The sequence below is a fragment of the Hyperolius riggenbachi genome, chromosome 10 (genome assembly GCF_040937935.1).
Source record: "Hyperolius riggenbachi isolate aHypRig1 chromosome 10, aHypRig1.pri, whole genome shotgun sequence".
Lineage (NCBI taxonomy): Eukaryota > Metazoa > Chordata > Amphibia > Anura > Hyperoliidae > Hyperolius > Hyperolius riggenbachi.
In genome coordinates, this window is record NC_090655.1 from 272,159,881 (window position 1) to 272,231,969 (window position 72,089).

The window sequence follows — 72,089 nt, forward strand, 5'->3', positions numbered from 1 at the left end:
TCCTTCCATTGGAGGTACAGTACAAGCACTTGTCCTAGAAATGGCCCGGCATGCCCTGGTACATTCTCTGCTGCACAGGAGCAGCTCTGTCCTCCCATTGGAGGTACAGTACAAGCACTTGTCCTAGAAATGGCCCAGCATGCCCTGGTACATTCTCTGCTGCACAGGACCAGTTCTGTCCTCCCATTGGAGGTACAGTACAAGCACTCGTCCTAGAAATGGCCCAGCATGCCCTGGTACATTCTCTGCTGCACAGGAGCAGCTCTGTCCTCCATTGGAGATACAGTACAAGCACTTGTCCTAGAAATGGCCCGGCATGCCCTGGCACATTCTCTGCTGCACAGGAGCAGCTCTGTCCTCCATTGGAGATACAGTACAAGCACTCGTCCTAGAAATGCCCCAGCATGCCCTGGTACAATCTCTGCTGCACAGGAGCAGCTCTGTCCTCCCATTGGATGTACAGTACAAGCACTTGTCCTAGAAATGGCCCGGCATGCCCTGGCACATTCTCTGCTGCACAGGAGCAGCTCTGTCCTCCCATTGGAGGTACAGTACAAGCACTCGTCCTAGAAATGGCCCAGCATGCCCTGGTACATTCTCTACTGCACAGGAGTAGCTCTTTCCTCCCATTGGAGGTACAGTACAAGCACTTGTCCTAGAAATGGCCCAGCATGCCCTGGTACATTCTCTGCTGCACAGGAGCAACTCTGTCCTCCCATTGGGGATACAGTACAAACACTTGTCCTAGAAATATCCCAGCATGCCCCGGTACATTCTCTGCTGCACAGGAGCAGCTCTGTCCTCCCATTGGAGGTACAGTACAAGCACTCGTCCTAGAAATGGCCCAGCATGTCCTGGTACATTCTCTGCTGCACAGGAGTAGCTCTGTCCTCCCATTGGAGGTACAGTACAAGCACTTGTCCTAGAAATGGCCCAGCATGCCCTGGTACATTCTCTGTTGCACATGAGCAGCTCTGTCCTCCCATTGGATGTACAGTACAAGCACTTGTCCTAGAAATATCCCAGCATGCCCTGGTACATTCTCTGCTGCACAGGAGCAGCTCTGTCCTCCCATTGGAGGTACAGTGCAAGCACTTGTCCTAGAAATGGCTCAGCATGCCCTGGTACATTCCCTGCTGCACAGGACCAGAGGTACAGTACAAGCACTTGTCCTAGAAATGGCCCAGCATGCCCTGGTACATTCTCTGTTGCACAGGAGCAGCTCTGTCCTCCCATTGGATGTACAGTACAAGCACTTGTCCTAGAAATATCCCCGCATGCCCTGGTACATTCTCTGCTGCACAGGAGTAGCTCTGCCCTCCCATTGGAGGTACAGTACAAGCACTCGTCCTAGAAATGGCCCAGCATGCCCTGGTAGATTCTCTGTTGCACAGGAGCAGCTCTGTCCTCCCATTGGAGGTACAGGAGAAGCACTTTTCCTAGAAATGGCCCAGCATGCCCTGGTACATTCTCTGCTGCACAGGAGTAACTCTGCCCTCCCATTGGAGGTACAGTACAAGCACTCGTCCTAGAAATGGCCCAGCATGCCCTGGTAAATTCTCTGCTGCACAGGAGCAGCTCTGTCCTCCCATTGGAGATACAGTACAAGCACTTGTCCTAGAAATGGCCCAGCATGCCCTGGTACATTCTCTGCTGCACAGGAGCAGCTCTTTCCTCCCACTGGAGGTGCAGTACAAGTATTTGTCCTAGAAATGGCCCAGCATGCCCTGGTACATTCTCTGCTGCACAGGAGCAGCTCTGTCCTCCCATTGGAGGTACAGTACAAGCACTTGTCCTAGAAATATCCCAGCATGCCCTGGTGCATTCTCTGCTGCACAGGACCAGCTCTGCCCTCCCATTGGAGGTACAGTACAAGCACTTGTCCTAAAAATAGCCCAGCATGCCGTGGTACACTCTCTGCTGCACAGGAGCAGCTCTGTCCTCCCATTGGAGGTACAGTACAAGCACTTGTCCTAGAAATATCCCAGCATGCCCTGGTACATTCTCTGCTGCACGGGAGTAGCTCTTTCCTCCCATTGGAGGTACAGAAGCACTTGTCCTAGAAATAGCCCAGCATGCCCTGCTGCATTCTCTGCTGCACATGAGCAGCTCTGTCCTTCCATTGCAGGTACAGCACAAGCACTTGTCCTAGAAATATCCCAGCATGCCCTGGTACATTCTCTGCTGCACAGGAGTAACTCTGCCCTCCCATTGGAGGTACAGGAGAAACACTTGCACATTTGGTGGTCTACAACAAGGTTAAGTATACCTTGGGGCTGCATAGCCAGGTTGGCAAATTGCTGGTACAGTATCCAAGGCTCCTTATAAATTGAAGCCGTTACTGATTAGAGGCAGCCACTTTCTTCCTGTGAGTGGCTCCGATACCTCCGTGGGTGGGATCTGCAGCACATGTCCCAAACTTTCTGCTCACATTTGAGCCAATCATGAAGCCTCTCTTCAAAATGCAGCCAATCTTGATAAGCCACTTGCATCTTTAATGCGAGTGGCTATGATACTTTCGGGGAGCAAGACTCATCACTCTTAGTTTTGCAGTGAGCAGGCCAGCTCAACTGCACTACAAGGGAAAGTAGCATGTATTATTATAATTATCATTTTATTTAGTTAAGTATTTATATAGCGCCGACATATTACACAGCGCTGTACAAAGTATATTGTCTTGTCACTAACTTTCCCTCAGAGGGGCTCACAATCTAATCCCTACCATATTCATATGTCCATGTATGTATCATGTAAAGTATGTATCTAGTGCAATTTGTATGTAATCTAGGTGCAATTTAGGGGGAAGCCAATTAACTTATCAGTATGTTTTTGGGATGTGGGAGGAAATCGGAGTGCCCGGAGAAAACCCACGCAAACACGGGGAGAACATACAAACTCCTTGCAGATGCTGACCTGACTGGGATTCGAACTGGGGATTCAGCGTTGCAAGGCGAGAGCGCTAACCACTACACCACCATGCTGCTCAGCTTTATCTATACAAATGATCTTCTGCAGTTGCATGCAGCCAAAGCAGTTCTAACCGTAATTAAGTAAAAAGTTTTCAAAACACATTTATCTGGCTGAACAAACACTCCTGATAACAAGAGAGAGCTGTTAAAGAGACTCTGAAGTCTCATAAAAATCATGTTGTATTAAAAAATCTGTTTAACATGATTGCCCTACCTAAAACGCCGCATTCCCACAGCTGAACTCTAACTAAATCCCCCCAAACTCCCTGGGGCACACTGCAGGGACCGCTTCCATGAGAGGCAGAGCTTTTGACTGTAGCTCTGCCTCTACATGCGTCTATCAGCGCGGATCGCCACCTCTGCCCGACCCTCTCAGTCTTCTTTCACTGAGAGGGGCGGGGAGAGGCGGAGATACGTGCGGATTAACGCGCATGGAGGCAGAGCTGCAGCTTAAATCTCTGCCTCCCGGGGCAGCAAAATCCATGACCAAGAAAGTCGTGGATTTTGCGGGGGAGAGTTAGGGGGGATTTAGTTAGAGTTCAGCCACGGGGGTGTGGCGTTTTAGTTAGGGCAATCAGGTTAAACAGATTTTTTATATAAAAACATGATTTTAATGAGACTTCAGAGTCTCTTTAAAATAATAATAAGTTATTTTAAAAAAGAAGTTGAAAAATTATCTCCTAGGAGAAAACTCAGGAGAAAAATTAATTACATATGCGTCTGTATCTGAAACAGAAGGAATAAAGGTTAATGCCACGGTTCTATGTATAGATCCACAATGTGTGGCTAGCACCAATAGGAGAGATGTTTGCAGACGTGCTTTGACTCCACAGATCTGTGCACACCAGATCCCTTCATAGATAAACGTCCAAACTGAGTCAGCACCGTCTTCTGTATAATTAGGCTCTTTTATTAGATTAAAAGCATAATGGCAGGCATATCCAGCGAAGCCCTTTGTCAAGCCAGGCAGCATAGTCATCATGTAATCACAACTTCACAGTTTAAATAGTCAGAGCGACCAATCAGCTTACCCCCAAAGCAGCCAATCAGAACAGAATGGAGACCGGCGGACCTGATGGAAAACTAGTTCCTTAATATGTAAAACAAGGAGCAACAACCCCTCCCCCAGAGTCAAAACCAACCCACCTAATCAGATGGAGCCAAACACCGCTGTGTGGGTACGCAACGTGACCCTCCGGATCCACACTCCCCCCCTCCGCGTCATGCCCCACGTCATCAATCACGTGGGACGCATCACATGGACCAACAGGCCAATAGCTTTAAGCGCCGCAGCGCAGAGCGGCATCCATAGCAACCGAGCGCGTCACCCAGCCACTCAGGGCATACAGCCCTTGCTGTCACGTGACTCTTCGGTGTAAACAAAGTAACCAGGCAACCGCCATGCGCCAGTGTGCTCTATGGACACAAAGGGAGGAGACTATGTAACCAAAAGGACGCAAAGGACAGTCCTATGTATAGTACATACAGTATAGAGTAGAAACCTCCTCTGCTAGTTAAAGTATTTTGTATGAAGCAGATGGTAAGATGTCAATATGACTAAATTTGTGGAAAAAAAAACCAGAATAAATAAGAATATAAAAACAGTAACCCTGAAAAAAGCGACAAAAAATATAGGATGAAAAAATGTATTGTTCACCGACAGTGATGTCGGTTTCTTCTTGGCCTCTTGTCCAGTTGGGTTTCCTGTCCTCTGCTGATCTCTGCAGGTTTACCTTCCTACTCTTGCTATGCTGAGGCAGCAGAGGTCTTGAAACAGCAAAATTGAGTATTCATTAACCTCCTTAGCGGTAACCCCGTGCTGGACACGGGGTAAGCCGCCGCAGAGGATTCCTCAGGCCCTGCTGGGCCGATTTGCATAATTGTTTTTTTCAAACACGCAGCTAGCACTTTGCTAGCTGCGTGTTTGTTGCGATCGCCGCCGATGCGCCGCTACCCGCCGCCATACAGGCCCCCCCCCCCCCCCCCGCATACCCCTTGTGCAGCCTGGCCAATCGCCGCCAGGCTGCGCTATGGGGTGGATCGGGATTCCCTGTGACATCACGACATCGATGGCGTTACTCTGTTCGTCGCCATGGCGACGAGGGAAGCCCTCAAGGAAATCCCGTTCAGAACGGGATTTCCTTATGGGCAAGCGGCGCCGGCGGCAATCGGTGAATACGGGGGGACGCCGTAGGGAGGGGGGAAGCATGTAGCTAGCGCTAAACTAGCTACATGCTCAAAGAAAAAAAAAGTGAAAAAAACCCTCCCACGGCCGCGCAGCTGCACTTATCACACCGCCAGGGAGGTTAAAGGGAATCTAAAGTGAAAATAAACTTATGATATAATGATTTATATGTGTAGTACAGCTAAGAAATAAAACATTATTAGCACAGATAGGAGTCTCATATTGTTTCCAGTACAGGAAGAGTTAAGAAACTTCAGTTGTTATCTATGCAAAAGAGCTTCTCTGAGCTCTGCCACTTTATAAAGTTGTGGACAGCACTGTCTTTTGAAGCTCTTATCTCAACTGTCTCTCATTGTTTCTTCGTTGTATATGGTTTTTCTGCAGAAAAAAAGATCAATAGCCTGCTCTGTGAAAGCCTTTAAAATGCTGAGTGTATTGTGGAAACTGCAATTATTAGAGAATGATGCAATGTTATAAAAAAAAGCTATATGCCTGAAAATAAAAACTATTTTCTTTGCTACTAAAGTTCTATTAATAATCTGTATTTCATAACTAATTTATTATATCATGAGGATTTTTTTTGCTTCAGTCACTTTCAAAATGACCTCTGCCTGCTCCCTCACCACCCTCATTATCTTCGCCTCCAGCTGAAATGAAGCTAAGCAGCACACCAGGGCCCATGCAGGGACTCTCTCCCTTCCTCTTGGTTGTAAAGTCAATGGCCTGGTCTTTCAGGCAGCTCAGGAGATCACTACATATAGCTGAGTGAACCTGGTCAGGGGATACAGATTCGGGAACAGCATTACTTCTTACATTGCACCTCCTACCCCTGCTGTCCAGGTCTTCTAGGTGTCCGTTGGTGTAAACTAGAGATGGGCCGAACCTCCGTTTTTTTGGTTTCGCGAACTTTCGCGAACCGCAATAGACTTCAATAGGGAGGCGAACTTAAGAATTTAGAAACATTTCTACCGGCTGGAAAAATGATAAAAAACATGTTTCAAGGGATCGAATACCTGGAGGCAGACATGATTGAGTGAAATACACACCAAAAGTCCCAGGCAAAAATCTAGATTTCACATAAACCCATATTTTAAGGTCACAAATCTCATTCAATGTTCAATTACAGGCCTACACTGCTTTACAACATCAGGCAGTGTATCCCTCTCTCTCTTCTCCCTCCTCCCTCTCCCTCCTAAAGATTTATAGGCTTTCAAAAGCCAGCTTACATACCTTGGCCGGGGATTGAACCCAGGTCTGAGTGTGTGGTAGTTAGCTCTCTTAACCGCTATACCACCACCAACACTACATTCTGAAACCAGCCTAGCATGTGCCATTATAATATATCCTAGAGAAAAATGAGCTTGCTTAAAGATTTGTAGGCTTTCAAAAGCCAGCTTACATACCTTGGCTGGGAATTGAACCCAGGTCTGAGTGCGTGGTAGATAGCTCTCTTAACCGCTATACCACCACCAACACTACATTCTGAAACCAGCCTAGCATGTACCATTATGATATATCCTAGAGAAAAATGAGCTTGCTTAAAGATTTGTAGGCTTTCAAAAGCCAGCTTACACATACCTTGGCCAGGAATTTAACCCAGGTCTGAGTGCAGGGTAGATAGCTCTCTTAACCGCTATACCACCACCAACACTACATGCTGAAGCCAGCCTAGCATGTACCATTGTGATATACCGAAGAGAAAAATGAGCCAACCCTGGACTGACTATATGAAGCATAACAAGTCCCAGAGCAATGACATCCTGACTTCTGCTGCACACGTCGATCCCATTCCCAACCCTGGACTGACTATATGAAGCATAACAAGTCCCAGAGCAATGACATCCTGACATCTGCTGCACTCGTCAATCCCATTCCCAGCCCTGGACTGGCTGTATGAAGCATAACAAGTCCCAGAGCAATGACATCCTGACTTCTGCTGCACACGTCAATCCCATTCCCAGCCCTGGACTGGCTTTATTATGCATAGCATCCTGACTTCTGCTGCAGTGGCAAAGTCTAACTGACAAAATAGTGTGCAAGTGATTAGGGAGGCTGGCTGGTATCTTACTATTTTGGCAGTTAAACTGCTGTTCAGGAAATGCTGTTGAAACCCTTAGAATCCCCTATGAGGAGATTGACTGGCCCAAAACCTGTCGGTTCTGTCAGATTTTAACTGCCTACATTTTTCACGATAGTGGTCTTTTAACTAACTCGTTGAGATCTCTTTTAAAAACATTAAAAAAGCATTTGAGTGCAATACATATTTTTTGGCATTTATTTCACCATTGATCCTCCTCTGCCCGCCATGCTACTGTCCGGGTTTTTTTCTAAAAAGAGACAAGACAATTAACATTCATATGTTAGCATTTAGTTAACCTCCCCGGCTTTCTATTGAGATCGCCAGGGCGGCTGCGGGAGGGTTTTTTTTTATTAAAAAAAATCTATTTCATGCAGCCAACTGAAAGTTGGCTGCATGAAAGCCCACTAGAGGGCGCTCCTGTTGCATATTTCTGATCGCCCCCGGCGATCAGAAATAACAAGAAGGGCTGTGATGAGTGGCCCTCCTTGTTTTGCTTTTCTCGTCGCCATGGCGACGAGCGGAGTGACGTCATGGACGTCATCCGCCTCCGATCCAGCCCTTAGCGCTGGCCGGAACTGATTGGTCCGGCTGCGCAGGGCTCGGGCGGCTGGGGGGACCCTCTTTCGCCGCTGCTCGTGGCGGATCGCCGCAGAGCGGCGGCGATCAGGCAGCACACGCGGCTGGCAAAGTGCCGGCTGCGTGTGCTGCTTTTTATTTGATAAAAATCGGCCCGGCAGGGCCTGAGCGGCACCCTCCGGCGGTAATGGACGAGCTGAGCTGTCCATACCGCTCAGGAGGTTAATAATGCATTCCCTGCTATATACCATTATTAACTTTAACTAATGATGCATGAGATGCTATATATACACCATTGTGCAAAAATGTTTTTACTTAACATACATGTAAACTGATTGATCAGCATATGCAAGTCCACTTCTACACCTACAGATTATCCAGTATATTTACTGCTCAAGTTGAAATCGCATTAACTGTATAAATCTGCAATAAATACATCAATATGCATACATTTGCAATAAATGCACAAACTTGCATGCATTTGCAATCAATGCATAATCTACCATGAATGCAGTATTGCCTATAGTAATGATATCCCTTACCACCTTTACATGTAATAAATACATAATCTTGCATAAATCTGGAATAAGTGCATACATTTGCAATAAATGCACATTCTGCCATAAATGCAGCAATGCTGATATTCATCATACATTTTACCACCTTTAGGTTAGATTTCATTAATAATGCATTATATTAGCAGTGTGTTACATGCTATAAGTGCATACATACTTGCAGAAGGACACGCCCACAAACATGGCCAGGTTATTATCCCATGTGAAGCGCCTCTAAAACCAGAGCTAACACGCCAAAGGGATGAAGGTTAAAGGACACCCAAGGTGAAAAAAAAACGTATGAAATAAACAATCGTATCTATCCTCCTCCTAAAAATGACTTTGAGGTCGCATTCACAGTGGGGCGTTATGGTCGCGCGTTATAAAGTCTTATAACGCAGCTTACCGCACTGCAATGCTAATTCTATGGGCCATTCACAGTGCGACGTTAAAGTCCTGGGAGGATCAGCGTGATGACGTAGGAACACGTAATGCGTTTCACCAATGGGCTTCTTCAGAAAGTCTATTACACAGTCCCCCCCCCCCCTCTCCCTTTTATATCTCCGAGAGGTTAGTGTGTATGTAATGGAGTGGCAATGTCTCCAAATGGTCCATAATGCTGTAAGCCGATCGCCCACCTAGATTTAGGATGCGGCTGAAACGGTTAATAGTAGCAGGCGGCGCTGTGAAGCCGCGTTGGGGAGGCGGTTTTGCAGCGTTGCTATGGGTAATAGGGGCGGTACAATGGAGGGTAAGGGGGGAGGCGGACAAGGTACAAGATTTCGCTAACTGGACTGCGCTATGACTCTAGTGGTCATGTGATTAGTGGCAGACCAGTGACGATAGGGTAAGGGCGGAAGTGGAGGCGGGCTGACGTCCGAGGATGCACTTCCGCCCTCAAGAAGGGTACAGTACATATTGGTCCCCCTCACGCATGCTCAATCAGCCCCTGATGAGTCACACTAGTGACGAAACCGGTAGGGCGTGGCTTGGAGCAGCGAGGAGGATTACGAACGCGAGAGACGCCGGACACGCTGGGAAATAGAGACGAGCTGAGCCGTGGCCCTGGAGTGGGAGATCGGTATTATGCTTGTGACATGCCCGTTTTTAGTTGATATGATGTACGCGCATTACTTTTATATGAGTTATTAAATGTTATGGTTTTACACATTGGCATTGTTTGTGCTTTTACCTGAGAATATACAAGGGTTGTGGATATTGAATGGGCTTGTCGCTTGAGAGTAAGGAGGCTGAACAGGAGGCAACGTTCTGATAACCCCGCTTGAGTTTTGACGGTGAGCAGGGAGGATATTGGAACAGAGGGGAGAGCCTGAGTTTAGCTGGTGGTGGTGTCCCCTACCCCCATACCTTCACAATATAGCGAGCCTGTGTTATGTCCACACCAGAAGGGTGTTATACCTTATAATACAGTCTGCACTATCATCTCTGCCTTGTGTTTGTTTACTTTGAGGTGTTCCGTGCCCAGGAGAGATACTTTGGGAGCAAAGTGGCCCTTGGATGTATGGACTGAGCGCAAGCTACTTTGAATTTTTCTCTTAACAGGACTGGTAACTGTATATAGCGCGCTCCACCCATTTCTACTGACTTTCTTTAGCGCTGTAATACTGTGTGTAGAATTTATATCTCCGCGTGGCCAATCTGCATATTCATAAAGCGTTTGCAAACCAATAGGTGTGAACTTCCGATGAGCACCAACTAGTGGCCTTTTCCGAGAATGCAGACTTTGCTTTTGCTTATAGGAAAACCTTTAGATTCATATCGCTATTTAAGCCAAACGGTTGCATTATATTACATCTATAAATCCAGAGCGATTCTCCAAAAGCAAAGTCTGCATTCTTAGAAAAGGCCACTAGTTGGAGCTCATCGGAAGTTCACACCTATTGGTTTGCAAACACTTTATGAATATGCAGATTGGCCACGCGGAGATATGAAAGAGAGAGAGGGGGGGGGGGGGGCGAATCTGCGTAATACACATCTGAAGAAGCCTATTGGCAAAACGCGTCACGTGTTCCTACGTCATCACGCTGATCCTCCCGGGCCTCCACTCTCTTCCCTCAAAGCCGTGCACCCAGATGCCGCCATCGCGCAAGGTTTAAATGATAGCCGCTGCCAAGCAGATCTGCGTGGAAGGGATTTGCAGCGGACTTTCAAATACACATACATAGTTACATAGTTATTTTGGTTGAAAAAAGACATATGTCCATCCAGTTCAACCAGTATAAAGTACAACACCAGCCTGCTCCCTCACATATCCCTGTTGATCCAGAGGAAGGCGAAAAAACCCTTACAAGGCATGGTCCAATTAGCCCCAAAAGGGAAAAATTCCTTCCCGACTCCAGATGGCAATCAGATAAAATCCCTGGATCAACATCATTAGGCATTACCTAGTAATTGTAGCCATGGATGTCTTTCAACTCAAGGAAAGCATCTAAGCCCCCTTTAAATGCAGGTATAGAGTTTGCCATAACGACTTCCTGTGGCAATGCATTCCACATCTTAATCACTCTTACTGTAAAGAACCCTTTCCTAAATAAATGGCTAAAACGTTTTTCCTCCATGCGCAGATCATGTCCTCTAGTCCTTTGAGAAGGCCTAGGGACAAAAAGCTCATCCGCCAAGGTATTATATTGCCCTCTGATGTATTTATACATGTTAATTAGATCCCCTCTAAGGCGTCTTTTCTCTAGACTAAATAAACCCAGTTTATCTAACCTTTCTCGATAAGTGAGACCTTCCATCCCACGCATCAATTTTGTTGCTCGTCTCTGCACCTGCTCTAAAACTGCAATATCTTTTTTGTAATGAGGTGCCCAGAACTGAATTCCATATTCCAGATGTGGCCTTACTAGAGAGTTAAACAGGGGCAATATTATGCTAGCATCTCGAGTTTTTATTTCCCTTTTAATGCATCCCAAAATTTTGTTAGCTTTAGCTGCAGCTGCTTGGCATTGAGTACGATTATTTAACTTGTTGTCAATGAGTACTCCTAAGTCCTTCTCCAAGTTTGATGTCCCCAACTGTATCCCATTTATTTTGTATGGTGCTAGACCATTAGTACGTCCAAAATGCATGACCTTACATTTGTCAACATTGAATTTCATCTGCCATGTATGTGCCCATATAGCCATCCTATCCAGATCCTGTTGCAATATGACACTATCTTCCTGAGAGTTAATGATTCTGCACAATTTTGTATCATCTGCAAAAATAGCAACATTGCTCACTACTGCATCTACTAGGTCATTAATAAATAAATTGAAGAGCACTGGACCCAGAACAGACCCCTGTGGGACCCCACTGCTAACAGTCTCCCATTTTGAGTATGATCCATTGACCACAACTCTTTGCTTTCTGTCCATTAGCCAGTTCCCTATCCATGAACACAGACTCTTCCCCAGTCCTTGCATCCTCAACTTTTGCACCAGACTTTTGTGGGGAACAGTGTCGAAGGCCTTTGCAAAGTCCAAGTATATCACATCTACAGCATTCCTAATATCTATATTAGCATTCACTACCTCATAAAAGCTGAGCATGTTAGTCAAACAGGACCTGTCTTTAGTAAACCCATGTTGATGCTGAGAAATAAGATTATTTTCTACTATGAAGTCATGTATAGTATCTCTTTTTTTTTTTTTTTTTTTTTTTTTTTTGTGTTTCAATAATGTTTATTGAAAAAAGGGTAAGTTTACAGTAACATTCACATAGATATGATAAACATTGTACATAGTGTTCATTCAGTAAATTATACAGCAGGTATTAACCTCCTCGGCGTTCTATTGAGATCGCCAGGGAGGCTGCGGGAGGTTTTTTTTTTAATTAAAAAAAAACTATTTCATGCAGCCAACTGAAAGTTGGCTGCATGAAAGCCCACTAGAGGGCGCTCCGGAGGCGTTCTTCCGATCGCCTCCGGCGCCCATAATAAACAAGGAAGGCCGCAATGAGCGGCCTTCCTTGTTTTGCTTAGATCGTCGCCATGGCGACGAGCGGAGTGACGTCATGGACGTCAGCCGACGTCCTGACGTCAGCCGCCTCCGATCCAGCCCTTAGCGCTGGCCGGAACTTTTTGTTCCGGCTGCGCAGGGCTCAGGCGGCTAGGGGGGCCCTCTTTCGCCGCTGCTCGCGGCGAATCGCCGCAGAGCGGCGGCGATCAGGCAGCACACGCGGCTGGCAAAGTGCCGGCTGCGTGTGCTGCACTTTATTTGATAAAAATCGGCCCAGCAGGGCCTGAGCGGCAGCCTCCGGCGGTGATGGACGAGCTGAGCTCGTCCATACCGCTCAGGAGGTTAATGGGTACAGTAAAATCCAAACTTTTAGCTGCTTCCTATTTTAACATACTGTAGATCCCTACTATTAGTGATCTTGAGTTTCTGTCTTATATGTTTTTATTATTCAGACTTAGAATTTCTAGGTATTGAGCTGTAGGGTAGTATGGTCTTATTGTTACCAAGGAGGTCTGAGTTGTATTGGCCCTTGCTTAGGGGTTATAGTACTAGTCTTGAAGGTTCTAGTTTATTTTTCAAGATCTTAGGAAGGAGTGTAGTGGTCTAGTCAAGGCCTATGATTTTCCTAAGCCTAGAGGTTTTATCTCATGATGTTTAAATATTCTTCTGAGGATTGGTATTCATACCAGCTGGCCCAGATCGTAGAGATTTTATGTGCTTTTTCATGAGCAATAAGTACTATTTCCTCTAGCTCTCTGACTCTATTGATTCTTTGAAACCATTGTTTGATTGTGGGGACTATAGTGGATTTCCATAGTACTGGGATTAGATTTCTGGCCGCCGAAACCATATGAGGGAGTACTGATTTCTTGTAGGTAGTGGGGGAGAGAGTGGAGTTATGTAATAGGAAAGTGTCTGGGGAGAAATTAAGAGGCAACCCAGATACCGAGCAGGTAATTCTATGTACTTCTTTCCAGAAATTGAGTAGTAGGGGGCATTCCCATGCAATGTGGAGGAGCGTACCTGTGTCTCCATGGCATCTCCAACAGTCACTTGAGATAGCAGGATAAAATTTGTGTAAACGCTCTGGTGTTTTATACCAAAGCGTTTGGAACTTATAATTTTGTTCTTTGGCCTTAGAATCCCGGGATGATTTGTGTGTATTTACAAAGATCGTATCCCATTGGGTTTGTGGTAAGGGTGATGGTAATAGATTGTTCCATTGTTGTTGGAACTTGAGATCTGTAGGGGGGTTGGTCGTGATGAGGAGAGAATAGGCCCATGAGAGCATGTGTGTTTTGGGAGTTTTTTCTAAACATTTTTGGTCAAAAACTGTGGAAGATGCCAAGGCTTTCTCTTTTAGTTGTGTGCTATTGATGTAGTGTCTAATTTGGAAGTAGAGCCATCTTGGAAGTTCAGCATTTTCATCGGGATGTTTTACATCCGTCCAGTCTCTGATGTGGGTTCCTGAGATAAAATGTAGGATTCTGGGGCTTTCTACCTTAGCCCATGAGTTTAAAAATTGGGAAGAATCTCCTGGTGTAAAATCGGGGTTTCCTTTTAACGGAGTCATAGGGCCTGGGTTGCTCGAGATTTTGAAGGTGGAGCAGCATTGTTGAAAGGCTTTGTATGTGGCTTGAATTGGGATGTGATTAATTTTTAAGTTTTTGAATGAATTGGTACTTAGCCAAGCTAGGCCTTGTCTAGGAGTCCTGCATAAAGATTGCTCTATATGCGTCCAGTCTTTGTTGGTTGGTTCTGTAGTCCAGTCTACTACTCTTAACAGGTGGGCCGCCAAGTAATAGGTTTTTAGGTTGGGCAGTCCTGCTCCTCCTAAATCGCATGGTAGTGATAGAGTCTTGATGGCCAAGACCTGGGTTTTGAAATTTTACAATTCCCTGGAAGATGAGACACTCCTCCCTCCGGGAGGAGGAGGGAGGAAGAGAGTAATATAAGGAACAAGCCTATAAGAGCCTAACTAAACTCTCCCTAGCAGAGTCTGTCAGCAGCTGTCCCTTAACTAATTAGTGTAGGCAGACTAGTGAGTAAAACGGCACAAGGACCTTGCCTTTTATAAGGGGGGTTGGGGCTCCAGGAGTGAGTGCAGTCTGATTGGCAAAAATGTGCCTGCTGACTGTGATGTAGAGGGTCAAAGTTCTGCTCAATAAAGCATTATGGGGCAAATCGAACTTCTGGGAAAGTTCGCCTTCGCAGGCGAACGCGAACCACCCGAAGTTCGCCTGGAACCGTTTGGCCCATCTCTAGTGTAAACTAACCTGGTATTGTGGATTATGGAGGATTTAGTGAGTGGAGGTGGTAGTCACGACTTGCATCTGTCACCTCCTCTGGAATGCCCTTCCACAGCACACCCGTTGCTCTCCAACCTTTGAAATCTTTAAACGCTCTCTCAAAGCTCAGTTTTTCCAATAAGCATATGCCCTAACTCAGGCCATTCCCCTTCAGCCTCTCAAATGTTACTCCTTACTAGATAACCTAAACACACACTGTGCCTGCATGTATACCGCATACCTCCCCGCCGCTTGTTTCCCCCATTCCTCACAAGGGCACGGCTTTCTCACCTTTTTGTGTCTTGGATTTTGTTGTTCATTTCATAGCTCACACTCTGTTATACATTTTATTCATCATGCTACATCTGCCATTGTAACCTCCCATTCTGTATTTTGCACCAGTGTCCATATTTGATGTATATCATTGTCGGTATCATTATGTACCCCTTGTTTGTTTTCTTACATTGTACAGCGCCACAGAATATATTGGTGCTTTATAAATCAATGGTAAGCTCTCTGTCAGCCTTCTTTATAGCCACCATGTCTTCTCTGAGATGGAGCTTTCAATATCTTCAGCTAGGACTCTCATGTCCCCCATTGTAGGAGTGTCTTCTCCTGGGACCAGGGCTTTGCCTGTCATGTGATCAGAGTTGCTCAACTCCGAATTCGGGTCAAACCCGGATAGTTGCTATCTGCGCCTCCCACGATGCGGTCACGTGATTACAAACACTTCCTCCTTCCGGGTTGAAGGAGGAAGTGTTTGTAGTCACGTGATGCGCGTGGACCGCATCGTGGGAGGGACGGACCTAAGAAGACGTCAGAGAGGTAAGCTTGACCCCCCCACCCCCCGCCCAGCCTGCACAGGTAACTGGGTGAAATCTGGATAGCAACTATCCGGGTTTCACCCGAATTCGGAGTTGAGCAACTCTGCCTGTGATGACTGTGCAGAGGAATCAGAGGAGCCTGAACATTGCACTGCAGCACCATTTTAGGCAATCGGTATATCTCTGGTATGTTTTTTTTTTTGTTGGGGTTTGGCAGCTCCTCCAGCAGTCTGCTTTTTGCTTTCCTGTCCCATGGTCTGAACAGTGAGTATTTAGGGAGATAAACCTGATGAATGTAAGCTAATGGCAAGGAGCTCTGAGCGCAAGTGTCCATTCTGTCCCGGCGCTATGCCATGCACTTTTCTGCTCACACATTTTCATAAAAAAATATTAACAAAGGCCGGTGCTTCAACGAAATAGCCTACATCATCGAACTAACCTACATCCCATTGAATTTACTATTTCCTCCCACTCCCTAACCAGGGGCGTAACAATAGACCCTGCAAGTGTTGTAGCTGCAGGGGACCCCGTGGGGTGAGAAGTTTATTTTACCTGTCTTGAGAGACTGACAACTAAGAGCAGAGAGGAGAGGGAGCAGTGTTGGGGAGACTTGCCCAAGGTCTCCTACTGAATACCTATTAGTGCTGGCTTACTGAACAGGCAGAGCCGAGGTTCGAACCCTGGTTTCCTGTGTCAGAGGCAGAGTCCTTAACCAATAGGTGCTAGAGAGAAGAGATGCTGCAGAGAAACATGTCCGCACTGGAGGGGAAAAAGAGCAAATCAGACTGTAATGACCTGTCTGGATAAGCCAGTGGATGCCAGATAGTCACCCTGCACTCAATAAGCCAAACTAGTTTCACTAGACACTTTTTCATACCTCCTAAGATAATAAAGAGGGAGAGTGTACCTGGGATGAAGCTGCTTCAGCTCCCTCTGGCCTGATCGCTCCCTCATCGTCCTCAGTCGCCTTCTCCTTCACCCGCAACTGTCCCCCAAAAAAGCCTCCAGTTGGGGCCAGTCAGCGCATGCACAGTCCGGCCAGGAGCATTCCCCGACGCATTCACTTTGCCTGGAGTGTATTGCACAGGTGCAGAATGCTCCCAACGATGGCAGTAAAACAGGGGGGCGCGCCTGGCCAGACTGTGCATGCGCGGACTGGCTCCAACTGGAGGATTTTTCGAGGGCCAGTTTACATTGCCTGGAGCGTTCTGCGCCTGCACTCCTGGCGACACGCAGCCAGGCAGCACATGCGCAGTTATATCCACTAATTAGGAGCTCTCATGACTAATGATTATAATAATTTATTCATGGATTTATTTTCCGTTTTGAAGCAGATTTGTATTACCTGGACAGTTCTATTGGATCCTGATAGATTCCAATCAATAGTCATGAGAGTTCCTACCTTTTTTTTTTTTTCACCATTAATTTTTATTGTCAAACGTTTTCACAGTAGTACATCTGGGCCAGAACAGAATTGGAATATAAAAACACAAATAACGCTGCTTACAGTTGGCAAATTATTATTTATTTTGTCACTGTATATAAACAGAAGTGCTCAGCATAAAACCACAACATTAAGGAGATCAACAGGTTAGAGGTTGAACATCTTATACAAGGAGGCTGGTTAGTAGAGGAATAAGTGGGTGGGTTTGAGTGGGTACACTCACGGGAGTTTGAGAATGGGGGATAGAGTTCCCCATGTCTATTATTGTTGAAGCGTGATGATGGGAGATACGACTATGCGTAGAGAGGTAGCATATGCTCATATCACTAGCATGAGATTAATAAAGTAGTGTACGTATGGTCTTTTCCATACTGATATTAGCTGTTGCTAGAGCAAGAGTCTGTTCCAAGGAGGGGGAGGTAGGAGTCCCCCAATTGATTACAATCAGATGACGTGTAGCACATAAAATTTGGGAGATTTCTAGACGGTACAGAGTTGGTATTGTGTCTAATCCTATATGTAGTATGGCTAGTTGTGGGGTTAGGGTAAATGAGGACCAGATGTGAGAGGTAATATATAGATTTCTCTCCAAAGGTTTCTTATATGTTTGCAATACCAGAATATATGGGGGAGTGATCCTAAGGATCCACATGTTCTCCAACAGTCTGGCGATTGATTCTCTTTATGTTTTGCTAGGTGTAGAGGAGTGACATACCAATGAAATAGAAGTTTTTGAAATGTTTCCCTGTGAGTGGTACATCTGGAATATCTAGATATGCGGGAAGAGGCACCTTGTAGTTGTTCAAGAGATATATTAATTGATAATTCATGAGACCAGAAGCGTATATATTACTTAAGTTGGTAATTTGAAGACCTAAGGATATCCAGGTAGCATAAGGAGATACCTTTTTTAGGAAGAGTAGATGCTCTGACAAATTGAAATACAGTTTTAGGGATGTTAGGGAGAGAATGGTGTATGGAAGCCCATAAATGTTTCAATTGGTTGTATGTTAAAAATTCAGAGACTGGAATATGGAATTCTGGAGTTGAGTAAAGGATTTGAGAGTTCCTAATTTAATGGACATGAGATTAATCTATATATTCTTATGTATGCACTTTGCAAGAATTCAGAGACACATTGTAATAGAACACTTATGGCCAAGATATTTCCCACACTCAGTGCAGTAACAGAGCTTCTCACCAGTGATGAGATGGCCAAGACATTTCCCACACTCGGTGCAGTAACAGAGCTTCTCACCAGTGATGAGATGGCCAAGACATTTCCCACTCTCAGTGCAGTAACAGAAATCCTCACTAGTGATGAGAGAGGGATAAGCGGAGCTGAACAAGCCTGTTATTGGCTGCTGCACTCCACTCTCCTTCCTCCCTACTTCCGGCTATGCTGGGGAGATGGAGAGCAGTGTGCTGTGGCCAATTCAGCTGAATCAGAAGCTATGTTTCCCTGACACCACCAGTGTGAGCGAGATCTCTCATGTCTCACAAGGTTTATTTTATCACTAAAATATTACCCACACTCAGCACATGAGTATCACTTCTCAGCAGTGTCAGAACTCTCAAATCTGATAAGATGTAATTTATGCCCAAATTATTTCTCACACTCAGCACATCAATATGGTTTTTCAACAATGTGAGATCTCTCATGTCTGACAAGCCTTCCTTTAAATCCAAATCATTTCCCACACTCAGCACATGAATACGGCTTCTCACCAGTGTGAGATCTCGCATGATAAGTGTGAGTTCTCTCGTGCGTGACAAGATGTGATTTACTCCGAAAATATGTCCCACACTCAGCACATGAATAGGGTTTCTCACCAGTGTGAGTTCTCTCATGAATGACAAGATTTGATTTGCATACAAAAAATTTCCCACACTCAGCACATGAATAGGGCTTCTCACCAGTGTGAGATCTCTCATGATAAACAAGGAGTGATTTATGTACAAAACATTACATGAATAGGGCTTTTCGCCAGTGTGAGTTTTCCCATGCGTGACAAGATGTGATTTATGAGCAAAACATTTCCCACACTCAGCACATGAATAGGGCTTCTCACCAGTGTGAGATCTCTCATGTGTGGCAAGGTCTGATTTACGCGCAAAGCATTTCTCACACTCAGCACATGAATAGGGCTTCTCACCAGTATGGCATCTCTCATGTGTAACAAGATTTGATTTCCGCACAAAAGATTTTCCACACGTGCAACAGGAATGAGACCCTCCAGCAGGGGGAGAGGTGTGCTGGGTATGAGGCCCCTCAGGGTTAGACAGGTGAGGGGAGTCAGGGTGAATATTTGGAGTAATAAATCTCTGTCTCTGCAGGAGACTCTTGTCCAGTGACATCATCATCCGTTCTACAGTCTGTGGATACAGAGAGATGAGTCCCTGAGAGGTTCCTGATGCCGGGACTCCGTGCTGCAAATGAATAGGGCTTCTTACTAGTGTGAGATCTCTCATGATAAACAAGGTGTGATTTCTGTACAAAACATTTCCCACACTCTGCACATGAATAGGGCTTCTCACCAGTGTGAGATTTCTCATGTCTGACAAGATGTGATTTGCTCCCAAAACTTTTCCCACACTCCGCACATGAGTAGGGTTTCTCACCAGTGTGAGTTCTCTCATGAGTGACAAGATTTGATTTGTGTGCAAAACATTTCCCACACTCAGAACATAAATACGGCGTCTCACCAGTGTGAGATCTCTTATGACTAAGAAGATGTGATTTACACCCAAAACAATTCCCACACTCAGCACATACATAGGGCTTCTCACCAGTATGGGATCTCTCATGTGTGACAAGATGTGATTTATGAGCAAAACATTTCTCACACTCAGCACATGAATAGGGCCTTTCACCAGTGTGAGATATCTGATGTCTGACAAGTTTTGATTTTCGCACAAAACATTTCCCACACTCAGAACACGAATAGGGCTTCTCACAAGTGTGAGATCTTTCATGTGCAACAAGGTTTGATTTACAACCAAAACATTTCCCACACTCAGCACACGAATAGGGCTTCTCACCAGTGTGAGATCTTTCATGTGCAACAAGGTTTGATTTACAACCAAAACATTTCCCACACTCAGTACACGAATAGGGCTTCTCACCAGTATGGGATCTCTCATGTGTGACAAGATGTGATTTATGAGCAAAACATTTCTCACACTCAGCACATGAATAGGGCCTTTCACCAATGTGAGATATCTGATGTCTGACAAGTTTTGATTTCCGCACAAAACATTTCCCACACTCAGAACACGAATAGGGCTTCTCACCAGTGTGAGATCTTTCATGTGCAACAAGGTTTGATTTACAACCAAAACATTTCCCACACTCAGCACACGAATAGGGCTTCTCACCAGTGTGAGATCTTTCATGTGCAACAAGGTTTGATTTACAACCAAAACATTTCCCACACTCAGTACACGAATAGGGCTTCTCACCAGTGTGAGATCTCTCATGTATGACAAGAAGTGATTTAGAAACAAAACATTTCCCACATGTGGAACAGGAATAAGACCCTCCAGCAGAGGGAGTGCTGCGCTGGGTGTGTAGCCCCTCAGGGTTAGACAGGTGAGGGGAGTCTGGGGGAATATTTGGGGTCACCAGGATATCTGCAGGAGACTCTTGTCCAGTGACATCACCATCCGTTGTACAGTCTGTGGATACAGAGAGACGAGTCTCTGAGAGGTTTCTGATGCCGGGACTCCGCCCTGCAAATAGAGAAACATCATCACTTCCTGTTAGAGAATTCTGAAGGGAGGAGCAATTATCATTAGGGAGGGTCACTGAGCTGCTGAGAATTCCAAGTTGATGCAAAGTTTACACAGATTAGAAATGAAACAGATGCAGCAGCTGCATAACTTTGCATACAATTAGCATACAATTTGCATCAGTCAGATTTGTCACCAGCCTGACACAGAACTGCAGAAGGTTGTGCTCATTACAGGCAGCCAATCACATGACTATAACTTTGGCTTGCCAGAACATTTTATTTAGCTTGGAATTCAATTAAATGTATTTCCTTACAAATGTGTTTATCTGCATACAATTTGCATTACATTTGCATACAAGATAAAGTTATTTCCATCTCGCTGACCCTCCCTACAGCTGAAGGCCCCTACACACGCTAGATAAAATGGGGCCAAGGTGGGCAAAAATGACCGCCTATGTGTACAGCGCCAACCCAACTCCGTCTGCCAGCCTGGGGATCCGCCCTTCTTCCCACTCACCCCATCATGTCTGTCCCTCTGCCTCCCCTCCCCCTCCGTACTGCAACAGAACACATCACTACATTCAGTGTTGCATTTGGCTAAACTAATTTTATAACAAATACAATTTACCAGGTGTCACAACATAATACAGGTGCTCCACCTTTCAACTACATAGACAATGTTCAAATCAATATAAGCAACATATGGCGCAACTAGTCCATGCTTTCTGCCCTCAGACAGGTCCTGCATACACTTGTCTGCTTGCTGGATGTAGTTGTCTGCAGGTCACACAGGTGACAGCCCCCCACCACAACCAACAGTGGGGACTCCTCAGACTGAAGGACCCTAGTGACCGGGACTAGCTGCACAGATTGGAAGTTTAGGGTCTCTCTCACCACAAACCACCACTCTGTTTCTAAGCTCCGGCCTCCAGCATAATCACCTGAGACAAATAGAAACCTCCGCAGTGTAACAATCTCACCACTTTTTATTATCATAAAAACATAGGCAGCTTTTGTGGAAGTTGTCCATGTCTTCTATCTATTACACTCATATATTCCTGGTTAGCCATGTCACCTCCTTTACTGTATATATATAATATATGCTTTAGGCCTGGAACCCACTAGCAGCACTTTTCTAAGCCTTTTGTAAGCGCTTTGTGATTTGAAAAGCTCTTGCTAATATAATGCTATGGGTGTGATCCCACTTGAGGGATGTGATATTTAATCCCCCATATCATTACATCAGCAAGAGTTTTTCTCAAATCACAAGCGCTCAGAAAATCGCTGCTAGTGGGTCCCAGGCCTTACTCATTCTCATTATTGGCTTTACTTCTTATTCTGTGTTCATCGTTTAGGGAAGTGTCTGGACCAGTTCCTTAATCTGCTGGTATGTTTGTCCTTAACCTCTTGAGGACTGCAGGGCTAAACCCCCCTAGTGACCAGGCCATTTTGAGTAAAATTGGCCACTGCAGCTTTAAGGCCAAGCTGCAGGGCCGCACAACTCTGTTGGTGGGGTCTGATCGCTCCCCCCATGTTTTTTTTTTTTCATCAATATTTTCGTTTGTGTTTTTTTTTTTTAAAAAAGGCTGTTTCTTTAAACCCCATCCCTCCCTCCCCACAGCCAGCCAATTACAGCGATCGGCTGTCATAGGCTTCTGCCTATGAGAGCTGAACGCTCTCTTGTCCCCCAGGGGGACAGCCGTGTCACACGGCTGTCCCCAGTGCAGCGCTGCTGCTTATCGCAGCTCTGCACAGGCTAAATAGACGGCGATCACGCCGTCTAACAGTCTCCCGAGCGGCGATAGCCGAAGGCGGGGCAAGCAGGAGATGCGCGCGCAGCCTGCGCTCGATCTCCTGCAAAACAGAGCCCCAGGACTTTATGCCAATCGGCGTTAGGCGGTCCTGGGGCTGCCGCCGCGGCCACGCCCATTGGCGTGACGCGGGCGGCAAGAGGTTAAAGAGTAACTGTCGGGCATAACATCAAAAATCAATTCTTCATTTTTATCTGGTAAACAAGTAATAAGGATGCTAATCAGGCAATTCAAAAGTTCAAAATCACTCTTCTCTTCTCCATGAAACATCATTCCCCCGTTTCCCTGCCTCTTATTTGGTACATCTGCCGCACAATTAGCCAATAACTCTCATGCTGAGAAGCTGATAAAATCACTCACCCCAGCAGCTGCTGAAATCTGTCCATACAAATAAGCCAGCTCTGCAAAGTCACACAATGATGATTTATGACAATGCACTTTCTACTGCAGAGCTGGGTGGGAGTGTCTGAAGACTGGGAGGAGGGCGGGCAATGCATATACAATCAGGCAGAGGAGAGTAAGGGAGGAAATGATGTCAGGATTGGTTTAAAAAAAGACACAGTCAAGATGGAAAATGCTAAGAAGGATTTTCAATTTTTTTACTATAGAAAAATCACTAAAATCAAAATGTGATTGTGCAATACATCTGTTATGTAAGTAGAGCAAGTATTTATCTACTTTCATACGTGGTTTTTTATGCGATAGTATGGCTGACAGCTCCTCTTTAAAGATACAAGGCATTTATTGCAGTAGGTAGAAAGAGCATGCATGTAATTAAGGCATCTAGAAATTTGGGTGCAGGGCAAAGCCATTAAAAGGCTCACCCTGTTCCTGCAAAAGTCCCGGCGGTGTTAATTGCTATTCCCCCTCCAAGTCGCTGTGGACTTTGGGGTAAGAAGTAATTCAGCTGCCAGCTATTTCCTGGGGCCAAATTATGCTGTTATAACGTAACTTATCAAAAGTCGGTGCCCAAATGACTGAGAGCCACTAAAGCCGTAATTCACATAACATCCTATTGGTGGCGCATGGTGCTCTCACATTTCCTGTGACGTTTTAGCTTGTCTCAGGTAGAAAGAATTGGGATATTGGATGCTACACCAATGGGTGTGACCAATGCCTTGTGCCTGTACACCAATATAACCCATGACAAAGTCACTGGGCAGCTCAGCTCAATATTATATGAGGAAGAGGGGAGAACTGCAAAATACTCATTTTTTCAGGGCTGTGGAGTCGGAAATGAAGAGTCGGAGCAGTTGTGGGTCCCTGGAGTTGGAGGTTTCATAAACGGAAGTGTTGAAGTCGGATGATTTTTGTACCAACTCCACAGACCTGCATTTTGTTCACTTAAAATACTTTTAGTACGGGGACTTTTTTTTCTTCAACAACAAACAAATTATGCAGGATATCAACCTATCTATATTTGTACCGTTTCACCTATATTGACATCACAATTATTTATAAAGCATAGGGAGCCTAGGAAATCAACAAGTATAAACCTTTTATTTAAAGGGATACTGTAGGGGATCAGGGGAAAATGAGTTGAAGTTACCCGGGGCTTCTAATGGTCCCCCGCAGACATCCTGTGCCCACGCAGCCACTCCTCAATGCTCTGGCCCCGCCTCCGGTTCACTTCTGGAATTTCAGACTTTAAAGTCTGAAAGCCACTGCGCCTGTGTTGCCATGTCCTCGCTTCCCATGATGTCACCAGGAGCGCGCGGTGCAGGCACAGATCATACTGGGCCTGTGCAGTACGCTCCTGGTGCCATCAGCGGGAGTGAGGACACGGCAATGCAGGCGCAGTGGTTTTCAGACTTTAAAGTCTGAAATTCCAGAAGTGAACCAGAGGCGGGGCCTGAGCATTGGGGAGTGGCTGCGTGGGCACAGGATGTCTGCGGGGGACCATTAGAAGCCCCGGGTAACTTCAACTCATTTTCCCCTGACCCCCCTACAGTGTCCCTTTAAATATAACCTAATGCCAGCTAAATCTCACAAACGTCTAAAACCATGTAAAACTCTCTTGAATATAGTGATGCAATGATAGGGGTAACCCAGAAGCTTTCCATATAGGTGCACCTATTGATAACAGTTTACCGGTATTCATTTCTCTTCAGGCCCCTTTAGGCTGGGCTCACATATGACATAGTGTGAAAAAGGTGCGTTTTATAGGGGTGCGTTTTCGTTTTTGAATTGCGTTTTTCATTTCGCATTTGAGAATCACAGGTGCGATTTTACTGGGTTTGTTTGCATTTTTGTTGCGTTTCGGTGCATTTGCGGTCTGCTAATTGAAAGCGCATTTGCGTTTTGCATGCGTTTTGACTGCAATTTTTTTTTACCTGCCCTTTATCCGAAATAACCAGGAAGTAAAGAGGAAGCAGAAATACACCATCAACATTTAATAATTAAAAAACGCACGTAAAACGCATTAAAACGCTATGCATATACATCACCATAGACTTTCATTATGTGCGTTTTGGCAGCCAGCCTGCATAATATGCAACAAAACCAGCGTTTGCAAAACGCATACCGTAAATCGCAGGTCTCTGCATCTTTTTCTGTGTCCCATTGACTAACATTGCTGCATGAAACGCAGCGTTTTACGCAACGCTAGCGTTTCTGCTATGTGTGCACCCAGCCTTAAGGATATCTTGTAGCATCAGTTATATTTGTCACCAGTTCATGCTATTTTCCAATCCAACCCATGTGCTCATTAGCACGCCTCTTTCCATATGAAGTACGCTCTCATCACGTGCACAACCCCTCAGCCATGCAAGCAACCAGAATATAGGTGCAGGCAAGTTTTCCACAAGGCTAGCGGTAAAGCGCTTCTCCCCCTCGGGGACTGCCAGCAAAGTCCAGCTCAAGCTAAATGCCCCTATATACCTTTTAACCAGCAGATCCGGTAGTCACGTGCCATGTATGTGTATTTGAAAGTCCGCTGCAAATCCCTTCCACGCAGATCTGCTTGGCAGCGGCTATCATTTAAACCTTGCGCGATGGCGGCATCTGGGTGCACGGCTTTGAGGGAAGAGAGTGGAGGCCCGGGAGGATCAGCGTGATGACGTAGGAACACGTGACGCGTTTTGCCAATAGGCTTCTTCAGATGTGTATTACGCAGATTCGCCCCCCTCTCTCTCTTTCATATCTCCGCGTGGCCAATCTGCATATTCATAAACTGTTTGCAAACCAATAGGTGTGAACTTCCGATGAGCTCCAACTAGTGGCCTTTTCTAAGAATGCAGACTTTGCTTTTGGAGAATCGCTCTGGATTTATAGATGTAACATAATGCAACCGTTTGGCTTAAATAGCGATATGAATCTAAAGGTTTTCCTATAAGCAAAAGCAAAGTCTGCATTCTCGGAAAAGGCCACTAGTTGGTGCTCATCGGAAGTTCACACCTATTGGTTTGCAAACACTTTATGAATATGCAGATTGGCCACGCGGAGATATAAAAGGGAGAGGGGGGGGGGGGGGAAACTGTGTAATAGACTTTCTGAAGAAGCCCATTGGTGAAACGCATTACGTGTTCCTACGTCATCACGCTGATCCTCCCAGGACTTTAACGTCACACTGTGAATGGCCCATAGAATTAGCATTGCAGAGCGGTAAGCTGCGTTATAAGACTTTATAACGCGCGACCATAACGCCCCGCTGTGAATGCGACCTCAAAGTCATTTTTAGGAGAAGGAGGATAGATACGATTGTTTATTTCATACTTTTTTTTCACCTTGGGTGTCCTTTAACCTTCATCCCTTTGGCATCTTAGCTCTGGTTTTAGAGGTGCTTCACATGGGATAATAACCAGGCCATGTTTGTGGGCGTGTCCTTCTGCAAGTATGTATGCACTTATAGCATGTAACACACTGCTAATATAATGCATTATTAATGAAATCTAACCTAAAGGTGGTAAAATGTATGATGAATATCAGCATTGCTGCATTTATGGCAGAATGTGCATTTATTGCAAATGTATGCACTTATTCCAGATTTATGCAAGATTATGTATTTATTACATGTAAAGGTGGTAAGGGATATCATTATTATAGGCAATACTGCATTCATGGTAGATTATGCATTGATTGCAAATGCATGCAAGTTTGTGCATTTATTGCAAATGTATGCATATTGATGTATTTATTGCAGATTTATACAGTTAATGCGATTTCAACTTGAGCAGTAAATATACTGGATAATCTGGAGGTGTAGAAGTGGACTTGCATGTGCCGATCAATCAGTTTACATGTATGTTAAAGTGAACCTTAAGTCCCCCCCAAAAAATGAGATGAACTCACCTGGGGCTTCCCTCAGCCCCCTGCAGCCGATTGGTGCCCTCGCAGCTACGCTCCGATGCCTCTGGACCCGCCGGCGACGACTTCCGGTTTCGCCGTCACCGGCCGACAGGCATGGGAACGCGAGTGATTGTTCGCGTTCCCAGCCTGTATATCGCCCCCTATGCTGCTATTGCGACCTCCGAACAATCACTCGCGTTCCCATGCCTGTCGGCCGGTGACGGCGAAACCGGAAGTCGTCGCCGGCGGGTCCAGAGGCATCGGAGCGGAGCTGCGAGGGCACCGATCGGCTGCAGGGGGCTGAGGGAAGCCCCAGGTGAGTTCATCTCATTTTTTTTTTGGACTTAAGGTTATCTTTAAGCAAAAACATTTTTGCACAATGGTGTATATATAGCATCTAATGCATCATTAGTTAAAGTTAATAATGGTATATAGCTGGGAATGCATTATTAACTAAATGCTAACATATGAATGTTAATTGTCTTGTCTCTTATAAAAAAAACCCGGACAGTGGCATGGCGGGCAGAGGAGGATTAATGGTGAAAAAAATGCCAAAAAATATGTATTGCACTCAAATGCTATTTTAATGTTTTTAAAAGAGATCTCAATGACCGCCGACGTTAGCAGTTAATAGCAAAGCCCTGTACATGCTAGAATTACCAAATTTGCAGAGTTAGTTAAAAGACCACTATCGTGAAAAATGTAGGCAGTTAAAATCTGACAGAACCGACAGGTTTTGGGCCAGTCAATCTCCTCATAGGGGATTCTCAGGGTTTTCTTTGTTTTCAACAGCATTTCCTGAACAGCAGTTTTACTGCCAAAATAGTAAGATAGCAGCCGGCCTCCCTAATCACTTGCACACTATTTTGTCAGTTAGACTTTGCCACTGCAGCAGAAGTCAGGATGTCATTGCTTTGGGACTTGTTATGCTTCATATAGTTAGTCCAGGGTTGGGAATGGGATCGACGTGTGCAGCACAAGTCAGGATGTCATTGTTCTGGGACTTGTTATGCTTCATATAGTCAGTCCAGGGCTGCGAATGGGATCGACGTGTGCAGCAGAAGTCAGGATCTCTTTGCTCTGGGACTTGTTATGCTTCATATAGTCAGTCCAGGGCTGGGAATGGGATCGACGTGTGCAGCAGAAGTCAGGATGTCTTTGCTCTGGGACTTGTTATGCTTCATATAGTCAGTCCAGGGCTGGGAATGGGATCGATGTGTGCAGCAGAAGTCAGGATGTCATTGCTCTGGGACTTGTTATGCTTCATATAGTCAGTCCAGGGTTGGGAATGGGATCGACGTGTGCAGCAGAAGTCAGGATGTCATTGTTCTGGGACTTGTTATGCTTCATATAGTCAGTCCAGGGTTGGGAATGGGATCGACGTGTGCAGCAGAAGTCAGGATGTCATTACTCTGGGACTTGTTATGCTTCATATAGTCAGTCCAGGGTTGGGAATGGGATTGAGGTGTGCAGCAGAAGTCAGGATGTCATTGCTCTGGGACTTGTTATGCTTCATATAGTCAGTCCAGGGTTGGGAATGGGATTGAGGTGTGCAGCAGAAGTCAGGATGTCATTGCTGTGGGACTTGTTATGCTTCATGTAGTCAGTCCAGGGTTGGGAATGGGATCGACGTGTGCAGCAGAAGTCAGGATGTCATTGTTCTGGGACTTGTTATGCTTCATATAGTCAGTCCAGGGTTGGGAATGGGATCGACGTGTGCAGCAGAAGTCAGGATGTCATTACTCTGGGACTTGTTATGCTTCATATAGTCAGTCCAGGGTTGGGAATGGGATTGAGGTGTGCAGCAGAAGTCAGGATGTCATTGCTCTGGGACTTGTTATGCTTCATATAGTCAGTCCAGGGTTGGGAATGGGATTGAGGTGTGCAGCAGAAGTCAGGATGTCATTGCTGTGGGACTTGTTATGCTTCATGTAGTCAGTCCAGGGTTGGGAATGGGATCGACGTGTGCAGCAGAAGTCAGGATGTTATTGCTCTGGGACTTGTTATGCTTCATACAGCCAGTCCAGGGTTGGGAATCGGAGTAGGCAGTTAAAATCTGACAGAACCGACAGGTTTTGGGCCATTCAATCTCCTCATAGGGGATTCTCAGGGTTTTCTTTGTTTTCAACAGCATTTCCTGAACAGCAGTTTTACTGCCAAAATAGTAAGATACCAGCCAGCCTCCCTACTCACTTGCACACTATTTTGTCAGTTAGACTTTGCCACTGCAGCAGAAGTCAGGATGCTATGCATAATAAAGTCAGTCCAGGGCTGGGAATGGGATCGATGTGTGCAGCAGAAGTCAGGACGTCATTGCTCTGGGACTTGTTATGCTTCATATAGTCAGTCCAGGGTTGGGAATGGGATCGATGTGTGCAGCAGATGTCAGGATGTCATTGCTCTGGGACTTGTTATGCTTCATATAGTCAGTCCAGGGTTGGGAATGGGGTCGACGTGTGCAGCAGAAGTCAGGATGTCATTGCTCTGGGACTTGTTATGCTTCATATAGTCAGTCCAGGGCTAGAAATGGGATTGACATGTGCAGCAGAAGTCAGGATGTCATTGCTCTGGGACTTGGTATGCTTCATATAGTCAGTCCAGGGCTGGGAATGGGATCGACATGTGCAGCAGAAGTCAGGATGTCATTGCTCTGGGACTTGGTATGCTTCATATAGTCAGTCCAGGGCTGGGAATGGGATCGACATGTGCAGCAGAAGTCAGGATGTCATTGCTCTGGGACTTGTTATGCTTCATATAGTCAGTCCAGGGTTGGGAATGGGATTGACGTGTGCAGCAGAAGTCAGGATGTCATTGCTCTGGGACTTGTTATGCTTTATATAATTAGTCCAGGGCTGGGAATTGGATTGACGTGTGCAGCAGATGTCAGGATGTCATTGCTCTGGGACTTGTTATGCTTCATATAGTCAGTCCAGGGCTGGGAATTGGATCGACGTGTGCAGCAGATGTCAGGATGTCATTGCTCTGGGACTTGTTATGCTTCATATAGTCAGTCCAGGGTTGGGAATGGGATCTACGTGTGCAGCAGAAGTCAGGATGTCAGTGTTCTGGGACTTGTTATGCTTCATATAGTCAGTCCAGGTTTGGGAATGGGATCGATATGTGCAGCAGATGTCAGGATGTCATTGCTCTGGGACTTGTTATGCTTCATATAGTCAGTCCAGGGCTGGGAATGGGATCGACGTGTGCAGCAGTATTCAGGATGTCATTGCTCTGGGACTTGTTATGCTTCATATAGTCAGTCCAGGGCTAGGAATGGGATCAACGTGTGCAGCAGAAGTCAGGATGTCAGTGTTCTGGGACTTATTATGCTTCATATAGTCAGTCCAGGTTTGGGAATGGGATCGATATGTGCAGCAGAAGTCAGGATGTCATTGCTCTGGGACTTGTTATGCTGCATATAGTCAGTCCAGGGTTGGGAATGGGATTGACGTGTGCAGCAGAAGTCAGGATGTCATTGCTTTGGGACTTGTTATGCTTCATATAGTCAGTCCAGGGTTGGGAATGGGATTGACGAGTGCAGCAGAAGTAAGGATGTCATTGCTCTGGGACTTGTTATGCTTCATATAGTCAGTCCAGGGCTGGGAATGGGATCGACGTGTGCAGCAGAAGTCAGGATGTCATTGCTCTGGGACTTGTTATGCTTCATATAGTCAGTCCAGGGCTGGGAATGGGATTGACATGTGCAGCAGAAGTCAGGATATCATTGCTCTGGGACTTGTTATGCTGCATATAGTCAGTCCAGGTTTGGGAATGGGATCGATATGTGCAGCAGAAGTCAGGATGTCATTGCTCTGGGACTTGTTATGCTTCATATAGTCAGTCCAGGGTTGGGAATGGGATCGATGTGTGCAGCAGAAGTCAGGATGTCAGTGTTCTGGGACTTGTTATGCTTCATATAGTCAGTCCAGGGCTAGAAATGGGATTGACATGTGCAGCAGAAGTCAGGATGTCATTGCTCTGGGACTTGGTATGCTTCATATAGTCAGTCCAGGGCTGGGAATGGGATCGACATGTGCAGCAGAAGTCAGGATGTCATTGCTCTGGGACTTGTTATGCTTCATATAGTCAGTCCAGGGCTGGGAATGGGATTGATGTGTGCAGCAGAAGTCAGGATGTCATTGCTCTGGGACTTGTTATGCTTTATATAATTAGTCCAGGGCTGGGAATTGGATCGACGTGTGCAGCAGATGTCAGGATGTCATTGCTCTGGGACTTGTTATGCTTCATATAGTCAGTCCAGGGCTGGGAATTGGATCGACGTGTGCAGCAGATATCAGGATGTCATTGCTCTGGGACTTGTTATGCTTCATATAGTCAGTCCAGGGCTGGGAATGGGATCAACGTGTGCAGAATAAGTCAGGATGTCATTGTTCTGGGACTTGTTATGCTTCATATAGTCAGTCCAGGGCTGGGAATGGGATCGACGTGTGCAGCAGTATTCAGGATGTCATTGCTCTGGGACTTGTTATGCTTCATATAGTCAGTCCAGGGCTAGGAATGGGATCAACGTGTGCAGCAGAAGTCAGGATGTCAGTGTTCTGGGACTTGTTATGCTTCATATAGTCAGTCCAGGTTTGGGAATGGGATCGATATGTGCAGCAGATGTCAGGATATCTTTGCTCTGGGACTTGTTATGCTTCATATAGTCAGTCCAGGGTTGGGAATGGGATTGACGAGTGCAGCAGAAGTAAGGATGTCATTGCTCTGGGACTTGTTATGCTTCATATAGTCAGTCCAGGGCTGGGAATGGGATCGACGTGTGCAGCAGAAGTCAGGATGTCATTGCTCTGGGACTTGTTATGCTTCATATAGTCAGTCCAGGGCTGGGAATGGGATTGACATGTGCAGCAGAAGTCAGGATATCATTGCTCTGGGACTTGTTATGCTGCATATAGTCAGTCCAGGTTTGGGAATGGGATCGATATGTGCAGCAGAAGTCAGGATGTCATTGCTCTGGGACTTGTTATGCTTCATATAGTCAGTCCAGGGCTGGGAATGGGATCGACGTGTGCAGCAGAAGTCAGGATGTCATTGCTCTGGGACTTGTTATGCTTCATATAGTCAGTCCAGGGCTGGGAATGGGATCGATGTGTGCAGCAGTATTCAGGATGTCATTGCTCTGGGACTTGTTATGCTTCATATAGTCAGTCCAGGGCTGGGAATGGGATCGGCGTGTGCAGCAGAAGTCAGGATGTCATTGCTCTGGGACTTGTTATGCTTCATATAGTCAGTCCAGGGCTGGGAATGGGATCTACGTGTGCAGCAGAAGTCAGGATATTATTGCTCTGGGACTTGTTATGCTTCATATAGTCAGTCCAGGGCTGGGAATGGGATCGATGTGTGCAGCAGTATTCAGGATGTCATTGCTCTGGGACTTGTTATGCTTCATATAGTCAGTCCAGGGCTGGGAATGGGATCTACGTGTGCAGCAGAAGTCAGGATGTCATTGCTCTGGGACTTGTTATGCTTCATATAGTCAGTCCAGGGTTGGGAATGGGATCGACGTGTGCAGCAGAAGTCAGGATGTCATTGCTCTGGGACTTGTTATGCTTCATACAGTCAGTCCAGGGCTGGGAATGGGATCGACGCGTGCAGCATAAGTCAGGATGTCATTGTTCTGGGACTTGTTATGCTTCATATAGTCAGTCCAGGGTTGGGAATGGGATCGACGTGTGCAGCAGAAGTCAGGATGTCATTGCTCTGGGACTTGTTATGCTTCATACAGTCAGTCCAGGGCTGGGAATGGGATCGACGCGTGCAGCATAAGTCAGGATGTCATTGTTCTGGGACTTGTTATGCTTCATATAGTCAGTCCAGGGTTGGGAATGGGATTGATGTGTGCAGCAGAAGTCAGGATGTCAGTGTTCTGGGACATGTTATGCTGCATATAGTCAGTCCAGGGTTGGGAATGGGATTGACGTGTGCAGCAGAAGTCAGGATGTCATTGCTTTGGGACTTGTTATGCTTCATATAGTCAGTCCAGGGTTGGGAATGGGATTGACGAGTGCAGCAGAAGTAAGGATGTCATTGCTCTGGGACTTGTTATGCTTCATATAGTCAGTCCAGGGCTGGGAATGGGATCGACGTGTGCAGCAGAAGTCAGGATGTCATTGCTCTGGGACTTGTTATGCTTCATATAGTCAGTCCAGGGCTGGGAATGGGATTGACATGTGCAGCAGAAGTCAGGATATCATTGCTCTGGGACTTGTTATGCTGCATATAGTCAGTCCAGGTTTGGGAATGGGATCGATATGTGCAGCAGAAGTCAGGATGTCATTGCTCTGGGACTTGTTATGCTTCATATAGTCAGTCCAGGGCTGGGAATGGGATCTACGTGTGCAGCAGAAGTCAGGATGTCATTGCTCTGGGACTTGTTATGCTTCATATAGTCAGTCCAGGGTTGGGAATGGGATCGACGTGTGCAGCAGAAGTCAGGATGTCATTGCTCTGGGACTTGTTATGCTTCATACAGTCAGTCCAGGGCTGGGAATGGGATCGACGCGTGCAGCATAAGTCAGGATGTCATTGTTCTGGGACTTGTTATGCTTCATATAGTCAGTCCAGGGTTGGGAATGGGATCGACGTGTGCAGCAGAAGTCAGGATGTCATTGCTCTGGGACTTGTTATGCTTCATATAGTCAGTCCAGGGTTGGGAATGGGATCGACGTGTGCAGCAGAAGTCAGGATGTCATTGCTCTGGGACTTGTTATGCTTCATACAGTCAGTCCAGGGCTGGGAATGGGATCGACGCGTGCAGCATAAGTCAGGATGTCATTGTTCTGGGACTTGTTATGCTTCATATAGTCAGTCCAGGGTTGGGAATGGGATTGATGTGTGCAGCAGAAGTCAGGATGTCAGTGTTCTGGGACTTGTTATGCTGCATATAGTCAGTCCAGGGTTGGGAATGGGATTGACGTGTGCAGCAGAAGTCAGGATGTCATTGCTTTGGGACTTGTTATGCTTCATATAGTCAGTCCAGGGTTGGGAATGGGATTGACGAGTGCAGCAGAAGTAAGGATGTTAATGCTCTGGGACTTGTTATGCTTCATATAGTCAGTCCAGGGCTGGGAATGGGATCGACGTGTGCAGCAGAAGTCAGGATGTCATTGCTCTGGGACTTGTTATGCTTCATATAGTCAGTCCAGGGCTGGGAATGGGATTGACATGTGCAGCAGAAGTCAGGATATCATTGCTCTGGGACTTGTTATGCTGCATATAGTCAGTCCAGGTTTGGGAATGGGATCGATATGTGCAGCAGAAGTCAGGATGTCATTGCTCTGGGACTTGTTATGCTTCATATAGTCAGTCCAGGGTTGGGAATGGGATCGATGTGTGCAGCAGAAGTCAGGATGTCAGTGTTCTGGGACTTGTTATGCTTCATATAGTCAGTCCAGGGCTAGAAATGGGATTGACATGTGCAGCAGAAGTCAGGATGTCATTGCTCTGGGACTTGGTATGCTTCATATAGTCAGTCCAGGGCTGGGAATGGGATCGACATGTGCAGCAGAAGTCAGGATGTCATTGCTCTGGGACTTGGTATGCTTCATATAGTCAGTCCAGGGCTGGGAATGGGATCGACATGTGCAGCAGAAGTCAGGATGTCATTGCTCTGGGACTTGTTATGCTTCATATAGTCAGTCCAGGGCTGGGAATGGGATTGATGTGTGCAGCAGAAGTCAGGATGTCATTGCTCTGGGACTTGTTATGCTTTATATAATTAGTCCAGGGCTGGGAATTGGATCGACGTGTGCAGCAGATGTCAGGATGTCATTGCTCTGGGACTTGTTATGCTTCATATAGTCAGTCCAGGGCTGGGAATTGGATCGACGTGTGCAGCAGATGTCAGGATGTCATTGCTCTGGGACTTGTTATGCTTCATATAGTCAGTCCAGGGCTGGGAATGGGATCAACGTGTGCAGAATAAGTCAGGATGTCATTGTTCTGGGACTTGTTATGCTTCATATAGTCAGTCCAGGGCTGGGAATGGGATCGATGTGTGCAGCAGTATTCAGGATGTCATTGCTCTGGGACTTGTTATGCTTCATATAGTCAGTCCAGGGCTAGGAATGGGATCAACGTGTGCAGCAGAAGTCAGGATGTCAGTGTTCTGGGACTTGTTATGCTTCATATAGTCAGTCCAGGTTTGGGAATGGGATCGATATGTGCAGCAGATGTCAGGATGTCATTGCTCTGGGACTTGTTATGCTGCATATAGTCAGTCCAGGGCTGGGAATGGGATCGACGTGTGCAGCAGAAGTAAGGATGTCATTGCTCTGGGACTTGTTATGCTTCATATAGTCAGTCCAGGGCTGGGAATGGGATCGACGTGTGCAGCAGGTCAGGATGTCATTGCTCTGGGACTTGTTATGCTTCATATAGTCAGTCCAGGGCTGGGAATGGGATTGACATGTGCAGCAGAAGTCAGGATATCATTGCTCTGGGACTTGTTATGCTGCATATAGTCAGTCCAGGTTTGGGAATGGGATCGATATGTGCAGCAGAAGTCAGGATGTCATTGCTCTGGGACTTGTTATGCTTCATATAGTCAGTCCAGGGCTGGGAATGGGATCGACGTGTGCAGCAGAAGTCAGGATGTCATTGCTCTGGGACTTGTTATGCTTCATATAGTCAGTCCAGGGCTGGGAATGGGATCGATGTGTGCAGCAGTATTCAGGATGTCATTGCTCTGGGACTTGTTATGCTTCATATAGTCAGTCCAGGGCTGGGAATGGGATCGATGTGTGCAGCAGTATTCAGGATGTCATTGCTCTGGGACTTGTTATGCTTCATATAGTCAGTCCAGGGCTGGGAATGGGATCTACGTGTGCAGCAGAAGTCAGGATGTCATTGCTCTGGGACTTGTTATGCTTCATATAGTCAGTCCAGGGCTGGGAATGGGATTGATGTGTGCAGCAGAAGTCAGGATGTCATTGCTCTGGGACTTGTTATGCTTCATATAGTCAGTCCAGGGTTGGGAATGGGATTGACGAGTGCAGCAGAAGTAAGGATGTCATTGCTCTGGGACTTGTTATGCTTCATATAGTCAGTCCAGGGGTGGGAATGGGAATGACGTGTGCAGCAGAATTAAGGATATCATTGCTCTGGGACTTGTTATGCTTCATATAGTCAGTCCAGGGTTGGGAATGGGATCGACGTGTGCAGCAGAAGTCAGGATGTCATTGCTCTGGGACTTGTTATGCTTCATACAGTCAGTCCAGGGCTGGGAATGGGATCGACGCATGCAGCATAAGTCAGGATGTCATTGTTCTGGGACTTGTTATGCTTCATATAGTCAGTCCAGGGTTGGGAATGGGATCGACGTGTGCAGCAGAAGTCAGGATGTCATTGCTCTGGGACTTGTTATGCTTCATATAGTCAGTCCAGGGTTGGGAATGGGATCGACGTGTGCAGCAGAAGTCAGGATGTCATTGCTCTGGGACTTGTTATGCTTCATACAGTCAGTCCAGGGCTGGGAATGGGATCGACGCGTGCAGCATAAGTCAGGATGTCATTGTTCTGGGACTTGTTATGCTTCATATAGTCAGTCCAGGGTTGGGAATGGGATTGATGTGTGCAGCAGAAGTCAGGATGTCAGTGTTCTGGGACTTGTTATGCTTCATATAGTCAGTCCAGGTTTGGGAATGGGATCGATATGTGCAGCAGAAGTCAGGATGTCATTGCTCTGGGACTTGTTATGCTGCATATAGTCAGTCCAGGGTTGGGAATGGGATTGACGTGTGCAGCAGAAGTCAGGATGTCATTGCTTTGGGACTTGTTATGCTTCATATAGTCAGTCCAGGGTTGGGAATGGGATTGACGAGTGCAGCAGAAGTAAGGATGTCATTGCTCTGGGACTTGTTATGCTTCATATAGTCAGTCCAGGGCTGGGAATGGGATCGACGTGTGCAGCAGAAGTCAGGATGTCATTGCTCTGGGACTTGTTATGCTTCATATAGTCAGTCCAGGGCTGGGAATGGGATTGACATGTGCAGCAGAAGTCAGGATATCATTGCTCTGGGACTTGTTATGCTGCATATAGTCAGTCCAGGTTTGGGAATGGGATCGATATGTGCAGCAGAAGTCAGGATGTCATTGCTCTGGGACTTGTTATGCTTCATATAGTCAGTCCAGGGTTGGGAATGGGATCGATGTGTGCAGCAGAAGTCAGGATGTCAGTGTTCTGGGACTTGTTATGCTTCATATAGTCAGTCCAGGGCTAGAAATGGGATTGACATGTGCAGCAGAAGTCAGGATGTCATTGCTCTGGGACTTGGTATGCTTCATATAGTCAGTCCAGGGCTGGGAATGGGATCGACATGTGCAGCAGAAGTCAGGATGTCATTGCTCTGGGACTTGGTATGCTTCATATAGTCAGTCCAGGGCTGGGAATGGGATTGATGTGTGCAGCAGAAGTCAGGATGTCATTGCTCTGGGACTTGTTATGCTTTATATAATTAGTCCAGGGCTGGGAATTGGATCGACGTGTGCAGCAGATGTCAGGATGTCATTGCTCTGGGACTTGTTATGCTTCATATAGTCAGTCCAGGGCTGGGAATTGGATCGACGTGTGCAGCAGATGTCAGGATGTCATTGCTCTGGGACTTGTTATGCTTCATATAGTCAGTCCAGGGCTGGGAATGGGATCAACGTGTGCAGAATAAGTCAGGATGTCATTGTTCTGGGACTTGTTATGCTTCATATAGTCAGTCCAGGGCTGGGAATGGGATCGACGTGTGCAGCAGTATTCAGGATGTCATTGCTCTGGGACTTGTTATGCTTCATATAGTCAGTCCAGGGCTAGGAATGGGATCAACGTGTGCAGCAGAAGTCAGGATGTCAGTGTTCTGGGACTTGTTATGCTTCATATAGTCAGTCCAGGTTTGGGAATGGGATCGATATGTGCAGCAGATGTCAGGATGTCATTGCTCTGGGACTTGTTATGCTGCATATAGTCAGTCCAGGGTTGGGAATGGGATTGACGAGTGCAGCAGAAGTAAGGATGTCATTGCTCTGGGACTTGTTATGCTTCATATAGTCAGTCCAGGGCTGGGAATGGGATCGACGTGTGCAGCAGAAGTCAGGATGTCATTGCTCTGGGACTTGTTATGCTTCATATAGTCAGTCCAGGGCTGGGAATGGGATTGACATGTGCAGCAGAAGTCAGGATATCATTGCTCTGGGACTTGTTATGCTGCATATAGTCAGTCCAGGTTTGGGAATGGGATCGATATGTGCAGCAGAAGTCAGGATGTCATTGCTCTGGGACTTGTTATGCTTCATATAGTCAGTCCAGGGCTGGGAATGGGATCGACGTGTGCAGCAGAAGTCAGGATGTCATTGCTCTGGGACTTGTTATGCTTCATATAGTCAGTCCAGGGCTGGGAATGGGATCGATGTGTGCAGCAGTATTCAGGATGTCATTGCTCTGGGACTTGTTATGCTTCATATAGTCAGTCCAGGGCTGGGAATGGGATCGATGTGTGCAGCAGTATTCAGGATGTCATTGCTCTGGGACTTGTTATGCTTCATATAGTCAGTCCAGGGCTGGGAATGGGATCGGCGTGTGCAGCAGAAGTCAGGATGTCATTGCTCTGGGACTTGTTATGCTTCATATAGTCAGTCCAGGGCTGGGAATGGGATCTACGTGTGCAGCAGAAGTCAGGATATCATTGCTCTGGGACTTGTTATGCTTCATATAGTCAGTCCAGGGCTGGGAATGGGATCTACGTGTGCAGCAGAAGTCAGGATGTCATTGCTCTGGGACTTGTTATGCTTCATATAGTCAGTCCAGGGTTGGGAATGGGATCGACGTGTGCAGCAGAAGTCAGGATGTCATTGCTCTGGGACTTGTTATGCTTCATACAGTCAGTCCAGGGCTGGGAATGGGATCGACGCGTGCAGCATAAGTCAGGATGTCATTGTTCTGGGACTTGTTATGCTTCATATAGTCAGTCCAGGGTTGGGAATGGGATCGACGTGTGCAGCAGAAGTCAGGATGTCATTGCTCTGGGACTTGTTATGCTTCATACAGCCAGTCCAGGGCTGGGAATGGGATCGACGTGTGCAGCAGAAGTCAGGATGTCATTGCTCTGGGACTTGTTATGCTTCATACAGTCAGTCCAGGGCTGGGAATGGGATCGACGCGTGCAGCAGAAGTCAGGATGTCATTGTTCTGGGACTTGTTATGCTTTATATAGTCAGTCCAGGGTTGGGAATGGGATCGATGTGTGTAGCAGAAGTCAGGATGTCATTGTTCTGGGACTTGTTATGCTTTATATAGTCAGTCCAGGGCTGGGAATGGGATCGACGTGTGCAGCAGAAGTCAGGATGTCATTGCTCTGGGACTTGTTATGCTTCGTATAGTGAGTCCAGGGTTGGAAATGGGATTGACGTGAGCGGCGCTGTTTGCTGGGGAATGATCAACACATGAGCCATTCTCCGGCGTTTGTCGGGTATTGAGAGGATATGGCACTGGATAATTTCCGATACTATCTGGGGGAGTAACAAAAGGTAAGTATTTAAGGTTAATTAAGATTAATAAGGGACTTTTCTCATGGTTGCATTTTTATTTCATCTGAACTCTTTGTGGAAATGGGTAAAGGGTATTAGTACCCCTATTCTCATTTTACCTAGGGAGGGGGGCGGCCATCTAGGGGTCCCGTACTTAAAGTGGCTGGATGGTGTAATGGTTAAGGGCTCTGCCTCTGACACAGGTGACCTGGGTTCGAATCTCGGCTCTGCCTGTTCAGTAAGCCAGCACCTATTCAGTAGGAGACTTTAGCCAAGTCTCTCTAACACTGCTACTGCCTATAGAGCGCGTCCTAGTGGCTGCAGCTCTGGCGCTTTGAGTCCGCCAGGAGAAAAGCGCTATATAAGTGTTTGTCTTTGTCTTGTCTAGATGCATCCATAACACACCCCCACCTCCTCCTGGGCACTGGAATGTCCATGGATTGAACAAGGACTGAGGGGGAGACTTGGCTGCCCCGCTCTCCCAGAGTCCCCCAATACCATGGACCATGTGGCTGGTATAGCTGCCAGGAATCCTTATACAGCAATATTACAGTGATCTCCGGCCAAAGCGTTGCAAGTTCCACTGGGTTTCCAGGTAGTCATTACACGCTGCTTGCCCCCTCCCCAGCTGAAATGAGTATTGCCGTACTGAGTACCTCTTACTTATTCCCACAAAGAGTGAAAAAACAAATAAGAACCAACCACAAAAATAGTCCTCTAAAGAGGAATTCCTGTGAAAATCACACAATGAAAAAAGTGCATAATTTTTACACTAATTATGTATAAATGATTTAGTCAGTGTTTGCCCATTGAAAAATCTTTCCTCTTACATTCTGACATTGATCACATGGGGACATTTTTACTGCTGGCGGGTGATGTCAGTGGAAGGAGATGCTGCTTGCTTTTTTGGCAGTTGGAAACAGCTGTTATTTCCCACAATGCAACAAGGTCCCACAGTGCGATGTCAGTACCTCAGTGCTGTGAACCACTGACATCAGACTGTGAAAGGGGTTTCACCACAATATCATGGATCAGCTTATTTCGGGGGTGTGGCTCTGAGAGCCGAGCGCCAAAACTGGGCGCCCCATAGCAGCAATGCTATGCTGCACGGGGCACATGGTGGTAATTAGGGGCTCTGGCGGCCACCAGACCCCGAATTACATCTCCCTCCGAGTTGCGACAACTCGGAGGGGGAATAGTATTTAACTCCGCCTCGGAGATTAGCAACAACAGGGAGAGCCGTCATTCGGCTCTCACTGCGCCGAACCGAGCGGCGCCAAAATAACATGCACCCACAATATCAGCCATACAGAGCCCCCTGATGATCCGTTTGAGAAAGGGTGAAGATTTCTCGTGGGAAAGGGGGTATCAGCTACTGATTGGAATGAAGTTCAGTTGTTGGTTACGGTTTCTGTTTAATGTTCTCAATTGAGGGGCCTTTCACACTGGCGCGTTGTGTTGGCCCATTTGGCAGCAGGCCAATGCTACGGCAATGAAAGTCTATGTGGCATTTCATACCTAGAGCGGTGCAATGCCCCGGAAAAGCCACACGTGTGGATCCGTCGATCCCTGCCCCCACAACAGACGCCAATCCCATTCTTAGCCCTGGACTGGCTATACTGAGTACAGCTAGCCCCAGAAATGACATCCTGAAAGTCCATGGCATGTCCTACCTCACAGAGCCACATTAATCCCTGCCATGCACTGATGAGGATCAGCCAATCCAAAACAGTCTGTATGCATGTTGGATCATTGTGGCTCTGTACTATTAACAAGCTGACACATCATTGCATTCCAGCCATCAGTGTGTCTGTACTGTTATTGTCACTGAGCAGTCCCCCCCCCCCCCCCCCCCCAACAAAATAAATCAAGAATGATAGTTTTAGATAACAAAAATCTATCATGAATAGGTAACATAACCATAATGTGGGCAGTTTCTAGTGAGCAGTGACATGTTCATATCAAGATACACATGTATTCTATATTTAATTCTCATTACTCACCTGTCCTGCCCTCTGTAAGATGTTCCTCTTCTATAGTTGCCCCCGTCATGTCTCCCTCCTCCATAGACTGGTGATCACTCCTCACATATTTCTCCTCTTCTTCCTCTTTACTTGCCCTCATCATGTCACCCTCCTCCACAGACTGCTGATCACTCCTCACATACGTCTCCTCTTCTTCCTCTTTAATTGTCCTCATCATGTCACCCTCCTCCATAGACTGCTGATCACTCCTCACATATGTCTCTTCTTCCTCCTCTTTACTTGTCCCCATCATGTCACCCTCCTCCATAGACTGGTGATCACTCCTCACATATCTCTCCTCTTCATCCTCTTTACTTGTCCCCATCATGTCACCTTCCTCCATAGACTGCTGATCACTCCTCACATACATCTCTTCTTCTTCCTCTTTAATTGTCCTCATCATGTCACCCTCCTCCATAGACTGCTGATCACTCCTCACATACATCTCTTCTTCTTCCTCTTTACTTGTCCTCATCATGTCACCCTCCTCCATAGACTGCTGATCACTCCTCACATACATCTCTTCTTCTTCCTCTTTAATTGTCCCCATCATGTCACCCTCCTCCATAGACTGCTGATCACACCTCACACACGTCTCATCTTCTTCCTCTTTAATTGTTCTCCTCATCATGTCACCCTCCTCAATAGACTGCTGATCACTCCTCACATACGTCTCTTCTTCTTCCCCTTTAATTGACCTCATCATATCACCCTCCTCTATAGTCTGCTGATCAATCCTCAAACACGTCTCTTCTTCTTCCTGTTTTATTGTCCTCATCATGACACCCTTCTCCATAGACTGCTGATCACTTCTCACATACGTCTCTTCTTCTTCCTTTTTAACCACAGCACTTACATGTATCAGTTCTCCATGCTAAATGCACAACATTAGAGATAATTTAAATTGTGAACACAGATAACAGCATATGCAAAATGTAACAATGTCACACAGTTTGGAATCTATGATGATTTTCCATTCCACCTACCTGATAATGGTGGGAGATGGCGGGATCCTCCTGTGGACAATCCTGGGAATAAAGAGGACCTGTACACCTCTCTGGTGGGTTTCTGTTACTGGATACATCTGTAGGAAACACACACACTGACTGAATACATTGTCTCTATGTGTTTAGCAGATGATGGGGCATCTAGGTGGACAATCCTGGGAATAAAGAGGACCTGTACATCTCTCTGGTGGGTTTCTGTTACTGGATACATCTGTAGGAAACACACACACTGACTGAATACATTGTCTCTATGTGTTTAGCAGATGATGGGGCATCTAGGTGGACAATCCTGGGAATAAAGAGGACCTGTACATCTCTCTGGTGGGTTTCTGTTACTGGATACATCTGTAGGAAACACACACACTGACTGAATACATTATCTCTATGTGTTTAGCAGATGATGGGGCATCTAGGTGGACAATCCTGGGAATAAAGAGCACCTGTACATCTCTCTGGTGGGTTTCTGTTACTGGATACATCTGTAGGAAACACACACACTGACTTAATACATTGTCTCTATGTGTTTAGCAGATGATCTGAGGATTTAGGGAGACCCCCCACCCCATTCTGCTCTCTCAAAAAATGAAAGTCTTCTCTTACCCAGGGATGTGAGGGGCGGGTGATTCTCCATCATGGCATCCTTGTAAAGGTCCTTGTGTCCTTCTTTATACTGCCCATCCTCCATGGAGAAATAGACAGAGACATCCTGACACCTTATGAGAACCTGACAAACACAATGATACAGTCACCACCCAGACACACCCCTTACTGTTACTGGATAATGTCCCAAAATTCCCAGCACTGCTCACCTCTCCTGTCAGCAGCTCTATCATCTTTCTGGTGACTTCCAGAATCTTCTGCTTGTTGTATCCCTCAGATATCAGGGAGTGAGGTGGGGGCACCATGATGGTCACATGATCACCAGACTTCACTGGCGGAAAACTCTGAATAGAAAGATCAACAGTAATGTCACAAGACCTTCCACAATCCTCCTCACCTCTACAGACAGGTGTATGTTTTATTAATAGAGATAAGAGTGATGTCATGTGAAATCCCAGAATCCTCCTCACCTCTCCAGTCAGCAGGCAGATGATCTCCAGGGTGAGGTTGAATATCCTCTCAGTCATGTGACTCTGGTCCTCATCCATCCTCAGTGATGTGGTCATGTGATCTGTACAGGAAGCTGCTGCCTTTGGATAGAAAATAAGAGAAGGATAATCTAGGCTGTACAGTTGCCAGTGGTAAAACCGATTCAGGGTCTCCCTCCCCAGCACTCCCCATTGCTGTCACTTGTGGGTGGTAGGGCCATGCAGAGTATTGCAGGAAAGCATAATAATCTGGTTTATAGCTACCTGTGCATTATACTCACAGCGTGCTGCAGTCCTGTCCTCCCTCTGCCTCCTCTCCAGCTGGCCTTCTCTCCTCACATCCCCCCTCCCACTGTTACCATTCCTGTGATGTTACAGCAGTGCTGGTAGTGGTAGATGGATGAGGATATGAGGAGAGGCAGAGACTGAGGCTAATGGAAGCAAAGGACTGGAGCACACAGTGACAGCTAGCTATAAACCAATGTAATCCTTCCTATTACTGCTCTGCATGGAGGTGGGGGAAGGGAGCAATACTGGAGTGTGGGCATGGCTATACTGGGGGAGAAATGGCATTACTGGGGTGGGGGACATTACATACTGGAGGATAATGGCGATGCTGGGGGACACAGGGGGGGCATGGCTATACTGGCTGAGAAATGGCATTACTGGGGTGGGGGACATTACATACTGGGGGATAATGGCAATGCTGGGGGACACAGGGGGGACATGGCTATACTGGGGGAGAAATGGCATTACTGGGGTGGGGACATTACATACTGGAGGATAATGGCAATGCTGGGGACACAGGGGGGGGGGGGCATGGCTATACTGGGGGAGAAATGGCATTACTGGGGTGGGGACATTACATACTGGAGGATAATAGCAATGCTGGGGGACACAGCGGGGACATGGCTATACTGGGGAGAAATGGCATTACTGGGGTGGGGGACATTACATACTGGAGGATAATGGCAATGCTGGGGGACACAGGAGGGACATGGCTATACTGGGGAGAAATGACATTACTGGGGTGGGGGACATTACATACTGGAGGATAATGGCAATGCCGGGGGACACAGGGGACATGGCTATACTGGGGGAGAAATGGCATTACTGGGGCGGGGGGGACATTACATACTGGAGGATAATGGCAATGCTGGGGACACAGGAGGGATATGGCTATACTGGGAAAGAAATGGCATTACTGGGGTGGGGACATTACATACTGGAGGATAATGGCAATGCTGGGGGACACAGGAGGGACATTAATATACTGGGAGAGAAATGGCATTACTGGAGTGAGGGAAATTACATACTGGAGGATAATGGCAATGCTGGGGACACAGGGAACATGGCTATACTGGGAAAGAAATGGCATTACTGGGGTGGGGACATTATATACTGGAGGATAATGGCAATGCTGGGGGACACAGGGAGGACATGGCTATACTGGGGGAGAAATGGCATTACTTGGGTGGGGGACATTACATAATGGAGGATAATAGCAATGCTGGGGGACACAGGGGGGGCATGGCTATACTGGGGGAGAAATGGCATTACTGGTCTGGGGGGACATTATATACTGGGGATAATGGCAATGCTGGGGGAAAGAGGGGGGCATGGCTATACTGGGAAAGAAATTACTGGGGTGGGGGACATTACATACTAGAGGACAATGGCAATGCTGGGGGACACAAGGGGACATGGCTATACTGGGGAGAAATGGCATTACTGGGGTGGGGGACATTACATACTGGAGGATAATGGCAATGCTGGGGGACATGGCTATACTGGGGGAGAAATGGCATTACTGAGGGGGGGACATTACATACTGGAGGATAATGACAATGCTGGGGGACACAGGGAGGACATGGCTATACTGGGAAAGAAATGGCATTACTGGGGCGGGGGACATTACATACTGGAGGATAATGGCAATGCTGGGGGACACAGGGGGGACATGGCTATATTGGGGAGAAATGGCATTACTGGGGTGGGGGACATTACATACTGGAGGATAATGGCAATGGTGGGGCACATGGTTATACTGGGGGAGAAATGGCGTTACTGGGGTGGGGGACATTACATACTGGAGGATAATGGCAATGCTGGGGGACACAGAGGGACATAGCTATACTGGGAAAGAAATGGCATTACTGGGGTGGAGGACATTACATACTGAAGGATAATGGCAATGCTGGGGGACACAGGGGGGACATGGCTATACTGGGAAAGAAATGGCATGTGGTGATCAGAGACCTCTCTCCTCTTTCTCACTGTTCCCCTAGTGCTGGCTTCTGCTGATCGTGTCATCAGCAGAAGCCGAGCACTAGGGGCTCGATGAGGAGGAAGAGAGGCCTGTGCTTGCTGCTGGAATCCATGGATCAAGTGAGCCGGTGTCCTGTCGCTTCAGACTCCCCGCCTGAAATATCTACATTGCGCACTGTGCATGCGTGCACATATCCATTTGCTCTTCAAAGGGGGGGGGGGGGGGTTATCCCTTTTAGCTACCTTTCTGGGTCAGAACAGCTTCTGTGGAGAGAACAAGTGTGGATTGTTTATGCCCTGCAGCTGTGTCCCCAGTGGTCTGATCCTCTCTCCCTCCTCTCCCTCCTGTGGACGGTGGATTGCCCTCTTGTTACATTTTTGTTACATTCCCCTCCTCTGGAGACTGATCTCCTCTGCTGATTGGAGACTGATCAGCTGAGCCTGTGTCTCCTATGCTCTGCAGCTGTTAGTGATGGGAATTCCGGCTCTTCTTGGAGAATCGGCTCTTCTGAATCGGCTCCCATTAAAGAGACGGCTCTTACGGCTCTCAATCGGCTCTTCATTAAATATCACTTGACGCCACTCAGAATCGGAGTAAAAGCCCCGCCCCCATCTCCATGACAACTCCAGACTACTTCTCTGGCTCCGGTAATCCCTCCTGCTACTGCTCTGCCCCATACACTCCTACAAGCTGCACGAGAAGGACTACATCTCCCAGCATGCCTCAGCGCCCTTTATTACACAGCAAAGCAGAGCTGTATGGGGCGGCTGAGGCATCGGCTCTTTCAAAACTGAGAGCCGGCTCTTGTCGTTCGCAGCAAAGAGCCGGCTCTTAGAGCCGGCTCGTTCGCGAACGACCCATCACTAGCAGCTGTGTCCTGCATCGTGTGTGCTTTGCCTGGATAGCTGTGTCCTGCTGCCCTGCCATTCCTGGTGAGTCCTGCTGCCTTTATAACCTTCCATTCCTGCCTGTGTCCTGCTGCTATTTTAGCCTGCCATTCCTGGTGAGTTCTTTGTCTGCTGCCCTGCTATTAGTAACCGTCCATTCCTGCCTTTGTCTTAATCCTTTTCTAGCCTGGCATTCCTGGTCAGTTATGTGTCGTATAGTTATTCTAGCCTGCCTATCACTCGATGCCTGCGTTTTGGCTATACTATGACCACCTATTACTAGCTGCACCACTCTCTGGCTACCTATACTGTGACCACCTATACTACCTACACCTATCTCTGGCTACCGATATAGTGAGCACCTATAACTGCCTACACCTATCCCTGGCTACCTATACTGCGGCCACCTATTATTGCCTACACCTATCCCTGGCTACCTATACTGCGGCCACTTACTGCTGGCTACACCTATCAATGGCTACCTATACTGCTGCCACCTATTACTGCCTACACCTATCCCTAGCTACCTATACTGCGTCCACCTATTAACTGGCTCCACCTATTTCCTAGCTACCTATACTGCAGCAACCAATTACTGGCTAAACCTATTCCTGGCTACCTATACTGCGGCCACTTACTACTGGCTACACCTTTCCCTAGCTACAGATACCGTGACCACCTATTACTACCTACACCTATCCCTGGCTACCTATACTGAGGTTACCTATAACTGCCTACAGCTATCCCTGGCTACCTATACTGCGGCCACTTACTACTGGCTACACCTATCCCTGGCTACCTATACTCCGGACACCTATTAACTGGCTGCACCTATCCCTGGCTACCTATATTGCAGCCATATATTATTGCCTACACCTATCCCTGGCTACCTATACTGCGGCCACTTACTACTGGCTACACCTATCCCTGGCTACCTATACTCCGGACACCTATTAACTGGCTGCACCTATCCCTGGCTACCTATATTGCAGCCACCTATTATTGCCTACACCTATCCCTGGCTACCTATACTGCGGCCACTTACTACTGGCTACACCTAAATCTGGCTACCTATACTGCGACCATTTATTACTACCTATACCTATCCCTTGCTACCTATACCACAGCCACCTATTACTGGCTGCACCTATTTCCTAGCTACCTATACTGCGGCCACCTATTGTTGGCTGCACCCATTCCTGGCTACCTATACTGCGGCTACCTATTACTGGCTACACCTATTCCTGGCTACTTATAGCCCCCTATACTGGTGTGGGAACTTTTATATTTAAATGTACAGGTAAGTATTTCTGGTTAATTAACAATAATAAAGGACTGTATTCATGGTTGTGTTTGTATTTCAGTTAACCCTTTGTGGAAATGGGTAAGGGGTATTCATTTCTCCTGGGGGGGGGGGGTGGCCATCTGGGGGTCCCCTTCTTAAAGGGGGACTCCCAGATGCCACCACGAACCCCCCATTCCTCCGGGGGCTTTGCTGCCCCTCCCCCGGGAGCCACCCCATACCATGGACAACGCGGGCTGGTAAAGCTGGTAAATTCTGGCTATCCCATCCTGGGTGGGGTAAAAGGGGTTAAAGACGGAGCAGTGCTTTTCAGCGCTGCTAGATTTGGGCGCAGCCGGCGCCTCCATAGACTTCAATAGGAATCACTCCTATTGCAGCGCTCAGTGAGTAACGTCGGCTCCGTCAGCAGACGGAGCCGAGGTTGCTTAAAAAACACAATAATTCGGCCTCCAGCAATCGCTGGAAGCCGAATTATTTCATTCCCCCACTATCCATGGCGGCCTGGAGGGGGAATAGTAATTAAAACGGCCCGGACTTATGCAGTAGCAGGATCAGCCATATACCGCTGTATCCTGCGCCCAAGTCTAGCGCCGATTTCAAATGTACTCGTTAGAGAGGCTCAGGAGGGGAACCTTCGACATTTTTTTTTTTTAAATTTCCATAGGGCCCATTTCCACTAGTGCGGTGCAATTCTGTTGCATAAAACGCAAAAACACGTTAAAAAATTTGCATCTGTTTGTAAGTATGCGAATTTAACCATATCAAAGCCTGTGTGGTTTTACATTTATTTTAGGAGAAGCGTACGCGAATTCGCATGGAAAATTTGCATAGCGAAAACGCATGCATATTTCCTATTAAATACATTACAGGCAAATCGCACTCTAGCCTTGCGGTGTGCGAATTCTGATGGCTCTGCGGTGCAGATTTTTCCTGCACAGTCCACCGCACAGAATTTCTGACAAATGGAAACAGGCCCATTGATTTATATTGGTTATGCAAATCTGCAGGCAGAAAACACATGCAGATTCGCTCTAGTGGAAACGGGCCCTTACTCTGAACATAAAAAAAAGTTTAGAAAAATAGGTAAAGTTGCCAGGGATCGTTATACAGTCATATTGTGGCTGCATAGCGATCCCTGGCCAAATCGTGGTGACTTCGGAGGGGTACGGACTGTGTACGGACCCCTGGAAACCTTATGACATTCATTGCTCTTTCTTTTGATATATGCAAATTTACACTACCGCTAAGTTTGCTACATCAGAGTTCCCCAACCCTGTCCTCAAGGCCCACCAGCAGTGCATGTATTGCAGAAAACCACAAACATGCACAGGTGAGGTAATTTGTGTCTCAGCAGTGCTAATCAGCTACCTGTACGGATTTCTACAAAACATGCAATGTTGGTGGGCCTTGAGGACAGGGTTGGGGAACAATGTGTTACATTATCTGTCATTTACTGCATTTAAATGTATTCTTTTTTCCTATGAAACTTTTTAAAATAAGTTTTCTCAAAGGTCTTTTTGAAAAACTTTTTTCCTCTTGTACCCACCGTCCCCCTACACATATCCTGAAAATGTGGTGTTTCTAGCACGTAAGGGGGCTTTGCTATTAACCCCTAAAGTCAGCGGCCGCTTGCCTTCCATTAAAGTCTATGGGAAAATTGCAAACGCAAATTTTTTTTGAAAAAATTCAGTTAGGCGTAAATTTCGAACACCCCTTGTTTGCTGCGAACTATTCGCTGGCAGAACAGTTTGGCCCATCTCTAATTGTGTGTCTTGTACCATAAATTTACTTTATGTGTTATAAAATATCAATTTTTTTGTTACATTAACACATATCTTTTCCCCGTTTAGTCCACAACAGTTTAAACATAAAGCTAAGTTACCATTTATTTATTTTTACCCATTAATGCTTTTAAAAAAAGTCTTCCTGTAGAGAAAACCCAGAACTTTAATTATGTAGATGACATACTGTACAAAGTGTGCATAGGCTACCATTGCCCCTGTGGTTAGATCCTTTTATGGTCACGTAATGCTGTGCCCCTTATGGCAAACCTTACCAGCATAGGTACCAGTGAAAAGGGGCATCAAGATACGCTTACGTTAAGTATGGTCACAGTTGTATTTGTGGGCCACAACCTGCTTCCTTTACAAATTTCTCTGGTGTCACCCTCACTCACCTATAGTGTTCTGTGGTGCCTACTGGTCATTATTGCTCCACTGTACAGTTCCCTGGTGTGTAGTGGCCAACATGCATCCCACCCTTATGCTACATACACACTTGAGATAAAAGTCTTTGGAAAATGAAAGATCACAGACCAATTTTACCCCCTTCCATGTAGTATGAGAGCCATACTCTACACAGTCTATTCTATGGAGCTGCACTCCCCATCAGACAGAAATCTTTGCAAGATGCTGCACACAAAGATGCTGTACACATGCAACAGATCAGTATCTGCAAAAGATCTGTTCCTGCCAAAGATCTATTCCTGCAAAATGCATTCATAGTCTATGATATCTGCAGATCATCATACACACCTTGTTTACTAGGCAATCATCTGCAGATCATCTGCAGATCAGATCCACCAAGATGGATTTTCAGATCTGCAGATGATTGCCAGATATGCAGATGAATGTCTGTTAAACAAGGTGTGTATGATGATCTGCAGATCTCATAGACTATGAATGCATTTTGCAGGAAGAGATCTTTTGCAGATAATGATCTTTTGTGTCTGTACAGCATCTTTGTGTGCAGCATCTTGCAAAGATTTCTGTCTGATGGGGAGTTCAGCTCCATAGAATAGACTGTGTAGAGTATGGCTTTCATACTACATGGAAGGGGGTAAAATTGGTCTGTGATCTTGCCTTTTCCAAATACTTTTATCTCAAGTGTGTATGTAGCATTAGGTCAGCAGACTAAGACACTGCACTGACAATGGCCTCAATTCACTAAGCTTATCTCCTGTCTTTAATAACTCTTCTAGAGTTGTTACCATGGTGATAAGGCATGTCGTATTCAGGAAACATTTTACCTCAGGCAAACCTAAAGTTACCTCTTCTGTCTTTAAGTTAACTCTCCAATCCTTAAAATAACTCCAGAGTTAAAGACAGGCTGTTTATTAACTGCATGTGAAAATGACTACAGAGGAGGTAAATTAACTACAGAAGCGGTAACTTAAGGAATGAAGAGATAAGATAACTCTCTTACTGTGTGGTGGCAGTTTTCTCTTGCCTTATTATCTCCACCGTGATCATAGTGAATTGAGGCCAATGAGCAGCAATTCCATGCCAGAACTACAGCGCACCAAGCTACATATTGACACATGTAACGTGTCATGGATTGAACATCATTAAGCCAGGACCCAGTACTTGTGGCTGTATGAGGTTGAATGCACCTTGTTGCATTGTGGGAAATAATGGCTTTTTCCAACTGCCAAGCCAGCAATATCTCCCTCTGTGCATAAAACTCTCAGAAACAAACATTCGGCACTGATCACCTGGCAGAAGCAAAAAAAATTGCAAGCTGCGATAAATGTAAGAATGTAAATCAGGGAGTGGATTTTTTTTTTTTTTTTGCAAATGACAAAAAAGGGTACAGGATGACAGTTTAGGTTCACTTTAACTACCTAATGACCGCATCACGCCAATGGGCGTAAACGCGGTGGCAGCCCCAGAAACGCCTAACGCCGATTGGCGTCAAGTCCTGGAGCTGCAGTTTAGTAGGGAGCGCGCGCACGCATTCGCGATCGTTCCCTGCCGATCAGCCTGCTAGCTGCGATCGCGGCTAGCAGGACGTTAGTAAATGAAATAGGAAAGAAATCCCCTTTGTTTACATCCGTACAGCGCTGCTATCTAGTGCAGCGCTGTACAAGGGACACTCGGCTGTCCCTCAGAGTGGCAGGGGATCGAAGCCCTCTCATAGGCTGATGCCTATGAGAGGCAGACAAGAGGACGGATGGCCGTCCTAATCAAATCAGGGGGGTGGGAAGGAGAGGGAGGGAAACTCAGTCACTGTAAGCCTGATAAGAAAAACCCCCAAAACACAAGATCTCAAGGAGTGATCAGAAATCTCCAAAAGAATGTCCTGTTAAAGGGGTTCTGTGGAGGGATTGAAAAAACAAGAACTGACACCTGGGGCTTCTATCGGCCCCCTGCAGCTGTAATGTCCCACGCCGTCCTTCTACGATCATCCATTCCCTGCCGCCGGTCCTGGTCTAATTATTCATCTAACTAGACGAACACTGCTTGCTCCCGCACGCATCTTTGGGAGCTTACTGCGCAGGTGCAGTACGAAGTTTTCTTGTACTGCGCCTGCGCAGTAAGCTCCTGATGATGTGCACAGGAGAGAGCACGCGCACGGCCACGCAGCCGCAGTCTAGCTAGATGCATAATTAGACCGGGACCGGCGGCGGGGAACGGTGGATCGCAGGACGGCGCGAGACATGACAGCTGCAGGGGGATGATAGAAGGCCCAGGTAAGTGTCAGTTTTTCGTTTTTAATACCCACCACAGAACCTCTTTAAGGACAAGAAAAGGAGGCAATATTCATTTGTGTGCTTAGTTGTAGGACTGTGCAGCAACCGGACAAGCTGCACAGCTCGGTATTGTGAAAAATGGCCTGGTCACCTGGGGAGTGTAAGCCCGAGATCCTGAAGTGGTTAAAAACAAAGGTAGTACCAATTCACAGAGGGTGAATCGCTGAGTAATTCTCTGCACACACGAGGGTGACTCACTGAGTAATTCTCTGCACACACGAGGGTGACTCACTGAGTAATTCTCTGCAAACACGAGGGTGACTCACTGAGTAATTCTCAGCATGCAGCATCACCTCTCCCTGGGTGGTCTCTCTGCCTCTCTCCCCCTGCCTTCAGTGAGGTGATGCTGCAGGAGTTTTCCCCGCCTGTCAGAACGCTACTCACGCTAGCTCCTACAGAAGCAGCGCATATGGCAGGTTAGACGGGACACTGGGCGTCAAGTCTGCTGCCTTTGCTGCAACTCTCTCCTCGCATTCTCCCCACTATACAACTCCACACACCTCCCTATAGCTTACTCCGGCCAGGGGACTACAAGTACAGGCAAGCCCTGTCACCTTGACAGAAGTTGACCCACTCCTACCCTCTAGCACCTTCCTTCCCACCTACTGACAACCCCCTGCTACCCACTGGCACCCTCCTCCTCAAGCCAAGCAACCCCCTCCTACCCACTAGCACCTTTCTCCCCACCTACTGGCAACCCCCTCTTACCCACTGGCACCCACCTCCCCAAGCCAAGCAACCCCCTCCTACCCACTGGCACCCACCTCCCCAAGCCAAGCAACCCCCTCCTACCCACTAGCACCTTTCTCCCCACCTACTGGCAACCCCCTCTTACCCACTGGCACCCACCTCCCCAAGCCAAGCAACCCCCTCCTACCCACTAGCACCTTTCTCCCCACCTACTGGCAACCCCCTCCTACCCACTGGCACCCACCTCCCCAAGCCAAGCAACCCCCTCCTACCCACTGGCACCCACCTCCCCAAGCCAAGCAACCCCCTCCTACCCACTAGCACCTTTCTCCCCACCTACTGACAACCCCCTCCTACCCACTGGCACCCACCTCCCCAAGCCAAGCAACCCCCTCCTACCCACTGGCACCTTCCTCCCCACCTACTGGTAACCCCCTCCTACCCACTGGCACCCACCTCCTCAAGCCAAGCAACCCCCTCCTACCCACTAGCACCTTTCTCCCCACCTAATGGCAAACCCCTTCTACCCACTGGCACCCTCCTCCTCAAGCCAAGCAATCCCCTCCTACCCACTGGCACCCACCTCCTCAAGCCAAGCAACCCCCCCCCCCCTACCCACTAGCACCTTTCTCCCCACCTACTGGCAACCCCCTCCTACCCACTGGCACCCACCTCACCAAGCCAAGCAACCCCCTCCTACCCACTAGCACCTTTCTCCCCACCTACTGGCAACCCCCTCTTACCCACTGGCACCCACTTCCCCAAGCCAAGCAACCCCCTCCTACCCACTGTCACCTTTCTCCCCACCTACTGACAACCCCCTCCTACCCACTGGCACCCACCTCCCCAAGCCAAGCAACCCCCTCCTACCCACTGGCACCTTCCTCCCCACCTACTGGTAACCCCCTCCTACCCACTGGCACCCACCTCACCAAGCCAAGCAACCCCCTCCTACCCCCTAGCACCTTTCTCCCCACCTACTGGCAACCCCCTCCTACCCACTGGCACCCACCTCCCCAAGCCAAGTAACCCCCTCCTACCCACTAGCACCTTCCTCCCCACCTACTGGCAACCCCCTCCTACCCACTGGCACCCACCTCCCCAAGCCAAGTAACCCCCTCCTACCCACTAGCACCTTCCTCACCACCTACTGGCAACCCCCTCCTACCCACTAGCACCTTTCTCCCCACCTACTGACAACCCCCTCCTACCCACTGGCACCCACCTCACCACCCAAAGGCACCATCCTCCCAATCCATTGGCATCCTCCTTCCCTACCCACTGTCAACCCCCTTCTACCCACTGGCACCTACATCCCCACCTAAAGGCACCCTCCTCCTATCCAGTGGCACCCTTCTCCCTGCCCATTGGCACCCTCCTCCTTCCCACTGGCACCTTCCTCCCCCACCCAGTGTAACCCTCTCCCGCACATTGTCACCCTCCTGCAAAAGCAGGGGTGCGGCAGGGGGCGTGGCTTAAGTGTCCCTCTTTCGCATCTTTAAATGTTGGGAGATATGAACAACACTCACATAATTACCTCCTCCAGCTGTTTGTTCTCTCCACTTCCTGCAACTTCTCTTCCTGACTGTGTTACATCACTACCTGTGTGTGAGGTTGCCATCTTGTGGTGAATAGACTAACTGCAGCTTCTGTTTGTGGAATCTCCTCCTCCTCTTCCTCCTTCTCCTTCTTATTATTCTTATTATTATTCTTATTATTATTGTTTTCTGTTGCTACATAACAGCCACATCTACAGACGTATCACATGTACTAATAAGAATAATGAATAATTTTTTTTAATAATTAATAGTAACCCTTATTAGTCCCCAGGTAGTTGCTGGAGATGTAGAGCTGCCATATAGATGTGGCTTTATAATTACAGGAAGTGTCAGTCTCTTGCAGCAGACTGGGAGGAAGAGGCAAAATTGCTGGAGAAATATTTTGGACTGGGATGTGTATTTTAAATATGATGAAAAAAGACTGAGAGGGGCGGGGAGAGGTGGAGATTGACTGGAGAGGAGGCGGAGTTACTGCGCACAGCTCTACCGCTTCCAGGAAGGAAAATTCTGTGATCGCAGAATCTATTTAGGGCATTTCTGGGGGACATGACACTCAAAACAACTTGGATTTTAATGCTGAAGATGGATGCACAATAAAAAGAGGTAAAAAGATTTGCTTCAGACTTTAACACTGATTCCCATTTGCCATGCTAGCAGATATTGCCATTAGGGATGGCAGAACATGTTCCAAACAAACGGCTGCCGACGAACGTGCACTACTAGCGTGCTGGCAGGTAGCGCAACCAATGTGGGCCGTTTACCCTGCCCTATACTTTCCCATAGTGCCAGGTGGGAAAGGATGGTTAATAGGGTGGCCACTTGCAGAACCCCAAAAAGGAGGACATCACACAGAGCATGCCAAAAGTGGGCGTGGTCATTGGTGGGGCCAAATATACATGACATTAGCAGTGGTGTAAATTGTCTGCCGGGGAAGTTTGAGCTCTGCCGTAGTGTAGCCCCCAAAAATAGATGTAATCTGACAGCATTTCACCAAAAAGACACGTAATCTGGTAGAAGTTCCTCCAAAATCGAGATAATATGGAAGTGGTTCCCCCAAAATAGACAATGTGGCAGCAGCAGTTCCCCCCAACATACACATAATCTGGAAGCAGTTCCCCAAAATACGCGAAACCTGGCAGCAGATCACCCAAAATACACATATCACCCAAAATACAGGTAATCTGGCAGCAGTGGTCCCCCAAACATACACAATCTGGCAGCAGTTCCCCAAAATATGCAAAATCTGGCAGCAGCCGTGCCCCTAACATACATAACCTGGCAGCGGTTCCCCAAAATACACTTAATCCTAACAGCGGTTCCCCAAAAATACGGATAATCTGACAGCAGTTACCCCAAAATAGGTACCCCCAGCATAGGTAGCCAGGTCTATAGGTGTCCCCAGTATAAGTAGTCATGAGTATAGTTGTCCCCAGAATAGATAGCCAGGTGTATAATGTCCCCAGAATAGGTAGCGAGGTCTTTGGATGTCCTCAGAGCCAGGTCTATAGATGAATCCGATACAGATGGCCAGGTTTTTAGGTGTCCCCAGATTAGTTAGGCAGGTCTAAAGATGTCCCCAGTATATGTAGCCAGGTCTTTAAGTGCCCCAGAATAGTTGGCCAAGTGTATAGGTGTCTCCAGTACAGATAGCCAGGTGTATAGTGCTCCCAGTATATAGCCAGGTCTATAGGTGTCCCCAGTATATTTAGCCAAGTCTATAGGTGTCCCCAGAATAGTTAGCCAGGTCTATAGGCGTCCCCAGAATAGGTAGCCAGGTGTCCCCCGGCAGGAGGGACCAGCTCAGTGAAGGGAGAGCGGTAGGTACAGCAGTGGGAAATGGGGGACATCTCCCCCCTTTCCTCACCTAGGGGCTCCCACTTCCTCACTCTCCCCTCCAGAACTAAAATTTTGGGCGGCTGGCAGCGGGTGGGACTTACCTCTGCCTCGTTCCAAGCGCGGGGAAGCAGTAGGGATGTCCGGTTCATGAGTCATTTGAGCCGATTCTTTCCTGTGAGTTTAATGATCCGACTCCTGACACTAACCCGAATCAGTTCAGTGGATGAGACAGGAACTGCAGCTGCACACAGAGGCTGGTCCCGCCCGCTGCCCCAAAATTTTAGTTATGGAGGGGAGAGCGAGGAAGGGGGAGCCCCTAGGTGAGGAAAGGAGGGGGGGAGATGTCCCCCCTTTCCCACTGCTGTACCTACCGGTCCCTCTTCTCTGCGCTCTCTCCGTCCAAACAGCCCAGCGGTCCAAAAAGGAGGACATCTGGCCGTCCGTCCTGGCCTTTCACCGGATGGAGAACCAGTAGTCCAAAAACTGGACTGTCCGGCCGCAATCCGGACATATGGCCACCCTAAAAAGTTAATCTGACATGATCACCAGCCGAGCCTCTCCCCCATCCCTATAAAAGACACAATGCCAGCATCTATTTTTCATTCTGCATTAGTCAGATAAAGGGACAGTGAGAGGTAGACTGTATTATAATATAGTGCTATGTCACCTCTGCTGACCCTCACCCACCCTTCTACTGTCCATGTCACCTCTCGTGACCCTCACCCACCCTTCTACTGTCCATGTCACCTCTCGTGACCCCCTCACTCACCCCATGTCACCTCTCCTGACCCTCGCCCACCCTTCTACTGTCCATATCACCTCTCCTGACCCTCACCCACCCTTCTACCCCATGTCACCTCTCCTGACCCTCACCCACCCTTCTATTGTCCATGTCACCTCTCCTCACCCTCACCCACCCTTCTACTGTCCATGTCCCCTCTCCTGATCGTCACCCAGTCTTCTACTGTGCATGTCCCCTCTCCTGATCGTCACCCACTCTTCTACTGTCCATGTCACCTCTACTAACCCTCACCCAGCCTTCTACTGTCCATGTCACCTCTCCTGAACCTCACCCACTCTTCTACTGTCCATGTCACTTCTCCTGACCCTCACCCACCCTTCTACTGTCCATATCACCTCTCATGACTCTCACCCACCCTTCTATTGTCCATGTCACCTCTGCTGACCCTCAGCCACCCTTCTACATTCCATGTCACCTCTCCTGACCCTCACCCACCCTTCTACTGTCAATATCACCTCCGCTGACCCTCACCTACCCTTCTACTGTTCATGTGACCTCTCCTGACCCTCACTCATCCTTCTGCTGTCCATATCACCTCTCCAGACTCTCACCCACCCTTCTACTGTCCATGTCACCTCTCCTGACCCTCAGCCATCCTTCTACTGTCCGTTTCACCTCTGCTGACCCTCAGCCATCCTTCTACTGTCCATTTCACCTCTGCTAACCCTCAGCCACCCATCTACATTCCATGTCCCCTCTCCTTACCCTCAGCCACCCTTATACTGTCCATGTCACCTCTCCTGACCCTCACCCACCCTTCTACTGTCCATGTCACCTCACCTGACCATCAGCCACCCTTCTACTGCCCATGTCACCTCTCCTGACCCTCACCCACCCTTCTACTATCAATGTCACCTCTCCTAACTCTCACCCACCCTTCTACTGTCCATGTCACCTCCACTGACCCTCACCCACCCTTCTACTGCCCATGTCACCTCTCCGGACCCTCACCCACCCTTCTACTGTCCATATCAACTCTCCTGACCCTCACCCACCCTTCTACTGTCCATATCAACTCTCCTGACCCTCACCCACCCTTCTACTGTCCATATCAACTCTCCTGACCCTCACCCACCCTTCTACTGTCCATGTAACTTCTCCTGACCCTCACCCATCCTTCTACTTTCCATGTCGTCTCTGCTGACCCTCACTCATCCTTCTACATTCCATGTCCCCTCTCCTTACCCTCAGCCACCCTTCTACTGTCCATGTCCCCTCTCCTTACCCTCAGCCACCCTTCTACATTCCATGTCCCCTCTCCTTACCCTCAGCCACCCTTCTTCTGTCCATGTGACCTCTGCTGACGCTTACCCACCCTTTTACTGCCCATGAGAAAAAGAGAGAGAACACCAAGAGCCCAATATAGTGTAGTATGTACTGGTAAGGTATAATTGATAGAGTAATAATATTAATTTAATACTCACAAACCAGGGTTACCAAGTAGGCAACCACTGTCAAAGCAGGTGGGGAGATTGTCCTGACCCCACTCAGGATTAAAAAGTCGCTCTCTGTAGTTGAAGAAGGATAGGGTACAACCCTCCACCAAGGGTGGACTTGATGTAGATAATAGGATAACAGAGGCGCCAATAGGATAAAAAACACTAAAAGACACTTAAAAACCCATCTTGGTAATAGAGGAGGCAGTGGTGGACTCACCCCCTCCAAGCAGAACACACGACTGTGGATTTTCAGTCAAAACAATTTTATTGGATACACCAAATAAAGTGCAACGCGTTTCACGGGATACAAACCCGCTTCATCAGGCAATAACAGATAGGAGTAAACAGCATCTGCCAACAGCGCCACCATCAACACTGAGGCGCTCAGTGTTGATGATACTGGCAGATGCTGTTTACTCCTATCTGTTATTGCCTGATGAAGCGGGTTTGTATCCCGTGAAACGCGTTGGACTTTATTTGGAGTATCCAATAAAATTGTTTTGACTGAAAATCCACAGTCGTGTGTTCTGCTTGGAGGGGGTAAGTCCAACACTGCCTCCTCTATTACCAAGATGGGTTTTTAAGTTCTTTTAGTGTTTTTTATCCTATTGGCGCCTCTGTTATCCTATTATCTTTTACTGCCCATGTCACCTCTCCTGACTCTCACCCATTCTTCTACTTTCCATGTCACCTCTCCTGACCCTCACCCACCCTTCTACTGTCCATGTCACCTCCGCTGACCCTCACTTACCCTTCTACTGCCCATGTCACCTTTCCTGACCCTCACCCACCCTTCTACTGCCCATGTGACCTCTCCTGACCCTCAATCACTCACTCTTCTTCTGCCCATATCAACTCTCCTGACCCTCACCCACCCTTCTACTGTAGTAAAAAAAAAAAAAACCAACAGCAAACAGAGAAGCTTCCCCATATTGGAGCATTGGATTTGGTAAAGTCTTTTCATCCTTCCCACCCTTGCCCTGGAATCTTCCAGACTTCAAATTGCTGTCCTTTGCTGTGTGTGTTACACCAGCAGCCTCCAGGGGGGGCACATGATCTTTCTGAAGTCTTGAATTGAAGCCTGTAAGCAGTATCACCATGTGTCCCACTGCTTTCATCTAGCAAATTAGGCAAATAAGCAAGCTCATTTTCCTCTTGGGTATATCACAATGGTACATGCTAGGCTGGCTTTAGCATGTAGTATTGGTGGTATAGTGGTGAGAATAGCTGCCTTCCAACCAGTTGACCTGGGTTCGATTCTGTGAGAAAACGCGGAAAAGCATCCGCGTGTGTCAAGAGCAAGGCGGCTGACTCCACGTCCAGCGCGGCGGTTTGCACGCATAGACACACGTCTGGTAGTATGGTGGAATGCGGAAAGGCCGCCGCATGTCCTGACAGCAAAGCGGCCGTTTCCGCGTCCAACGCGGCAGTTTGCATGCAGCGGCGTGCGCTTGGTTTGGCTGGGTCTGTTAGTGCACATAGGCAGATGGAGAGCTACGCGCACGCGGGCCTGAACTCAGGACCTTTATACCAGCAGGGGAAGTGTCAGCTGATTCCTGCAGGACTCATGATTGGCTGAGTGGCTCAGGCGGGGCGGCAGAGTCCAGCTACTATATATTCTGCTGCTTGTCAGTTGCTGGTTGTCTGCCATTGCAAACACTTTGTGGAAGCATTCAGACCATAGTCAGATCCTTACAGTGTGTTTGAACCAAGAGGACTTGGGAATTCACACTGAGTCAGATTACCTTGTACTGTTTATTTGTTAGACTAGTTCCAGGGTGTTGATGATCACGGAACTCACACCCAAGACTAGGGAATTGTATTATCATTTATGTTATGCTCCAGATTAGATCCAGGGTGTTGATGATCACGGAACTCACACCCAAGACTAGGGAATTGTATTATCATTTATGTTATGCTCTAGACTAGTTCCAGGGTGTTGATGATCACGGAACTCACACCCAAGACTAGGGAATTGTGTTATCATTTATGTTATGCTCCAGACTAGTTCCAGGGTGTTGTGACTACGGACCTCACACCCAGACTAGGATTGTGCTATTTCTGTACTACGTTAGCCCAGTCCAGGGCAATACCTTTCATATAAGCTGCAGGGCTTCCTGCAACCCAGCCTCGGTCCCTCGCCCAGGGGTCCACAGGCTACAGGAATATCACCCACAGTCAGGGGTGAATTCCTCAGGAGTCTTAGGCTCCTCTGGTGGTCTCCTCTCAGAGTTGTTACTGTTGCACCAAACACTCTCACTATTCTGGTATCCAGAGGTTAGCAATACATCTGTATTATCGCTGATTCTGCAGATCATCAATAATCAGGCGTATATCTGCATTCTTGGTGGTACTGCCGATCGCCAAGAATCAGATTCTCTCTGCGTGCTGACACCAATCGTTACAGATTCCTGGCCAATGTATGTGAGCTTGCTTTTGACATCCTACAAATTCCTGGAATTCAAGATCCATGAACAGGGAGGAGGAGGGGAAGGAGGAAGGGAGACATGGTGATACTGCTTACAGGCTTCAAAAGGGATGGAGGTTTTTTGTTTTTTTTTGCTGCTGGAATGGAAATTGCAGTAATCAGATCCGGGTATGCGGCCAAATATCCGCATAGAGCTATCCGGATTTGGGCCCAGGTATCCGGGATCCGGCCGGATAGCGTAAAAAATGGTTGGATATCCGGGTTACCCGCATATCCGGATGAGCTACCCTGGTTCCCACTGTCAGGGAGCACACAAAAAAAAAAACCTGTTGCTGTTATGTGTATTGGTGTCCCCACCTTTAGGGTGCACCATACATTTTCATTAATTTACCTCCTTCTGTTCCTGATAGACAGCAGTGTTCCCAGTGTCAGGGAGCACTGAAAAAAAAATGTTGCTGCTGTTTTTATCGTTGTCCCCGCTATTAGGGTGCACCCCACATTCTTATTAATTCAACTTCTTCTCCTATTGATAGATATATTTAAATGGGGGGGGGGGGGGGGCGGACACAGGTCTGGCTTCCTATGAATAACTGGGGGGAGAGGACCAGGTCTGGCTATATATGAATTACTGGGGGGAGAGGTCTGGCTACCTATGAATTACTGGGGGGAGAGGTCTGGCTACCTATGAATTACAGGGGGGCAGTCTGGCTATCTATAGTAAACTGGGGGGAGAGGTCTGTCTACCTGTATTCATATGTATATCAGATATACATGCATACAGATATATTATAAGATGTAGATATATATTTATATTTACATATACATATACTGATATATATATCAGTTAAGTCCCAAATATCCACCACCAGCAGGGATCACCTGATGCCGTATTCATGTGCTTGTCGGTTGCTTGAACCACCAGCAGAAAAAACACAAACCTGCTCCAAAATACTCACTGAACCTCCAGCGACATCTTGCAGCCCACCTGAAACTCCTAGCGGCTTTCTTCCATCCTCCTTGCATGGAAGCCGGCGTGTTACCTGACCTGCCTAGAGTCAAGTGATACACCTGCTGCCATGCACAGAGGATGTCGGAAAGCCACTAGGAGGATGCTAGGAGCTTCAGAAAGGCTACAAAATATCGCTGGAGGCTCAGTAAGTATTTTAATGCCTGCAAACCAGTCCAAACTCCCTCCCCGCAAAAAATAAAAAAAACCTGAAAGGGACACTGAGCAGGGGCACTGGGTATGCCTTTAAAGAGACTCTGTAACAAAATTTTCATCCTTATTTCTTCTATCCTATAAGTTCCTATGCTTGTTCTAATGTGGTCTGGCTTACTGCAGCCTTTCCTACTTGCACAGTGGCTGTGTTATCTCTGTTATATGATCTAATCTTCTCTCCTCTGTCGGCTCTGTAGGGCTGAGACACTCAGGCTGGAATGTGCAGGGCTGCGTGTGATTGGATAGAAGCTATACACACCCTCTCCAGGCCCCCTGCAGGCTCTGTATGACTCACACACTCTGCTTATGTGAGCCTATCACAAGCTGGTTAGTTTGTTTGTAAACACTGCCTAAAACCGGCAATTACAAGCCAGGTTTGCAGCAGAGAGTGGCAGAAACAGCACAGAGGGGCCCAGGAGAACATAATGAACAGAATGGCATGCTTTTTGTTGTAAGAATTTTAGAGTACAGATTCTCTTTAACTATACTCAAGTATACAGTATATGAAAAGTATACACTCACTCTCTTAATCCCTCTCCATACCGGTATGCCGGCTCTCAATGCTATTGAAACCACGGCTCCTACAGAAAGAGCTGTGACCTGGAAAATGAGGTCTGCGGGTCCTTACAGCGCATGCGCAGGCTCTGTCTCCTCTAATTTTTTCCTACTCTCTGCAGCGCATCATAGTTCTGTGCACTATGACGTGCGAAGCGCAGAAGACGGGAGGAAAATATTAGAGGAGACTGAGCATGCGCTGTAAAAGAGAACTAAAAAGCAATGAATAATTGCTACATATACTCTTCACACTGTAAATTTTTCACACTGGTGCTTTGTATTGGACATTGAAGATCTAAAAAAATTAAGAGATTGCATCACAAGCAATGTGACACATACAACTAAGCATACTGCATAAAAAAATACGTTTCAGAAATGCATTGTACTAACAATGTCATTGCATTTCTGTTGCGATTTTTTTTAGTCCAACACAATGTGTCAGTGTCAGAGATCGTACAACAAAAGAGAAGAAATGTATACTTTTTAAGAAAAACATTTATTTTTTTGCTTTGCAACATTCAATTTTTTTTAAGTAGTAACATGGGGGTCTAAAAACAACTGTCAAATGACCTGAAGACAAAGACTGTTCGCATCATGGTTTAGGTGCAGGATACAGAAAGCTGTCTCAGAGATTTCAGCTGTCTGTTTCCACAGTTAGAATCATATTGAGGAAATGGAAGACCATAGGCTCAGTTCAAGTTAAGGCTCAAAGTGGCAGACCAAGAAAAATCTTGGATAGACAGAAGCGACGAATGGTAAGAACAGTCAGAGTCAACCCACAGACCATCACCTAAGACCTACAACAACATCTTGCTGCAGATGGAGTCACGGTGCATCGTTCAACCATTCAGCGTACTTAACACAAGGAGATGCTGTATGCAAGAGTGATGCAGAGGAAGCCTTTTCTCAGCCCACAGCACAAACAGAATTGCTTGAGGTACGCTAAAGCACATTTGGACAAGCCAGCTTCATTTTGGAATAAGGTGCTGTGGACTGAGGAAACTAAAATGGAGTTATTTGGGCATAACAAAGGGTGTTATGCATGGAGGAAGAAGAACACACCATTCCAAGAAAAACACCTGCTACCTACAGTAAAATATGGTGGTGGTTCCATCATGCTGTGGGGCTGTGTGGCCAGTAGGGACTGGGAATTTTGTCAAAGTTGAGGGATGCATGGATTCCACTCAGTATCAGTAGATTCTGGAGACCAATGTCTAGGAATCAGTGACAAAGCTGAAGCTGCACCGGGGCTGGATCTTTCAACAAGATAACGACCCTAAACACTGCCAAAAATCCACTAAGGCATTCATGCAGAGGAACAAGTACAACGTTCTGGAATGGCCATCTCAGTCCCCAGACCTGAATATAATTAAAAATCTGTGGTGTGAGTTAAAGAGAGCTGTCCATGCTCAGAAGCCATCAAACCTGAATGAACTAGAGATGTTTTGTAAAGAGAAATAGTCCAAAATACCTTCAACCAGAATCCAGACTCTCATTGGACAGAAAACAAAACAAAACAAAACAAAAAACACATTCAAGCTCCCAATATCCCCCCTGTTCCCTTCAGCTGGCGGATCTCCTCTTGCAGATTGCTGATTATCTCCTGCATCTCCAGCATCTGGTTTTGCAGAATGCGGATTTTCCGCCCCTGGCTCCGATTTGTCTTCCGGACCTCTTCCTTAAACCTCATGTAAGTTGATAGAGGAACTGTAGAAAAAAAATGGAGAAAAAAAAGGTTAACCCAGCAACTTGTACATATTTCAATCTCATTGATCATCCCTAAAAATAACCTGTAATGTAATACATATAACATAGCATTAATTTGATTTTCCATAATATGCCATTTTAATCGTACAGTAAAAGAATTTTACCATATAGCGGTGTTCTGCTGGCTCTCCTCCTGTATGCCCTCTGGCTGTGGTGACTCGGGCCAGGTGAGGAGGACCCCGAGGAAGAAGGCCTAGGTGCTGCTGTGCCTTGCTGCTGGTCCTGTCCTTGGTTACCGTTTCCAGCTATAGTAAGAAGTAATGAATAATAAAATGTGATCCAAATATATGATAAAATGGATAAAAAGTAATAACTTTTTTATTTGAACTACAATTACTTTTATTTCTATTTTCAAGAGAACTTTAGTTAGCCAATAAATGGTATCATCCTGATTTAAAACTTCTTGCTTTTACTCAGGGGCGTAGCAATCGCTATAGCAACCATAGCGTTGCTATGGGGCCCCTACGTCGCAGAGGGCCCGCAGCAGGATGCCCCGCTAGGGGCTGGAGGGGTCGCAGCATGAGGGGAGAGCTTGGTGGCACATCGGTGGGGAGGGGGGAAGGCCCCCCCTCTCTCACCTCAGGCTCTCCCCTCTGCGCTCTCCCCTCCAGCATTAAACAAAGATTGTATGCAGGCGGCGGGGCAGCGGCGGCAGATACATACCTTGAGTCTCTCTCTAGCCTCTGACACGACTTCCTGTTTATATCGGAAGTCGCATCAGAAGCTAGAGAGAGACGCATCGGTGGAGCGCACGGAAGGTATGTATCTGCCGCCGCTGCCCCGCCGCCTGCATACAATCTTTGTTCAATGCTGGAGGGGAGCGCAGAGGGGGGAGCCCGAGGTGAGGGAGGAGGGCCCTTCCCCCCTCCCCACTGACGTGCCACCAAGCTCTCCCCTCATGCTGCGACCCCTCAAGCCCTCAAAACGGCCCTGAGCGGGGAGGGGGAGGGGCATCCTAACCTGGGGGGTGCTGCCTGTCACTCACTACCTAACCTGGGGGTCCCTGTCACTTACTACCTAACCTGGGGGTCCATCACTACCTAACTGGGGGTCCCTGTCACTCACTACCTAAACTGGGGGCTCCTGCCACTACATACACTTGGGGTCCCTGTCACTACCTGAACTGGGGGGACCCTGTCACTACCTGAACTGGGGGTCACCTGTCACTACTTACACTGGGGGGCTCCTGTCACTGCCTGAACTGGGGGGCTCCTATCACTGCCTGAACTGGGGGGGCTCTTGTCACTACCTAAACTTGGGGACTCCTGGCACTACCTTAACTAGGGGGCACCTGTCACTACCTAAACTATCCAGGCCAGCCAGCCCAGAATCACTGTCAAAAAGGCCACAGCATCACCACCAGTTAGGCCAGAATTTACTTCAACCAGACAAGCACAGCCCAGCATCACCGCCAGCCAACCCAGCCACAGCATCACCGCCAACCCAGCCACAGAATCACTGCCAGGCCTTTCAGGTCACACATCATCCCCAATCCAGCCAAAAACAGTATTGCCAGGCACAGCAGCCAGTGCAGGAGAATTCAGAAGCCAGGTGAGAGGTGTCTACCATATTAAGGGGGCATTCTGCCTATTTATGTGAAATGCTGTCTATTTATGTGCCTCATGACTGCTGAATCTGTCTTGTTGGGGGCCTTATGATTGCTGAATTTGTCTTGTTGGGGGCCTCATGATTGCTGAATTTGTCTTGTTGGGGGCCTCATGATTGCTGAATTTGTCTTGTTGGGGGCCTCATGATTGCTGAATTTGTCTTGTTGGGGGCCTCATGATTGCTGAATTTGTCATGTTGGGGGCCTAATTTTTTTTTTTAATTGTTTGCTATGGGGCCCAGTCATTTCTAGCTACGCCCCTGCTTTTACTGATGGCTAACACGGTACAATACACTACTGCTACTACTTTGATAAGGACGTTACTCTATTTAAATACAGAAAAAAAAATCATATTCTAATACTTTTTATTTACAGTATTTATTGGACATGAAAGAATATGACTCTTCAATACAGTAAAATAAAACTAGGATAGGCTTTGAAGAGAGCACTTGGAACGCAGACTGGGGCAATGGTTCATCTTGTAGTAGGAATAAAACCCTGAGCACACAGCCAAGATATCAATGGAGCGGCTTTGAGACAACTCTGTGTATGTCCTTGAGTGGCCCAGCAAGAGCGTAGGTTTCAATACGATTGAATAGCTCTGGAGAGATCTTAAAAAAATGGCTGTGCACCAGAGCCGGATCAACCACAAAGCAAACCTAGACACTTGCCTAGGGCCTGGAGAGGATCTAGGGTCCAGATGGACGACAGCACCTATCAAATTTTTCTAAAAAAAAAAGCCAGGTGACCATCAGTGGTTATCAAAAACCAATGTTAAGCCTAGGGGCCCATTTTTTTTATAATTTTATTTGCACGAATGCAGTATAATCAGCACATATAGTATTACACACATATCATCACTATGCCCACACAGGAGCACAAGAAAATAATTTTTAACCCATTTTGGAATAAGTCGGTAACAAAACAAAATGTGGGAAAAGTGATGCACTGTGAATATGAACCTTACAGATATATACTTTAACTGTACATACTACACAACTCTATTATAGTATTCATAGCCCATGGATTTTTTTTTTTACGGATAAATACATACAGCATATAAAACCCAAGATACACATACATAAACTTATAGTCTGCTGACTTACATTCCATTTCTTCCACCATCCGCTTCAAAAGGTCCTGGTCTCTCCTCTCGAGGTCACTCCGCAACATCTGCACCTGCTTGGTGGTTAGGACCCGCTGGTACTGAGTCCTGAGGATCCGCTGCACCCTCCTGACCACGGCTCCCTTTGCCGGTCTGGTGCAGAGGTCATATCTCCCTCTGGTAAATTGCTGAAAAAGAAATATTACAGTATTAATGACCACTGTATTATACATTAATTAATCATGAATCTTCTTACTTTCAGCCTAATGTAAAACATTATAATATTATTAATAATGACAGTGTCCAAAAATTGTGGGAACCAACCAACTATGACTGCGGGCAGATACTAGGCATCAACGATGACTACAAGAAGATATAAGTGCCACCTATAATTGCTGACAGATATTGCTAGCCATCTAATAACTACATCATTTCATTTCATGTGTGATTTGACTGACAGAGAAGATCCTGTGACAGCAAGCCTCAAATATATAACTGAAGGGAAATGTGAAGGGTGAGCAGGACCACAAGGATCTGACTGAATGGCCACCCCAGTAGAGCTTAATCAGGTGTGTGAACTTAGCTTAACCACTTGAGGACTGCAGTGTTAAACCCCTCTAAAGACCTGGCTGTGTTTGTACAAACTGGCCACTGCAGCTTTAAGGCCAAGCTGCAGGGCCGCACAACTCAGCACACAAGTGATCCTCCGGAGGAAGCTCTGTTGGTGAGGAGAAAAGGGGGGGGGGCCTTTTCTCCCCACCAACAGAGCCTCCTGTTGGTGGGGTCTGATCCCCCCACCCCACCCACACACACACACACACAGTGGTTTGTTTTTGTTTTTTACAAATATTTACATTCATTTTTTATTAATATATTTTGCTTTTTATTGTTTTGGGTTTTTTTGGAAGCCCCTCCCTCCCCCCAGCCGGCCAATCCTGGCAATCGACTGTCATAGGCTTCTGCCTATGAGAGCCAATCGCTCTCTTGTCCCCCAGGGGGACAGCCGTGTCACACGGCTGTCCCCAGTACAGCACTGCTGCTGATCGCAGCGCTGTACTATGTGTAAAGATGGCGGTTTCGCCGTCTAACAGTCTCCCGAGCGGCGATCGCCGCTCGGAGACTTAAGGCGGGGCGGAGCTCCACCCCGGAGCAGGAGATGCGCGCGCAGTCAGCGTGCGATCTCCTGCAGTAGCTGGCTCCAGGACCTGACACCAATTGGCGTTAGGCGGTCCTGGGGCTGCCGCCGCGATCACGCCCATTGGTGTGACGCAGTCGTTAGGTAGTTAATAGTGCAGGCTGTACTTCAAATATTGTTAAAAAAATACCAATGGTTCAGGCTACTGTGACATCTGTGGGACTAGAGGTGGGCGGGGGATTGGGACACTGAACGGACGGCTGTTTCGCGCCCAACAGAACACTTGGTCATGTTGGGTTCCACAAAGTATGATATATACTCTCACTGTTCAGGTGAGCTGTGAGTGTAACTCAGTGCCTTCACTGCCGGACACCTCTCACCGCACTACCAAGTTAACAGTACTATCTCTATGTATATAATTCACGTGTCTCTGCATCCTGTCCCTGTGTCAGAGCTTTTGCGCATGTCCTGCACCGACACAGCCGCTGGAGCAGGACGGGGCAGGGCGCGTGCAACGGTTGAGCTCGCGGAAGGCGTCAGTGAAAGACCTAGAGCCCATTTTTAAACGGGCTTAGGTCAGCTAGTTACAACAATATAATTGCATCATATCACTAACACTCTGCATAAAACAGTGTGAATGTGTCTCACTCTCTACTATTAACAGTGCTGGTACAAGCAAAGTTACAGAGATAAACTAAAAGCAATTCTCTACAACACCTATGATATCCTTTTAGATGGGACATAAAAAGATTAAAGAAATGCACAGAAACAGTACCCCAAAAAATATGCATTTTGTTAATATAGATTGCTTACATCAATTAGCATTCTTTTTAGCCCAAGCGGTATTTTGGGAGGCATTTTGTCCAGTTAGTTGGCAGTGCTTATTCTCCTGTAGTGCTGGACCACGTTTGCTGGTTTTGGACAACTTCCTGTTGTTTTTACACATCAGCTAATCAGAAACTTGATTGCTCCTTACGCGTATGTTTTTACGTGTATGGATTAAAATTATGCATGCGCATTAGGGAGGTTTGGAACGCGATCAGCTTGCTCGATACACGTGGACTTATTTCCGCATGTGAGCTAGACATTACGCATAGCTACATACGATGCATGCGTAATAGCACTTACATGCATGCAAACGCTTTCCGCATAGGGACATGACAGTACGCCTATGCAACTTTCAGCTACGCATAATTTCCTAATTTTATGCGTAGTTATGATTTGCCCCCATAGTCCAAATCTGAGTTCATAATCATAGTTTAGCTACGCGTCATTGCGGAAAATTACGCGTAATTCAAGTGAAGCGTAGAATGCTTATTACGAACCTCCCTAGGTGAGATGCCGGCACTGGAGGGACATGGCTATATTCCATATACATCTTCACTTGTCTCTGTGATGTGAGTTATTACTAGGAAGGTGAGATGCTGGCACTGGAGGGACATGGCTATATTCCATATACATCTTCTCTTGCCTCTGTGATGTGAATTATTACTAGGAAGGTGAGATGCCGGCACTGGAGGGACATGGCTATATTCCATATACATCTCCTCTTGTCTCTGTGACGTGAATTATTACTAGGAAGGTGAGATGCCAGCACTGGAGGGACATGGCTATATTCCATATACATCTTCTCTTGTCTCTGTGATGTGAGTTATTACTAGGAAGGTGAGATGCCGGCACTGGGGGGACATGGCTATATTCCATATACATCTTCACTTGTCTCTGTGATGTGAGTTATTACTAGGAAGGTGAGATGCCAGCACTGGAGGGACATGGCTATATTCCATATATATCTTCTCTTGTCTCTGTGATGTGACTGAATTATTACTAGGAAGGTGAGATGCCAGCACTGGAGGGACATGGCTATATTCCATATACATCTTCTCGTCTCTGTGATGTGACTGAATTATTACTAGGAAGGTGAGATGCCAGCACTGGAGGGACATGGCTATATTCCATATACATCTTCTCTTGTCTCTGTGATGTGACTGAATTATTACTAGGAAGGTGAGATGCCAGCACTGGAGGGACATGGCTATATTCCATATACATCTCCTCTTGTCTCTGTGATGTGAATTATTACTAGGAAAGTGAGATGCCAGCACTGGGGGGACATGGCTATATTCCATATACATCTTCTCTTGTCTCTGTGATGTGACTGAATTATTACTAGGAAGGTGAGATGCCAGCACTGGAGGGACATGGCTATATTCCATATACATCTTCTCTTGTCTCTGTGATGTGACTGAATTATTACTAGGAAGGTGAGATGCCGGCACTGGAGGGACATGGCTATATTCCACATACATATTCTCTTGTCTCTGTGATGTGACTGAATTATTACTAGGTAGGTAAGATGCCGGCACTGGGGGGACATGGCTATTTTCCATATACATCTTCTCTTGTCTCTGTGATGTGAGTTATTACTAGGAAGGTGAGATGCCAGCACTGGAGGGACATGGCTATATTCCATATACATCTTCTCTTGTCTCTGTGATGTGACTGAGTTATTACTAGGAAGGTGAGATGCCGACACTGGAGGGACATGGCTATATTCCATATACATCTTCTCTTGTCTCTGTGATGTGACTGAATTATTACTAGGAAGGTGAGATGCCGGCACTGGAGGGACATGGCTATATTCCATATACATCTTCTCTTGTCTTTGTGATGTGACTGAATTATTACTAGGAAGGTAAGATGCCAGCACTGGAGGGACATGGCTGTATTCCATATACATCTTCTCTTGTCTCTGTGATGTGACTGAATTATTACTAGGAAGGTAAGATGCCAGCACTGGAGGGACATGGCTATATTCCATATACATCTTCTCTTGTCTCTGTGATGTGACTGAATTATTACTAAGAAGGTGAGCTCCCAGCACTGGAGGGACATGGCTATATTCCCATATACATCTTCTCTTGTCTCTGTGATGTGACTGAATTATTACTAGGAAGGTGAGATGCCGGCACTAGAGGGACATGGCTGTATTCCATATACATCTCCTCTTGTCTCTGTGATGTGAATTATTACTAGGAAGGTGAGATGCCAGCACTGGGGGGACATGGCTGTATTCCATATACATCTTCTCTTGTCTTTGTGATGTGAGTTATTACTAGGAAGGTGAGATGCCGGCACTGGAGGGACATGGCTATATTCCATATACATCTTCTCTTGTCTCTATGATGTGACTGAATTATTACTAGGAAGGTGAGATGCCAGCACTGGAGGGACATGGCTATATTCCATATACATCTTCTCTTGTCTCTGTGATGTGACTGAATTATTACTAGGAAGGTGAGATGCCGGCACTGGGGGGACATGGCTATATTCCATATACATCTTCTCTTGTCTCTGTGATGTGACTGAATTATTACTAGGAAGGTGAGATGCCAGCACTGGAGGGACATGGCTGTATTCCATATACATCTTCTCTTGTCTCTGTGATGTGAATTATTACTAGGAAGGTGAGATGCCAGCACTGGAGGAACATGGCTATATTCCATATACATCTTCTCTTGTCTCTGTGATGTGAGTTATTACTAGGAAGGTGAGATGCCAGCACTGGAGGGACATGGCTGTATTCCATATACA

General features: G+C 47.0%; 2 protein-coding genes across 2 annotated transcripts; both read right to left on the reverse strand.

Annotated features, from left to right (window-relative positions):
- Positions 1 to 18,572: 18,572 nt before the first annotated feature.
- Positions 18,573 to 19,056, reverse strand: LOC137537204 (zinc finger protein 625-like). The gene is made up of 3 exons (XM_068259311.1): positions 19,039 to 19,056; positions 18,843 to 18,967; positions 18,573 to 18,810 (listed from the first exon to the last, which is right to left on the reverse strand). The coding sequence occupies exons 1-3, from the start codon at positions 19,054 to 19,056 to the stop codon at positions 18,573 to 18,575; spliced, it is 381 nt and encodes a 126-aa protein (XP_068115412.1).
- Positions 19,057 to 19,080: 24 nt separating this feature from the next.
- LOC137535456 (oocyte zinc finger protein XlCOF7.1-like) lies at positions 19,081 to 54,615 on the reverse strand. Its single transcript, XM_068257288.1, has 7 exons — positions 54,582 to 54,615; positions 43,347 to 43,466; positions 43,086 to 43,220; positions 42,877 to 43,000; positions 42,256 to 42,353; positions 41,249 to 42,143; positions 19,081 to 20,614 (listed from the first exon to the last, which is right to left on the reverse strand). The coding sequence occupies exons 2-7, from the start codon at positions 43,440 to 43,442 to the stop codon at positions 19,179 to 19,181; spliced, it is 2,784 nt and encodes a 927-aa protein (XP_068113389.1). The 5' UTR covers positions 43,443 to 43,466; positions 54,582 to 54,615; the 3' UTR covers positions 19,081 to 19,178.
- Positions 54,616 to 72,089: the final 17,474 nt, after the last annotated feature.

What these genes read in the sequence shown, in the direction of transcription:
- LOC137537204 (XM_068259311.1), bottom strand. An exon ending in CCCTATTCATGTAATGTTTT is followed by an intron (nt 18,811 to 18,842) that starts GTACATAAATCA and finishes TTATCATGAGAG; the next exon opens with ATCTCACACTGGTGAGAAGC.
- LOC137535456 (XM_068257288.1), bottom strand. Translation starts at nt 43,442, where the DNA reads ATGACCACATCACTGAGGATGGATGAGGACCAGAGTCACATGACTGAG. An exon ending in CCCGCCCCTCACATCCCTGG is followed by an intron (nt 42,354 to 42,876) that starts GTAAGAGAAGAC and finishes TGTTTCCTACAG; the next exon opens with ATGTATCCAGTAACAGAAAC. An exon ending in CCATCTCCCACCATTATCAG is followed by an intron (nt 42,144 to 42,255) that starts GTAGGTGGAATG and finishes TTGTGCATTTAG; the next exon opens with CATGGAGAACTGATACATGT.